General features: G+C 35.1%; 1 pseudogene; it reads left to right on the top strand.

The window, feature by feature from the left end:
* Nucleotides 1–14,822: 14,822 nt before the first annotated feature.
* Nucleotides 14,823–53,804, top strand: LOC122148723 (annotated as a pseudogene).
* The last annotated feature ends 18,285 nt before the right edge of the window (nucleotides 53,805–72,089 follow it).

Consider the following 72,089-nt stretch of genomic DNA (forward strand, 5'->3'; position numbering starts at 1 on the left):
TCTGGGACATGTCCTTTCAAATTAACCCCAAAAAACACAGGGCAAAGGCTCAAGGGATCATACTGAAAGGCATAAGCACTAAGGGGAGGAAGACGCCATTGCCTCCTTAAATCAGACATTCCTGTGTCCACGAAGATCGCAGTTTTTCTTTAAGCCATGTACTACAGGACGGCGGGGCTAGTTGTCACTCATGGAAGATTCCACATGAGCTTTGACAACTATAGAGAAACCTCTGAATTGATGTGAGAGTGAATTCTTTGCTCTTTCAAATATTATAATATTTTTACATTAAATTCATTGCTGATTATTTATTTTTTTTGGAAAAATGGCATGTTTAATGGAAAGGTTCACTGTGACAACCTTATTATTATAGATAGCTGTAGAGCTAGATTCCTTTAGTGTGCAATTTTTCAGACTTTTTTTTTGCTTTGATCATGAAAAACACAAGCAGAATGCTTGACGAATATTACAGGACCGTGTCAAAGTGTTTCCAAAGTAAAAATCCAAAGTAATATTCAGGTGGGGGTTAAAAAATAATGTACACAAAGGCAAACCAAAATTGACAGATCTGGGTAGAGTTTGCAGCCGCATTCTCTTATCAAGCTTACTGCACATGGAACCGATCACTTAACACTGACAGTCTGTGCAGACAGTGGGGAAGTAGATTAACACAGAGGTGATGTGATACACATATGGAATGAATAACCTAATTTGACATATTTAAAAAACAAATTGATTTTATATACCGCATCGCCTTCATGGTCCATCTGGGTCCTGGCCAGCTGAAACGCACACAGAACCGCTTGATAGATGTGAATCTTTTGAGGACCACATTTATGCAGTGTTTGTTTAATGCAGAGGGTGACTGACAAAAATAAGAAGACATGTTTCTGACAAAGTTACACGGTCCACCACCGCACGCACACCCTCAAAACGGGCGCCTGGTTACTGATGCAGGTGGATAGATTGCGACAGGCAAATAAAAGCAGCAGAGCAATGCAGCCAAAACAAAGAAAAACTCCAGCCTGTATGTTATTTTTGCAGCTCGAACCCCCAAGTGCATTTAGGTTTGATACTATCATATGATATGAAACGAACAGACCTCGCGGTCGGTTGTGCCAACTTAGGAACTTATGCCAAATATTACAAAAGCTGATAGTCCCATTTATAAAAACCATTTCAGTTTGAAAAATTATCCGTTTCTAATCGGTCTTTTGTTCTGGATTCGTCGCCTCGTACCATGCTCGTGGTAATGTACCGAAACACAAAAGAAACTCAAGCAGGACCCCATCATTTAATGGATAAAGATATAGGAGAGTTTAATGAAATGTTTGGGATTGCGAAGCACGACTTTTGTTACCGCAAACTTCAAAACAGCATCCATAACTGCAGCCAGAACCAGAGAGAGAATAAAAAACACAGAGCCATCTTGTCTGGGCCCCCTGTTACAACAATAGTTACAGTCTCACACAACCACACACACAAAGTAATCAAAGCACCCAGTGAATTTCATATACCTCAAGGTGCAGTGAAATTCCGTAAACATGCACTTACTAGCAGCACGAACACAAAAGGTGAAGTAGCAATAAGCAACACAAACACAAATGTGGACACTAACAACTCCACCCAAACAAAATCCCCAGTAACCGTGGGGAGGGGCTTCGTACGTTAATGATTTATTTACACATATTAAATATTGATCAGGAAAATGGTGGCAATTGACCTGGCCATCTGACAGGTGCTGTTCATGACATATGCGAAGATAAGGCGATATGCGCCACGACATGAGGTTATATAGACTCACAGTAGTGCAGTCTCCCCCTTTTTTCTCTCAGCCTGACTTTTAATAGGAACGCTGCTGATCGCAGGCCAAACCACGCTCTGCATTTTGAAGAAATGGGCACAAAAATGTATACGAGCTTGTTGATTGAATTTCATGTAATTGCAATTGGTAAGAAAACCATCAAATGCGGGCATGATCCACATGCAGATGTCAGTGGTTAGTAGCATGCAGGCTTGAAGCTGGATCATGACTTTGGGGCATTTCAGACGATTTATAACAGCGTGTTTGTGTCTATGTGTATATTAATTTAGTTTTACAGTGCCTGGTGGGTCGAGCACAAGCATCACAGCTTTCGGCTAAAATAAGTAGACTATTAGGCAGAAAAAGAATGAATTCCCCACTAGAACAATATAATTATGTGTTCTAGGGATAGCCAGAGAAACAGGGATGAGGATTAAACAAAAACTTTCCTTAAATTCTTTCACAGGACATGATTAGTGGCACTAATTATTGATAGAGTGAATATTAGGCATGATTATTATGTGTGACAGGACTTTTTAATGAAGTCAAAATTTAAAAAAACGCTACCAAAAACAAATCATTACATTAAGGTTAGGGATCATTTTCAGCAACTGACAAATTGAAGCAATAATCACATGCGGATCAACATAATCATGAATTTTGAATGTGGTGCGGAAAGATATCCCAACCTGCAGATTTTGCCTCGGTTCCAGTGGTCATGAAAACTTTGTCATGTTGGACCACACAAAATAAGATAGCGTAGTTTGAAAGTAGAAGGGGGTATTTTCAGTCATTATGGAAACCAGATTAAAGCACTTGTGTGCCAAGTGAAGTGTAGGATAATAGCACGAAAAAATCATATGCAAATAAGGAGTGGACACTAGAAGCAGAAGAAATCGCTGTGATGCTTAATTGTGGAATAGACCTGGTATGGTTTACAAAGTCTTAAACTGACAATGTTCTGTACGTGGGAATTCGGCAACAAAGCCAATGTAATATCACACTGTACATGTGATTAACAGATGGAAAGCTCGACTATAATATTGTGTAAATGTGATGCTCACATTGAAATAAACATAGACCCCGAAGCATGAGGCATTGTAGAGTTGTTCAGCTGGGATTGGAGCACCATGCTGATCTCCTGTCAGAAGTCATGGCATGAACAGTGTATCACAACTTATTAGACAATCTGGAGAATCTTTTGAGTTCTCTGGACAATAAAAAGTGGCCGTCTTCAAACTGGTGGGTGTGTTCTAAATCATACTATGAAATATGTATGCTTCCCTTACCTGGACTCCACCCCTAAACACATCGTATCCACTGTGACGTGAGCCAAAATCGAGGTAACACAGATATCAAACATCTCTATTAAAGCCATATTGTAGGCTGCTAATGATTACAAGAATAGTGTGCTTTCTGGGCTTCATAGCTTTTAGTGCGTGTAAACAACAGAGGAAATAAGCAAATACAAGCAAAGGGGTGGGGCCCCCCAGCAGCTTCGATTTTTTCCCATTTTCAAATCAACAAGGGTTTATCAATGGATAAGTATAAAGCATGTGAAAGACTGATCTGGATCGTGTTTCGGCTTATGAGAGATTTGTTGAACTTTCTATCACCCCACTGGAATAATCAGGACATCTCTCGCTGGCCTCTGTTCAGAGAGCTGAGGGTGAAGGTTTTGGAGTCCTACAATGAGTCCCAGTGATTCGCTAGCCAGGTTTCTAGATAGAGCAACCTTTTCAGTGGGTCATGTATCTTAAAATAATATTGTCATGTGGCATATTTATTAGTCCTGATGTATCAGGCGCTCCAAAAACTATTATGGATCACTCAAAAGCACGCTACACTTTTGGGCTCAAAAATGTATGGCCATCTGCCAGAAGTGAGTAAATCGCTCGCTTGAAGCTTTTCTCAAAAGGACTTAACGTTATTTTCCTTGTGTGTTGTTATCTTGTAGGTTACTTTGTGATTTTTTTTAGATGTGGATGTATGAAAGTTCAGTTTCTTCAAAGTTTATAACAGGGAAGGAAACCACAGATAAGGTGTCATCATGATCACAGACATAATTTTATTTTAAATCGTAATATCAATTTGTTTTAATTATTTTAAACAATATTTAAAATTTCTGATTTGGAGAAACAGCTTTGGTTGAAAAGGTATGTGTGTACATATTTTCAGGGAACAGATTTTAAGTCGCAGCTAAACCCCGTGAATCGGCTGTCTTTAGTGTTAAGCAGAGAAGTGCCAGGTCGTGGAACATCCCCTCGTGAGTATTAAATGCAAACTTTTGGTTTAATAATCTTCAGAAGCCTTCTGCAACATTTTTCCGATTGCAACTAAAAATACAACATTGGCATTAGCTTAGGCACATGAAACGAACCAGCAGGAATGCTTGATACTCCTACCCTTTAACTCTAAAATGCATGCATGACTGAAAAAGTTTTTTTTGCTGTTTCGTTCACATTAAGTGGTTCTTTTCATCATTAAGTTTTTTTTTTTGTCATTGATTGATGTTTAACATTGGTTTAACCAATTTTGTATTCAAAATTGTATTCAGATATTATAGATTTTTGTGGCGTTAACAAAAAAGGATTATATATATTTTGGTTTAACGATCCCCAATCTGTAGTGTGCTCTTGTCTATGTGGTATGTTACTAGGGCGCAAAAGTCAACTACAATGCCCATTGCTCATCAAATTTAATATGTTGTTGGAAAGACCTGTTGAGTCACCGATGTCAATTTAGCAGATGTTTTTCTCTACTAAATGAGCATTTTACACATGACTTTCTTTCAGTTGAAAGCTCTCCCTAACAATACAGCCTGAAGATACTAAAACACTCTTAAGAGAGAATAAAGGAAGGCATGCCAATTGACTTAAAAAACCCAATCATACATAACCAGAAAAACGCCTTTGTGACATTTTTAAAGTGGTTAAAACAAAAGTAGATTTAATCTAGTAATCATTATTCCATAGAAACCATCTCCAAATGTCTTCCAATTAATTTAAGCTACAAAGTTTGTCCTCAAACCAAATATTTTTAAAAAAAACAAAAAAAAAAATGTCCGCTTCAATATATTTAATTGACAACGGTTCCCTCCCGCCAACATTCTACTCCACACCAAACAGTCCGTAGCACTTTCTTATAAGAAATAAAATAAAAAAAAATATAACATTAGCAAAAAAGATAACTAGTGACACATAAAATAAAAAAGCGTTCCACGTTCCCCCCGCAGAGCCTTCCGCTCTCCTTGCACGCACCAGCCCCATGCTACCTCCGCCCTAAATACATAAAAAAAGAGCTTATGTAACTAGAAAAAAGGATAATTAACTAACAAATAGTAAAATCCATAGAAAGGATCGACATCCACAACTATCAAGTATCAAAAATGCAGTATTGTTCTAAGCCTGGCTTTCTGATTTGTAATCATGTCTTGATGCAGACGTTTTAAACCATGGTACTTCAACCCGAATTTAGACCCTCATATTAAAAGCCTCTGTTTTCGGATGACAAACCTCACTGTGCTTGTTTCCTGCGCCTTATGAATAGCCACCATCCTGCGTTGGCGATTTAATAGTGTAGTTCATATTTCAGTTGTTTTAGACCCAGTAAACCAGATGGTTTTATGGCCTAGACGTCTTTTGTGTTTTGCCTCATGGCTGGGAAGGCCACTAGGTGAGCGAGCACTTGTTCTGCTTTTTTGACAAGGTCTTGTCCACACCTGTTAAGGTTGACGCGACACCCAAGAAGGGTGTGGCATCAACCTAATAGACGAACTAGACATCACAACAAACAAGAAGGGAAAAGACAGGACAATCCTAAAGGAAATACTAAAGGATTTTGTAATTTATAAATGGTGGCCAATAGTCAGAAAGTTAGCTTACGCAATGCTTTTTCACACCTACTTATTCTTTAAAAGCCAGCGCTTCACAGGAGCCAGAAGTCGTCCCCAGTTAACAAATCAAAGTTTCCAAAGGTAGCAGTGGACAAGGAACAATCTCCTTAAGATGTGACGACAGGTGGTGCCAGGGAGAGAAACCTGGGTTATGCTGCGGGAGCACTATGTCACACTCGGCACCTATACAAACTGTATCATACACGTCATGCTAACAAATGATTACTTACGCATTTATAGCAGATGTAGCATACAGTATAGCAGATGTACTAAGATATAATTATTCAATAAGTGGATAGTTTATCCTACCGCATAATCTTAATTTGATTCTTACAAGATTATTTATTTGATCCTTGGTTGGGTTCCAAATAAGACGAGAATGGATATTCCTTTATGGAACAAGATTTGACCAGGTAATGTGGAACTGTGTATCTGTTTCGTGCAAGATGGATGAACTTAATAAATAGCTGCAATGTTTAATTTTTGACTAGAACATAGAAATCCACTGTCGGGTTATCTTTGGGATTGACTTTTAACACATATTTTATGTTTTTCCACGCTTGTGGTTACACAGAGAACCACCCAGGAATGATAAGGAATCAGTTTACTTTATTTGTATTGTATTTAATTAGGCCTGCATCTATTAAATTATGATTTACTTACTTTTACAAAAAATACAACATTCAAACGTGCTTACTATAACCAACGTTCAATGTAACCCATTCTTTTGTTGTGTAATTTGGACAAGAAAAACCATAAAACACTACACAAAGGACCCAAATGACGCCTGGCACAAATATATTATGACACTTGACCCTTCTGCTGTTGAAAAGGCATATTTGTCTATTGGGTCACAATGGAGTGACCCTAAAAAAACGTCCATGGTACCAAAACCGTCTACACTCTTAAGGATCTGTTCAGTTTACTAACATTTGATACACACCGTTAAACATGACACCAGAAGAACAAACAAAAAACGCTAACACTTGTGTAGATTTATGTAGTAAAAAACAACACGTATTCACCAGATTAACTAAACTCTCTTTTTCCTCACAAAACTCTAACTTTTCTCGCTTGTTGATGTAAGTAAGGTTTTGTTGTAGATTAAGCCTAGTTATTTTCTTAGAGTGCCTGGGTAGTAGATATCCAACATCGCCAGTTCATTGATTCATGCAGATATAAGAGGGACTCCGTAGGCTTTATAAGTAATAATCAAATAGCGCACTCTCTGCCTCATAGGTTCATTAACATGTCTTTAAACTATACTTCATAGGTTTTTTTTTCTGACTACTCAAAACACATAAATGATCCTGTTTGACTTCTCCCAACTTTACCCACAAAGTACCTCACAGGATCCCCCTGTCAAGCATAATAAATATTGTGTAAAAAGTACAGTAAAGAAGTGAAAATAAACCTCAACATAACCCCCAAATAGAGTATGAGGACTAGAGTGACCAGCCCAGACTTGCATTGTGACAGCTACATGGAGAGAGAGAGAGAGAGAGAGAGAGAGGGGGGGGGGTGTGGGGGGGGGGCGGGTGGGGGGGTGGGGGGGGTTTTGTTGTGGGGGAGGGGAATCAGCGAGCTTATTAAGAGATTTGATAGAGATTAGAAGCGAGCTCAACCAGTGTTGAGAAATACTGTATGGGCTGATATCGAATCCCTCATTTCGGTGAGGGAAAAGCAGCACGAATGCGCGGGCGCGAGGGACGCGTACTGATCTATCGTAAACGCACGACCGGAACGAATGAATGAATGAAAACGATGTGAAGACTAGATCGGGCCTTTCTGTGAAAAAGGTCATAGAGGATCTCAGCAGTTCATAGGTAAAATAAACAAGTTCCAAAAGCTTCCGGTGGTTTGTAGCGTAGGTAGTAATTGTCTTCGAGGTTTTGAGGATGAGGTCGTGGATGTCTCGACAGACTCCTGTAGAAAGTTCACACATCAGGATGAACAGGTAAAAAATCCGGACTAAAATGTTTATATTCGTGTCGTGCAATGTTTATACAATACAGCCCTATGTCGTTTGCTTCCACAAAGTTTATTTCTTGTTTTCCTGTCAATTGTTATTTTTTAAGTTATTATAACATTTACACCACGCACGGACCAAAATTGCCATGGTTATTAGTCGTTTTTTTTTTCCTTTTCTTTTTTAAAAATTTGTTAAATTGTATTTTATATACATCCTACCAGGTTTAACTGTTAAAGAAAAACACGATGTACATGCAGTAATAATTGAGTGTATAATGGGAATATTCAATTCCTTACAGATATCCAGGTAACCATGGTATTTATTACATGTTTTGGACACGGATATGATCTCTAATACTGTCGTATTCCGATGACGATCCTTGGAGTAAAAGTGCTACATGAATATACAGTACATAGGACTTCATCACCGTGTATCAACCACTACCATGTAAAATGCCATCTGATGCCATCATTATTAAATGTTTTTTATGGACAAGCACAAACAATGTTCGGTCACTAGTATTGGTCATACTATCGTATTCTTTGAAGTACAATAAACTATCTATATGACCTTTGAAAACATGGGAAATGCATAAGGAAGTAATCATCCTACAGTACAGTTTTATATATATCTATAGAATATATATATATGCTATAATATATAATATAATATAGAATATATAATATATAATATTTACCATATCAGATTATATCTCTGTATCAAGGGTGCATAGGAAACAATAAAGTGTATGGGCAATTTGTGTTATAATGTTACCATGTTTTTTTTTTTTTACGTGACCTGATGTCGTTTTTTACAAAGTTGCTTGGTCTTATCCATAAGTCTTGTGAATAAAGCAACCCCTTATTACAACTTATTTATTTTGTAAATTTCCTGGGTCATTTCCCATCATGTTTTTTAATAGGTATTTTATGCTAATCTCTATAGGGACTGTAAATGAAACGGTCATTTTAAAATGCTGACTGAAATATATATTCGGCTGAGATTGCCACAATGTTTTGCATATATAGCCCAAAAATAGGACCAAACCATAATAAGTTTATTCAGTATTTTAATAATGTTGTGATTTAGCAACCATTCATTTCTGTGTAGCTTCTTTTTTTTTTGATATGCCTCTGTTATGCATAATTTAGGCAATATATGCCGACATAGTTGAAGGTTTGCATTTATACGCATTGCATTATTTCCTAATGTAGATTATCAGATAAGGCTTTGACGTGCCAATCACGTTTACCACAAAAGAGGAGTTTAAGTAGCCTTCCTTGTAAGGCCCCTTTGACACCCATGGCAATGTAGATGACTTTTGTGCTAAGTTTGCATTTGATATTTTGTTATGCTTGAAGCTCCTTTTAGCTTCTGCTTTCCATGGTTCCTGCTAGGATGAATCTACTTAGTTTCTACAATTCAATGACTAATGAGGTCGGGTCGAGTCTTCTTTGAATTATCATTGCAGCACTGAACGCACCTGGCGGCTGTGTCATTCGTCTGTGCCTGAGAGGTCATCATTTAAGAAGTTCTTTTTTCCTTGCCGTTTGGTGTGTGAAATGACTGGCATTTGTAGTCCATTGTATGTTTCGAAAGTTGTTGTCATGCTGCTCCCTGTTGGGCCCCTCTCACAGGAATGTCAATAATTCATACAGTGTGTGATCTTTCAATGCTGATAATGTGTGTTCAGCGGCCTGTGAAGATGCCAAGCCCTGAAAAATCAGCAAGAGGTTTTCTCGTGTAAATATTATGACAGAAGGTGATTATGGTTATTGTATTTTTCGTGCATGACCTCTTGGTGTTGATGCGTATTTCCTTATTCATGAGATTTTTTATTTTTTCCACCCAATCACTGAGCCATAAAAGCTGTATATGGTGCACCGGTAAAGACGAATGTTCTATTCTCCCTGACATCATAGAAAAGTAGTGTGTATGTTAATGGACAAATCTGATATGACCTGATGGGCAGCACCACAATTAATACATACAGTATAGTTCACTTGTGACCGTTCGACACCTGATGTCGACCTCAGTCTGTTTCTCTGATCCCCTGTATGCTCGTGTGGTGTCACAATATACAGATAGTAAACCATTCACTTGTATTTATTTATTTTGATAGCTAACCACATAAACAATGTGAAAATAAAAGAACTGGCTTTGTAAACAATCTTGTTTACTCCGAATTGCACAATTGTAAATTTCAGAAAATAACAAAGAAGAAACCACAAGTAACACACTGAATTAAACATGAAATTTTTAATAGAAAGAACTTGAATAGTACTTGTTTGGGGGGGGGGGGCATACTCTCGTAATCTTTCTGTTTTAATTTTCAACTTTGAAAAACTTTTTTTTACAGTACAGCACTATAAAAAAATAGTTTATGTTTAGAATAGTTAAGAAACGTTACATAAGGGGGGGTCAAACTGACCCATGTGGAAAGGACCCGCCTCCCGTAGTTATGTTGTGTACCGTATGGACAAGCCATGATGCTGTAATAAATAAATATCCGAAATTTCTGTGGGGCTCTTTAATGTGTCCTGGGATCAGGATCCGTGCCGGTAGAGGCCTCAAGTAGTACTCGAAGGCTTGCACGTGTGTTCGAGACCACTTATCATTGTCGCTTCGTCCCTTACTAGTTCTATGCACTAAATACTAAAGACGTGAAGCCTGTGGCTTAATATTCTTAGACCAGTCGAGCACCTTGGTCTTCAAGCGCCGAAAAGACATCAGTACCCTACCATTGTTCTCTCCCACTTACTTTGACAAGTGCTGTAGCTCCGACGTTTTACTTCCTCGCATTCGCTGGTACCATTGTTGCCAAGATGGCTTATATGGTACCGGTAGTTTAACAGTCATATGGTCAGGTACAGCCATACCGAACAAAAACTGAATAATATATTTAACTTTGAAATAACACTGGTTTAAAGTCTTAAATGTATAATTAAATAAACATTAGGGACAGACAGCAGCATGGTTTATTTAGGGTTGCAGTATCTCTTTTAAGTCACATAAATTTTTTTGTTTCTCAACTGTTTACATTCACTTAATAGACTATAAAGCAACAACGTTTAGACAATTTTTAATATAAATGTGACTACATATCATTTTTGTATGTATTTGGCAATAGGTGCAAATACAACCTTAATTATGTAGGTGCACGCACACAGATGCGGGGATCTATGTGTGCGTGCTTTTGGGTGTGAGCTCACAGAAAGCGGTCTCACAGTTTAAAACACTGGTTAGAATCAAAAGCATGTGCAAATGATGGGTAACCCGATTGGGGGGGGGGTAACCCACCCAATTCTGGCACTAGACTGTGCCTGTCTTGGTTGTTTATATTTCCTGCAATTAACCAAAAGCCAATGGAAAATTGCATTTTGTCTGGGGGGAACGCAGGGTGATGGTAATCTTCACGGGTGCTTACAAACAATATCTGCACGTCCGGCACTCTATATTTAGGTTTTACCAGAATGCTGACAGGTATGTCAAGAAAATCATAAATATAGCACATCGTTATAAGATTGTTTTAGGAGTTACATTTTGTAACCAAAAAGCAGTGCATGTACCAGTTCGCATTGGCTGTTTTACATAGGAGCTATTTCTTATACGAATGGTTCGTATCTTGGTATGTTGTCAGTGAATCCACAGAGACGGTAGCTTATTTGCCATTGTTGTGAATTATGAAAACAGGGTCTATTTAAGGCCGCACGCACACCCGCAATGCGACCTTTTGCCTGATGCGCCGGCGATTACCCTCCATTGTATGCACCATTACGTCACTGACGTGGTGCGGTATTTCATACTGGCTGTATTTTTGCTGCCCATCTAGATAGTTTTGCTGCAACAATGCGGGATTTTCATGAATATTTCTTTCTTTCAATTAGTTCATGAACAAGAAAGATTTGAATGAGGTTTCAAAATACTCCCAGTGTCCGTGTACAACTATTACGGACAGTCTGTTGCAAAGAAGCCTCAGCTTATATCTGAACCGATGACCTCATTGTGATGCAGAATGGTCCATCTAAGTCCAGGTACTTGACACACCGATTTTTGTGCCTGGTCACTTGGACCGCCGTTCTAGTTCTATCATTTCGGAAACGAGTTCTCTCAAACTTCTTCTCTTTAAGGGCTATCCTATTTGATATTAGCAGGAGGGGAGGCAAGTTAGGTCTGTTACCAAGGAAAAAAAAGGCCCCAATGATATTTTTGTATTGTCCAGTCTTTCCAGCCCTTTCATTTTCTGAAGAGTGATCACATTATCTTGAGTAAGTATGTCACGCTGGGAATGACCTCACCATTTGTCACCAGCCCAGACACCCGAATGGGCATTAATAGTTTCAGCTGATGAATTTTAAAAAGCATTAACTGAGACTCTGTTTGCAGACTACGAAATGAATTGGGATTTTGGTTGCACATGATATAAAACTATATCATGTTTTTGGCAGAGGGATTAAGAAACTGTGATAAGAAATTATTATTAGGCCAATCTTTCTACCTACTTTAAATCAAGTCCAGTAGAGTCATATAATACTTAAGTTAATTGCATATGTTGAAGGAATAGCAAAGAAACTCGCAGTGAATGACAGAAATCCAGTATAATAGTCTGCAGACTGCTATGATTGCTGACTGCATATTCGCTGTCTCTGATGTGCAAATGATTTAGAAAGTGCTTTCCTCTCTCCCTTGAAATGCCTCATAAACATGCTGCTTTTAATCCATTCACTTCGCTTGGGGTGGCTTTTTTCATGGTGGCTTTTCTAATTGCTGTTTACAGGCTTGTTTGGGATCAGCAATATGGATGTGTCCTGGTAAAGCCGTTGCCCCTTCTGAATGCACAAAGCGATCTTGCGTTTACATAATGCCACATTATCCGTATGTCGTTGCTGCACTGTGCATTGCAACCACACGCAGCCCCTTCCAACAGTGATTACTGTGATTACATGATGCCACCATGATTATTGAAACAGCCCCATTATTGTTTAACAAGCTTCAATGGATGTTTTTATCACCATGAAAATGGATATTTACCAGAGAGAGTGGCAGGGCAAAGCTTGTCTCTTTCGATTATCATCTGACGTTCTTGCCACTAGCCACTTTAGTGCCACCAAAACCCAGAATCAATTACCTTGATGAAATGAACCCACTTTTTCAAAACAATTAGTTTGCAATATTAACATATGTCTTTTAATTTCAGAATAGCAGTGGGGTGCTTTGGTACACCTCAAGCACACACATCTCCAGATCATATAAGGGAAACAAATTTGTCGATAACAGTAAAGGGACACTATAGATATTCAATCTGATTTGTGTCAGTTGGAATGAATTTTAAAGGGGAAACCCTTTGGCAGGCAGGCAGGCCACAGCTGGCGAAAAAGAGCAGGTGAACGGTTTTTTTTAGGATTTGATTAGGTATTCGAAGCAAATTCGATCTCCAGTTTCCACTGTAAATGGCAATCAGGGCTCATAAGGAACTGGAACAGCGGGGTCTGATACTGAAGTTGCTGCATAACACCTGTCCACTGAGTAATATGTTGCAGTTTTCGAAGCAACTACAGCACAAAACAGATGCCGCCGCTACAGCTATGTGCTCTGGAGTGTGAGGTAAAATTTCCATCAAATGTAAATGCCTTGCTACTAAGAGGTTCTGAAAGCTGTCAGATGCCAGCTCAATGATTTTCCTTCCACTCTCGTACATAAACCATGGCTTGTGTTCGGAATAGAATTCTTGTGTACTGTTGACGGCATACTGCACCAATATGTACTGCCTATTTTTTTTAAAACAGTATACAGTATGTCATGAGAAACTTTCACACGCAGCATGCTAAATTGTCACATCTTTCGCTTACATTGTATGTTTCTATAAAGTAAATGTAATAACTGTGCATTTTGAACCAAGTTTGTATAAAAAACTTTGGCAGGCTGATTCAGTAATCAGTCCAGAGGGTGAGTAAAAATCTGAAACTCGTATTAAGCTGTTTTACCTTCAATTTTTGCTACTTATCTCAAATGCCTTTTTATGGTTATATTTCATGTTTTTACTTTTGACCTAATAAAGTTTTTTCAAAAAGTAATGCCATTTGGCTTCCAATGATACAACAAAAGATATTCAGAGTAAAGCATTGTAAGTATATGTGTAAAGAAAGCATAAGAACAATTAAAGTAATTATTGCTTATGTCTCCACATGTCATTTTCCAGTCAAACTTTGCCAAATGATCATATTTAATAAATAATATTTTACTAGTATCATTTTAATTATGAAAAATATCTTATTATGCAAAATACGAAAGAAAACGATTAAAAAAAAGTAGGATAGGATGCATACTTTGCTAGTTATTTAAATTAGTCTAGTAAAACAAAGGAATTATCTTTTATTCTTCAAAAAAATGATCACCAACAGCAGTGGGTTATTTTACCATCATTGATAAGTTTTTATTAATTAATTAAAATATATTAATATATTTTGCATTGCATTAGTTTTTTATTTGTATTCTGTTTTCTTTTGTAATTTTAATTGAAGTTTCAGTGATGCTGTTGTTGTTTTCTATTTTTTAGTGGCTTTTGTTTATTGTATGTCGTATATGATTTGTATTACTTTGAGTTTCAGTTTATCGTTATTTGTGTACATCAAGAAAATTCAAAATGTAAAAATACTATTTTTAATATGTTATACTTTGAAATTTCTTTTAACACGTAATTAAATTTTTCAAAAAAACTTTAGTTTGTAGTTGAGTTTTTTATTTTTTAAATGTGATTTCAAAACCCTGTTCCAGAGAATGTATTAAAACAAATCATTATAGACCATACTTAAATTTGTTGATTCAGGCAGATGAAAAGCATGTACAGGTGCAGCTGCAATAAATTAGAATGATTGTGTAAAAAGTTCATTTATATTTCAGTAATTCAATTGAAATTGTAAAACTCTGTATTGACATAAATTCAATGCACATAGACTGAAGTAGTTTAAGGTCTTTGGTTCTTTTTTAATTGTGATGATAATGGTTCACATTTAACAAAAACCCACCAATTCATCTCAACAAATAGAATGATGGTGACATGCCAATCAGCTAATCAACTCAAAACACCTGCAAAGGTTTCCTGAGCCTTCAAAAATGTCTTCTCAGTTTTTGGTTCACTAGGCTACACAATCATGGGGAGACTGCCGATCTGGACAGTTGTCCAGAAGACAATCATTGACCCCTTCACAAGGGAGGGTAAGACACAAACATTCATTGCCAAAGAAGCTGGCTGTTCACAGAGTGCTGTATCCAAGCATGTTAACAAGAATTTGAAAAAGTGGTGAGAAAAAGATCACAAGGAATGGCCTATGATGGATTGCTGGCAAATCCATTTCAAGAATTTGAGGAACTTCACAGCATCTGAGAGCCAATAGCCACCACACACGAGACGTGTCAAGGAATTTGGCTACAGTTGTCGTATTCCTCTTGTTAGAAGCCACTCCTGAGGTGTCCTACCTGGGCTAAGGAGAAGAAGAAAAGTGGACTGTTGCCCAGTGGTACCAACAGGTCCTTTTTCAGATGAGACCAAGGTTTTTGTATTTAATTTTGGAAACCAAGGTCCTAGAGTCCTGGAGTGAAGGGTGGGAGGATGAGAGCAAGTTTTGTAGCCTGAAGTCCAGTGTTAAGTTTTCCACATGTCTGTGATGATTTGGGATGGGCATGTCATCTGCTGGTCTGTTGTCCATTGTGTTTTTTGAAAACCAAAGTCCACTGCACCCATTTACCAAGAAATTTTGGAGGACACTTCATGCTTCTGTTCTTGCTGACCAGCTTTTTGAAGATGCTGATTTCATTTTCCAGCAGGATTGTGACAACCTGCCCACACTGCCAAAAGGCACCAAAGTTGGTTAAATGAAACATGGTGTTGGTGGCTGACTGGCCAGCAAACTCACCAGACCTGAACCCCAGAGAGAATCTATGGGGTATATATCAAGAGGAAAATGAGAAACACTGAGACCAATAAATGCAGATGAGCTGAAGGCCACTGCCTGGGCTTCCATACCACCTCAGCATTGCCACAAACTGATCACCTCCATGCCACGCTGAATTGAGGCAGTAATTAAAGCAAAAAGGAGCCCCTACCAAGTATTGAGTACAATTGTACAGTAAATGAACATACTTTCCAGAAGGCCAACCAATTCACTAAAAATGTTTGTATTTTTTATTTTTTTTTATTGGTCTTATGGGGTATTCTAATTTGTTTGAGATAGTGAATTGGTGGGTTTTTGTTAAATGTGAGCCTAAATCATCACAATTAAAAGAACCAAAGACTTTGTTAACTTCAGTCTGTGTGCACTTGAATTTATTTTAATACACGAGTTTCACATTTGAGTTGAATTACTGAAATAAATGAACGGTTCCATGACATTCTTATTTATTGAGATGCACCTTTATGTCACTGTTGAACATTGCGTATTTTCTGAAAGTCTATCAGGGACAAAATAGGTTGACAAAATGAAGCGAAGAACTTCATCTTGTGTTTCATGATAGATTCATCCTGTCTTTTTGTTCTATGTACAGGTCTGTTTGTCTTTCCTCAGTGCATCTCTCTTTGCATCTCTTGAGTAACTGTATGATCATCCTATAGACTAGAGCTTTATTTCTATACGCTCTCAACATCAAAGGTAACTTTTCTTGTATTGAAGTTTTAGTTACCGGCTACAGTCTCTCCCATTCTTAGCTCAATTCCATCTTTTGGACCTTTGAACCCTTTGGAGAGCCATTCTTTCCACAGCTGGTCTTACAATCCTACACATTCAGAGCAGTTGGGGCTCCATTCCCCGGAGCTTCACCACATGGCCATACTATACACACTCTCCGTTTACAGCGTTTTCAGTGCAGTGCCCATTCCCAGCGACACTTTGAGAATGAAACCTGCGTCTTTAAAGCACATTTTATCTGGTCTTGTTTATGATATGTTATCCCTGGGCATGAATAGTTAAAGAGTGCTATGAAATTCAAATTTTTTTAAAGTGTTTTTAGTGTTCCACCGCTTTTTCCATGTAACATTATTTGTAGAATTATTGTCATGAAGTGCTGTGAATCTACTAAATTCAGCATGCAAGAACAGAAGGTTTGCAAATGTGACTTAAAAAGTTTTCAAGCTTCTGACCATGTTGATTATTTACTGTGCCCAAGTCCAAAGTCATGCAAAACTGTCATGCGAGAGTTTAATATTTAGAAATAGGGCTGCGTAAATTATTGAAATAAAACCAAAATCACAATATAGAAAAATTAAATAAAAAGAAATTAAGGCTAATTGGTTAAGACAGCGATATTAAGAAATTAAGCCTAAATATTTGTATTTTGTATTATTATTGTAGTATGTTTCTGGAAAATATTTTTTTAATATATGCATTTTTTACATTTGTATTACAGTGCAATTTATAATAGTATATTTATTATTTTATTTAACATTGCAATAATAATTGGTCTTAAAAATAAAAAAATTTATTTTTTTGTTTAATATACTATTTAATAAATATTTATATCCGTACTTAATATGTTATCAAAAACTTTCATATATATTATATAGTTAATAAATTATATGAATATATATATACAGTAATATTTTTATTTCAATAGATTTTATTTTATTTAACCTTTTATTTAATATTATTATTATTATTATTAGTTTATTAGTATTATATAAATTGATATTGATGTCAGCCTTACAAACAAAAAGAGAAAAAAAGCATTTTAAATGTGCAATCACAATTTCACTAAAACTAAAAAATAGGCAATTAAAGTTTTTAGAAAAAAGAATCATCACTAGTAATTGCAACGCCCTATTTTTCCTCATGTACATATTTTTGTTTATTTCTGACAGGTTCCTCAGAATAGTGGATGAACACTTGCGTGTTTGATTCCAGGTCAATTATACATCACATCCTCCTCTGCTCTCATTTGGACCATCAGTCAGGATGTTCCGGGTTTTAATCTGGAGCAGTTGTCACTTCTACCACATGGCCACGCCTCCTGTGGATTCTGTGGGTGGGGCCAAACCCATGTTTTCATCAGTCAATACACCAGCACTCGCATCCACATTCCATCCAAAATCCCGGGGGGACATTCACCTTGGGGGGCCTTTTCCCTTCCCGGTCCATGCCAGGGGTCCAGCAGGAGTCCCATGTCGGAGAACTAAAGAAGGAGAAGGGAATACACCGGTTGGAGGCCATGATGTACGCACTGGGACCAGATCACACAGCGACCCAGAACTGCTGCCCAACATCACGCTAGGGGCCCGGGCTCTCTCGAGAAATGTTCCAGGGGACACTTACGCTCTAGAGCAGTCTTCTGGACATTTGTCCAGGCACTCATTCCAGAAGACACGTATGACATCCGCTGCTCCAACGTGCGAACAACCGATCATACGCAAGCCTGAGCGCGTGGTGGTGTGTGATAGGGGCATCAGGAAGCTCAGTGTACCTCCATGGGGCCAATGTCCTGCGGCTGTTTGAGGTAAGAACTCACTCATATGACAGTGAGTGTGTGAGTCCCTGTGCCACTTCAGAATTGAAAAAATTGGCTCCAACTATCTATCTATCTATCTATCTATCTAATATCTATCTATCTATCTATCTATCTATCTATCTATTCTATTATCTAGCTATCTAGCTATCTATCTATCTATCTATCTATGTGTCTGTCTATCTATCGCTCTATCGATCTTCTGTTGTTCTATTGTTTTGTTTGTTATGTTGTTTCATTGTATTCATTCTAATCTACTGTTCTATCTACCATTCTATCATTCTGTATATATACATACTACTGGTATATATTACTCTATCTGTCCAGAGTTTTAGCTGTCTACCGTCTAACGTATCGTTTCTAATTGTTTCTGTAATTCTCTCTGTCCATGAGGATGATTAACACCATGAGAATGAAAACATTAGGATGATAAACAAAATCAACAAAAAAATATTAAATATTAATATTGTCAAAACACTTTATATGTTCGTGGATCAACATCCCTTGAACGACACTCTAGAATTCCTGGAAACAACAACACATCAGCCTATTTTGTTTTTTTACTCACCAAGGCTGCATATTATTTGATAAAATACATTAAAAATGGAAAATATTGTACAATATTAATTACAATTAAAAAAAACTGTGTTATTTCTGAATTTATCTAATTTGAATGTATTGTAAAATTTAATTTCTTAAAGCATCATTCCCCTCCAGCCTTCAGTGCGTCACATTATCCTTACGAAAGAAATCAAAAAAATCATTCTAATAGGCTGATTTGACTGCTCAAGAAACATTTATTATTAATATCAGTGATGAAAACAGGTGTGCTGCTTCATATTTTTTCTGTAAACTGTGATACACAACCATTTTGGAGTAAAGATTATACAAATAAGTATAATAAATACTGTTTTTCTTTTTTGCAGCAAGGATGCCATCATTTGATCAGAAGAGGTGACAGTTAAAGACATTTATACTGTTACAAAGTAACAAAAATGTTTATTTTAAATAAATGCTTTTCTTCTAAAGTGCGCAGTTTTTTCATTAAATATAAAAATGACTTGAGTAATGGGCTTGGCTAAAAAATTCAGCTTTGGCCGATCACAGGAATAAATGTGACCATAGACCACAAAAACCAGTCATAAGGTTTTAATTTTTCGAAAACTGAGATTTATACATGCTGAATAAAAATAAGCTTTCCCATTGGATAGATTTGTTAGATTTGTCAATATTTAAAAATCTGGAATCTGATGGTTGCACAAAAAAAAAATCAAAATACTGAGAAAATCACCTTTAAATTTCTCCAGAATTAAGTTCTTAGCAATGCAATGTTACTAATCAAAAATTAAGTTTTTGATATTCTTACAGTAGGGAAATTTACAAACATATTTTAATGGAAAATGATATTTACTTAATACCCTACTGATTTTTGGCAATAAAAGAAAAAAATCAGTACTTCTGACCGCATACAAGGTCTTTTTTGGCTATTGCTAAAACTATACCCCAGCGACTGGTTTTTGGTTTTGTGCTCCAGGGTCACATATTATATTTTAAAATATATTTAAATAGAAAACTCTTATTTTAAGTATTATTATTTTTTAATAGTACTGTTTTTATTGTATTTTTGTTCAGTAAATGCAGAATCGGTGACTTCTTTGAATACAACTGAATAATCTTTAATTATTCCAAACCCCAGTTTGACCCCCAGTGTACTGTAGCATTTTAACCCCCTGCCATGACCTTTCAGCTTCAATAATCAGTTGCTAAACATTCCTGTAACTAAATATTTGCAATTGCATGAGTGAACTTGTGACTCAGAGTGTCCAATTTGCTTGTTGGAAAAACTGGAGAGTAGATTGTTGTTGGATCAAGCTCAATTTGGACAAAGATAAGAGAGCACATTTGTGTAATCAGCATTTTTTGTGTGTTTGCTACAACAAAAGCATGGGAGAAACTACAGCGAGAACCTGCTTGGCACAGGACTTTAGGCTGTGACTTGGGCATTTATGGACAGAATTTCTACCCACAACAAAGCACAAAAACCCATGCACAGGTTCCCTTTAAGCAAACCAAAAAGCTGAGGGAGCCTTTAAACAAGTGTGAACCACTATGCATTATTTGTCCTGAAACTTGCTCCAAACTTTCTCACAAGAGGATCATACTTGGTGGCTCTCTATATATTGCAAAATTAGGCTTGTCTGAGAACACATGGCATGGACACCCTGCCCGGGAACGAGGGAATCTCTGTGACGAATTTTGTGATTTGCTCCCCTAGTGTAAGCTTTTTGGCGGAAGGCTATCTCTGTTCCCTATATCCTTCGGGTTCCAACAGGAAAACACTACAAATCCCTTCCTACATGGTTCTTCAAATGTTATGTGAAATGAGAAGCCCGACATATTGTGTCTGAGAGCATGTAGAGAGTTTTTCCTCTTTTTGTAAGGTGAAATGTTGAAATTGATTTTATGAGAGTCGACTCGAGAGTGACAGACTAATAAAGCTTTTTTTGTAGCTCTTCCTAATGGAACAAGACAACAGAGTCAGAGCGTTATCTATAGGCATCTACGCTTCGGTTCGATCTGCACTGGTTAAAACCCCAAAAAGAGAAGACGTTTTTTTATGTCATAAGAATTACAATTTGAGAGCTTCCCCTAACCCATCTGTGATGCATTAGTTGAGCTTTAAGAGCCCTCACTCGACTTCATTTGCGAACAAAGGCTGTGATGGATCGCTGATTGATCGTCAATGGAATTGCTCTTAACAAAGCAAAAATGTTCCAAAGAGACCCACGGGAAAGAAAAGAAAAACAGAAAGTCTGAGGTCTTTTTACTATCTCATTTGTTTGATTCCTTTTATGAAAAAATCTGGAGAGCAAATGGGAGATTTCAGATTTGCTGTCTGCTAGGTCGGGCAATCAGAGATACGATCGGAACATTTCTCGGAATGATCTGAGCTGCTCTCTACATTCATTTTGCAGCATTATACTCTTGATGTGCTTAGAATGGACTCGCTTTGTCTATTTTTATTTCTCCTAAAGAATTTTAGGAGAAGCAGAAGGTGAGTAAAGCATTTTTGGAGCAGTTGTAGGGTGAAACAAACCTGTAATGTCAGATTAAAGCGATCGCATGAATGCCGAGGCCTCACGTGTTTATTCGTGATGGATTGAAGAAAAAATACAGCTGTTTTGTTTCTGAATCCAGCATTTCCAGTTCACAGTTGTCATGGAAATGCGGTAGATCCTCATTAACAGTGACATTGCTAAGCCCCTCAATTTGATTTTCTGCCCTTTGTCAAATGCATTTTTACATGTTTTAGGTGATCCCATAAGCTGGTTATAAACAAAATATCAAAGGCCATCTTTAAAAATTAAAATATTTAACTGTTTATTAAACTATGGTATATGGAAACCAATGAACATAGAGAGTGCCTTCAAAAAACCAGAAAAAATGACACTAAAATACATCAGGCAAAAAATATGCTTGTGTGCCATGATAACGGAATAGTTGACAGTTTGACATTTTTCTTTAAGGAATGTGAAGAATCTGCAGGGGGTAATGTAAGTTGAAAGAAAGGTAATATTACTTATATTAATGAAAATAAATTAGACCGCATGATTATAGCAATATATCTAGTGCATTTAGCAAATTAAAGGCTACAAAGTTTATTTAAATGAATTGTATAGTCTGTTACATTTCCTTATTTTAATTATTTTAATATAACTATGGTATATATTGTACACACCAGTTCACTTTGTCTATATACAATGTTTCTTTATTTAATTTTCCCAAACAGATTTAATAGAAATTCAAATTTCATTTGAAAAACACAAAAACCATGAAGTGCATTTCAGTTTCACAGGAAGTTATCCCATTGTGCTGTTGTAAATGATAGAAAGGTGTTAGACAATAGGCTGTATCTGTGGGGACAGCTGTCTGTAGCCAACCCTCTAATTAAACACATGTGGAAATAAAGTCTGAAACGAAATGTGGAACACAAAGCAGTGGTACAGTGGATCTTCATTAACCGGACCTTTTTGCGTCTGTATGGTGAGGGGCACAGCATCAGCGCGAGTGATTATTCCAGTCTACAGATTGCTCGCTGAAGCATGGACAAAGGTTGGACAGCCACCTCTTTCCATTTATCATGTTTTTGTTGTTTAAAGATGCTTGGGACAGTTTCAAACAGCCATTTAGCCCATGTTTTTGCATACGAAAAAAGCCTGTTGTTTTCGCTGATATTTTTACACAGTCGATCATTAAGATGTGTTTGATGTGTCAGAAACATCATGAAAATATCATGAGACAGATTGTGAGCACAATGCTAGGGTTCTGGAAATTTCTTTGATGTTTGTGACGCCAAACACCTGTTGTTTGTGGACAGTCTTTGTGTTTATTCGAGACTGTGCGATAGGAATGAATCTGTGGATGTGTCCCAAATTGCATATTTCTGCTATGCACTGAAAGTATGTTCTCCACTGATGATTGTAAAGCATGTGATTTTTATTGCAGTGGTATGCTTACATACTACTCTTGCTATTTCTACAGTATATACAATAGCACAGTATGCACATTTTCTGCATAGAGTACTGGATGACTATTTGATTATTTTTGGACTCTTTGCACTGGACATTAACACCAAAGCCACATTTTTATTACCCAAACTATTTTATGACACAAACTTTTTTTAAATATGCAAAACTATTTTTATTTTTAATTTTTTTGCAAATTGAGCTCTTTGCACTAACAAACGTCAAAAGATTTTTAAAATAAACTAGAATACAATTTGGAAAACAATGGTTTTATATATGCAAAACTTGTCATCATTTATTCAGTGTCATGTTATTCCAAACCTGCTTAATTTTTTTTCTAAGAACGCTGGGATGCGTACAAAATTTAACCCCATTGATTTCACTGAATTGACAAAAATATAAAAAAAAAACCAAAACAAAAAAAAATCAAAAAATTTTTAAAAATTTTTTCTTTTGTGTTTTATATTTTGTGTTTTTTGTGAGAGAAGTTTTTTAAGATTAGTTTTAAATTAAATTAAGAAACTTCATTTTTGGTGAACTTTTGCCTTAAAGTCAACATTTAAGTTTAAAATCAATCTGAAACCTTAAATGCTTCATATTAATTAAAAATGCTTAATTATTAAGCTTCTACATTTAAAAACTGCTTTGACAGTACAGAAACATGTTTGTTTATATGTTGTTTTGATAAAGTTGCAAATTTAAATAAAATATGTATTGTTGACATATATGGTTGATAAATATATTGCCATATAACAAAATATTCATAAAGATATCATATACATATATACAAATTTTACTATGGGGATTTTATATATGTTATAAACTTACATCTTAATCTTGCCAGAGAATGCATGTAGCTTACTATATGTGAAAATTATATATTGCCTATGGCAATCTATCTCTCTATATGACTCTTGATACAGTGCAGTTTATGTCATATATAACATTTATGTATGGGATTTGGCACCATTTTCTACAGCTGAACAAATTAAAAATAGCACTGTCACAAACTCTTCTTTTTATGCAGGGGTTGCAGTGGGTGTTAGCCAAACAAAACATGCATCAATGCACACTTGGAAATCCATCCAGGAACCTTTGGCACACTGTTCAATGAACTATAATTTGTGATGAACTAATTCTAATCTCACATGCTGTTTAGGACAGATAGTTTGTGAATTGGGATGCTGAATGAGTTTTTAGTTCAGAGTTTCTTGATGCAAGATTCACAAGAGGGGCTGTATCTCATGCTTTCCACAGTCATGGGAGTTAATGAGATTTTACTTTACCCCACGGTAACGCTCGCCTTTAAAGATGTCACGTCCTTCCCGCTTAACAGACAGAGATGACACATCTGTGGAGCATGCACAGACGCTTATAGTGCACCTTTTCAGAAACAGAGCATGCTGGGAGTCATACATGTACACACATAAACACATACGTCTTTCTCTGAGTCGTTCAGACATCTTTGTAAGATGGACTTGAACAATTACACACACACACACACACACACACACACACACACACACACACACACACACACACCACACACTCACGCATCATTTGGATTACAGGAGCGTCCACAGACCTTCCAATGAAAGCAGCACATAAGCCACGACAGACCGCATGAACTGCAGTAAAAAAAGTCACTTTGCAGTGCAGCACTTGCATAAATGTTAAATGTCGTCTCTGTGGTGGTTCTGGCTGGAATGGGACATGGTAGCAAACCACATGTTTTTTTAATGATACGACTTAGTGCTCTGGCCTCTGAAACAGCTTCAGGTACTCAATTTTTAACAAGCTCATCTTATGTGCATAAAACTCTGCAGAGATTCCCTCGCTGACTTCTTAGTTTTATGGGGCAGATTCAGATACATGTAGAACAGAGGAGTTTGATTGCCTCTCGCCAAAACAGTCACATGAGGTTATAAAACAAAGAGATTCACTGTATGTGAGACAGGGGTTGTTATTTGAACTCAACACGAGCATGTTGTTTTTATAGACAACAAAGGTGTTTCCTTAAAGGGGTCATAGGATGTTTCTAAAATAACATTATTTTGTGTATTTGGTGTAATTAAATGTGTTATGATGCGGGTTAAAGGTTCAAAAAACACATTAATTTGTTTTCCACATACTGTACACTTATCGTTTTCTTTTTCTCCTCTATGCCCGCGCCTTTCTTTTCTGAAACGCGTTGATTTTTACAAAGCTCATCGGTCTGAAAAGCGAGGAGTGCTCTGATTGGCTAGCTATCCAGTGTATTGTGATTGGCCGAATGCCTCAAGCGTGTGATGGAAATGTTATGCCCCTTGCCATACTGTGATGCCATGTCTCAGTCAGAGCACCAGCGAGACAAGACAAAAACAATAAAACTCATTACAAACGAGGCATTTGTTGCATTCCAGTGGGGACATGACTTACTGATTGTAATGACTTTATACTGTGTTTTTAATTCTATGCGGTTGCATCGTGCCGCATAAACATATAACCATTTCGCCATTTGGGATTGGAGAAACTACAAACAGCAAGCTCTACTCTACGACTAGCTCAAACTAGAACTCGTGTTTCTGAATTCATCAGTGGCACATATGTAAACTTACAGACTGTGATTCAGGAACATGCCATCAGTTTCTCTCCCAGGATCAGGAAACAGTTCTTCATCAAATGTGCTGCACACTAATATTTGGGTTGACCTGTTCTGGAACAGTGTTTGTAAAATACAACTTAACCACTGATTTCGAGTTTTTGGTCCTCTTTTGAAAGCCCAAACAAAGTATTTTCGCTTTCAACACATGAAACAGCGTTCTCCATGACATGGTGCCTGTTCGGCAACAGTGAGAATCAAAGTTACGCCGTTCTTTCCTTTTGTCGGTTAACATTTGGTGCGGTGTTTATGCAAAATTTTTTTTCTTCTCACACAGTGACGTCCACAGACATGCGGGGGCGTGTTAGAATGAGGCCTTTTTTAGGGTGTGTGTGTTATCTCTTAACTTTTATAAAGAATATCCTCTCTTGTGGATTTGAAGACTTTAGTCTTTGCAACTTCACAGCATCTTCTTAATGGCACCAAGAGCCTTGTAAAACTCCAAGAGCAAGCAACCTTTAAAAGTCGCATCATATGACCCCTTAAAAGCTTTTGCCTAATTTGGCGAACCAAGCACATGAAATTGACTGAATAGGAAATGCTAACAGCATTAATATTGCAGGATTCCTGTTTTTGTTTTTTTGGTGGACTCCTGTTCTCTTCTTTGAGATGCATCTTTAGTCCTGTCCTAATAGTCAATCGTAAATTATTTCAATTGTAGTATTTATTTATTTTAGTTTTTTACAAAATCTTTACTGAAATTCCAAGGACCATCTTGGAAATGGTGGTTTTGCTTAGACTTGCATGTTAGAATGTCGAAGAAGTTGAAACAACTTAAGGTCTGAAATATTCTCTGTGCAGATGCTTTTCGCTATGCAAGCTTGCATGAATATTTGCATTCCAAAATGGATCCGGACTACATTTCATGCAATGCAAGCAATGCAGATACCTGGGTTATTTTAGTATCACTCATTGTTTTTAATGAGAGTTTAAATTAGTTAATTTTTTTGTTAGAATCTTTAAAGGGAATTTGTTGGGTTTTTGTCATTTTTTTTTTAAGCTTAATTTTTAAATGAATTAGGTATTGTTGTCCTTGGTAATGGTTATTTTCATTTCAAGATATTTTAGTACATCAAGTTAAACTAAATTAGAAATATTTCCTTGAATAATAAACCAAATTTAAAGGTTTGCTACAGAGTTGCAGTCAAATGCATGTTCCATAAAAGGGTTCCTGGTAAGTGATTTCTGAGAAAACGCTGTTTAAAGTGGATTGTACTGAACACCAAAACACACTTCTAAGCCAATCAATCACGCAGGTAAGGGCGTGCCCACTCATAATGAGGGAGTTTGCTAGCATGTTTATGAATTTGGGGGTGGAGCTATTAAGATGAGAGTTTGATCCTTAATGGATGAGGGGACATGTTTTTTTTTGTGTGATTTCAAATATCAGCAGCATTTCTCTCTAAAATCGCTTACTGCACACTTTTAAACCTAAATGGTTTTTATTATTCAGGGACAGTACTTGCTAAAAACCAAGTCAAAAGTTTATCTAGCTTTACAAACTTGCCCCATAATGATTTTATTCAAACAATGACAAAAGATGAAAATTTATTTAACTGGCAGTTGTTCTCCACCCCTGACTGTTGCACCTCATGTGTTCATCTCATAATGTACGTCATATTTTCATTTACTTTGCAATAGTTTTTTATGTCACATAAAACCTTCCCCATGTTCGCTATATATTCTAACTTTTACCAAGTGATGGATGAATCTGCAGCAAATACAGGCAGAGTTTTAAACAACAAAAGATACTTTAAGCATGATGTTCGTCCCAAAAATGGAAATGTGATCACCCTCAGATCCATCCAAGATGTAGAAAGAGTTTTTTTCTTCATTGGAACAGATTGAGAGAAATCATTACATCTCTTGCTCACCAATGGATCCTCTGCAGTGAATGGGTGCCGTCAGAATGAGAGTCCAAACAGCTGATAAAAGCATCACAATAATCCACATCACTTCAGTCCATCAATTAATGTCTTGTAAAGTGAAAATCTGTGTGTTTGTAAGAAACATCATTAAGATGTTTTAGCTTTAAACTATGCTTTCGGCTAAAATATGAATCCTGTATCCTATAATGTTGCTTTCCTCTGCCAGTTATCACATCTGGAGAGTGGAAAGAAATATGCACAGATCAAACACAGTTTTGATATAACAAAAACAGTCTAGAACAGTCTAAACAATTGAATTGGTGGATTTTGATGTAAGAGAACAACAGCAGAATCGATTTTTTTTATTTGAAAACGCCGATTATGGATTAATGTATTTTGTCGCAGACGCAACAGATTAAATTAAAAAGCCTTTATGATGGAGTTGTTTCATGCAATTTTGATGTTTATTGATGGAGTGGTGTGGATTATTGTGCTGTTTTTTCAGCTGTTTGGACTCTCATTTTTTTTTTGACGGCACCCATTCACAGAGGATCATTCAGTGGAGCAATTCTCATTTCTCCACATCTTTTGTGAAGAACAAACAAACTCATTCTACATCTTGGATGGGCTGAGGGTAAATACATATTCAGCAAATGTCCTTTTTTGGTGAACCATTCTTTTGAAATGTTTATAAGATTGTTATTTGCTATCCTAAAATCTAAATCGACTTGCTTGGGTTTTTAGAAGTAAATTTGTGCTTATGTGAGTTTTTGTTTCTGTCCTTAATTACCTTGTCCTTCACCCTGAGCCATTTTAAACAGAGTCTGGGGGGTCTGGAAAACACCCATCAGTGGCTCTTAGCTGCAAAATTAGAGGACCTTTTGGTGCACTAGCTGCTGGCTTTCTGTTCAAAACTCTCAAATTGAGTCTGTAAAGAAGAGCTTAAGAAAGAAAGAGAAAGCAAATCACCATGACAAATGTTTTAACAATGAAGAGTTTTTTAGGACTGAAATCATCATTTGTGAGGGCCATGCTTGAGCATTAATCATTTAGAAACTGCATGCAATGGGTCAATGAAGGGATTATAGTTTGATTTAAGATTTATACTGGTTTCTTTGTGAATAAATAATCATTGCATTGTCCCTCTCTTCCAAAAGGAATTGAGTTTCCACAGGCACCTTGGCTGTCAGAGTTTTCCTCTACATTGCCATTATTGTGAGGTAAATGGTCAGTAATTGCACTGATGTCTGTGGCAGTTAATATTCAACTGAGAAAATGGTGGCTATTTATTTTTTGTTTGAACTATAGGAATGCTTTTGTGTGAACTTTTTCTTGTGTCAGTTGCTATTATTATGCTCGAGACACTGAATTATCAGGCTGTCCAGCAGTACAGTTTTTCACTTGCCAGTGTGAAGTCCCAGTTGATTATCCTACTTATTAGGCAGATGTATTTGCGTGAAATCACCCTTACATTAGCTGATGCATGGCATGCACATATACAATGGTTTAAATGAAGAGAGTTTAGTTTTTGACTGGTCACCAAGTTGAAAAAAAAGAATGCGCTTACAGTAGAAGGGCATGTGCAGTTATTTCAACATCTGTTACGAATGTGTGCTGCCAGTAAACAAGTGAACCCTTCTCTGTTTACGTAGAGGAAAATCCAAACAAAGGAATTATGTCAGTAACGCAGCAGAAGTTCATCTGCCTAGAACAGTCTCACCGCTTAAAGGATTATTACAACTTAGCAGCCCCCCACCAAAAAAACAGCTTTTTGTATGGAAGAATTAACATAAGTGCGTTCAACGAATGCTGGCCACTGTTCTTTTGAACCTTGAACAAATGCCCCGTTGACTTCCATTGGATGTACCTTTATAACAAATATGATGTTTTTGGGCTTGTTTTTAAAACTGAGGGATGGGAGAAAATGATTTAAGCACAAAGCACAGCAGCTTTTGCAACAAGAACTGACCTTTATTGAACCTGGAACAATTCTTTAAGGAACCAGGCTAAAAGCACCCTTATTTCATGGCCCTGTGAACAGCATTTCGCTCAACGATTCTAGAAATTTTGGGTGTCAGATGTTGTTCAGCCTATGGTAAGTCTGTCTCTTTCTGTCTTACCTTCCAATCAGAGAGAGATTTATTCATTTAGCACCATAAGTATTGAGTCAAGCTAGAGCAAGACCTTCAACATAAGGTCTATCCAGGGGACAGAATGGCATTGTCCAAATATTGAGGTGATATATATATATATATATCACTTTTGTATTGAGTCAAATGTGTCACTTTGGATTATAAATATATATATATACATACAGTATATATATATATACATACATACCTACATAAAAGGTATATATATATATATAATATGGAACTGGCCTAAAGAGTCTTGTGTGTCATGAAATCAAACATCCTTTTACATGGTTTTTGTTTTTGGGGGGATGCATAAAAACATGTCCCATTATGCTACTTGATGCTGCAAACGAGTCTTTATTTCACACAAATTTTTAATTTTTTTTATCATGATCATAAACACCATCCTAACACATAACACACCTGTTTATAAATAGTTTTTACCTTTTATTGCACTTTGTGGTCTTCGAGTTATTTACTCATAGTGGCGACTTGAGTCCGAATCGCATTCAGATATCCTTATCTCTGTTGAAAAATAATTTTTCAGTCTATGTGTTGTTTTTCCCCTGTTTTTATCATGCCACCTTAGCTAAAATTTTGTAAGTGTCTAGTCACGTTATCAGTTGCACAGGGATCATTTATTGTTTGTATTTATGTTCAAATCCTTAACCTCGAGTATGAGCAAAGTTTGCAACCACTGCTAATACTAAGGTATATTGCCAGGGGGCATTTTATCATAACAAAACAATGTCAGGATATTTACATTCATGCTTTGTGACTCAATCATATTTTCTAAGATTATTTATTGCAATGGATTTAGTCAAGGTCTTATTAACCATGAAACAATTCAGCTCTAAATATCTTGTGTAGTGATTTTTTTTTTTTAAACCTTCACAAGGTTTTAAGAAAATATGTGAAACAAAAGCAAGTTTTTGATAAACATGCTGAGGCATTTCTTTTAACATCAAATGTTTTGTCTGGGAAGCGAGAATCCCCTGGCTCAAAGCTTCCAATGAATCTGCTGTGTCTAATTAATCAAGAAGATTGCAACTCTTTGGCTCATCAACCGAACCCAGATTCATAAATGCACTTCTTCAGCAAGGGGCAACGTAAGAGTCGACTCAAACTTTATGTGAATTGTATTCGTAACCCTAAAATCATAGAAAAACACTTTGAAGGGAGACCAGTGGTGATAGCATGATGGATTGAAATGTTGACTTGTTGTAGAAAAAGACAAACAAGAGATTCAACTCCCTAAGGACAGTTTTAATTGCTCAGAGGAAGCAACTTTCATAGCTTTGATGAAACCGTATTCCGTGTTCTGTAGTTATGTTTCATTGATGTATCCCACTGTGTTTCTTTCTTCTAGCTTGTTATTCAACTAGTCTATTTATACTGTGTAAAACTGTGGCAAGGTTTACTGATGACAGTGATATATTTTTTTGCTCTTATGAAAGACATAAGCTTTGTAGATGTTCTCAGCTGCATGTCACGTAGTGATAAAAAGCATCTCGCTAAATGACATGACACGATGTGTTTCTGCTGGTTTCTCATTCAACTGTGTGATGACAGCGAGAGTACAGAGCTCCCGTAATTCAACTGTGTTGTGGAGTGCAGCTCAGATCATTTTGACCTTGGCCGACTTTGATGGGAAATTAATTCATAATTGCTATCTCTGACTTCCGCCAAGTGCGGGATTTGATGGTTTTGACGCCATACTCCAAGCGAGATTTGAGACCACCTAAGAGCTTCTGAGGAATTTTCCTGATTATGTTTTTTTTTTTTTTTCAGTACAGAATGAGACTAGGGAGGGGGGGGGGGGAATCAGAAGTCTTTGATTTCCATTTACGTTTTATTATTACCTAGAGAAAATAAAAACGGATATTAACACGATAGTGCTTTAGGGAGTGTATTGTCCGATGTCTGTAAAACAAAGGAGGGACGAAAACATATAATTACTTTTGCATACAGCCACACGTTGGACATGCAGCACAAACAAGAAGCATTCAAGCATAAATATGACAAAGCATACACATGTACTTGATGCACGTAACACAAATTGAAGGCTTTAAGTGAGGCTGCGTGGACACAGCACATGCCAGACAGGAGCCAATTACTGGTGATTAAAAGTTGGATTTGCATCGTGCCAAAACGAGAGTGCGCTGACAGTCCCCTGTTACAGAGTCTGATGACTAGTGCAGAATAATAAATAGCTCTGATCTGAGCCAGCGTCCTGTCCAGCTGAGATCATCCTCCCAAACTGGGGTGCAGTGAAATTAACCACAATTTTTACCTATTAATTCTGAGAATTATTCTGTTAGGACAGAACTGATGTTTTTCTGCTATGTCATTATTTACTCATCCTCATATGTTTTCAAAACCTGTGTTAATTCCCCTCATGTACTGTATTCCAGGTATGAATGACAGTCGTAACAATTGCTTTGTCGCTGTAGAATTTATAGGGACGCTGTGGAGAGAAGTCCCTAACCAATATCTCCATCAGACTAGTAAATTGTCTCTATAGCAATAATATCTGATCAACTATTAAATATAATGTGTATGTCAACTGTTGTTGCTCTGTAATGACTTCGCACGGAATTCTAGACAGAGCGTCACTTTACCTCCTTTCAATGAACTTTGGCCCACCTGCTTTCCCTGGGTAGATTATAAGAATATATAGCACCGGCCGTGCAAAGCAAAATATTTCAATATCAGTGGAAAACCATTACCATGCTCTCGTATTGCAAGCCGTGAGCCCCTCATCTAGCTCGACTGCGGAGCGACTGGACTTGGTGATAACATTGTTCTATAATCAGACAACTTCGGAGCGTTCGCGTTTGGTGACTCTTTTGATCCAGATGCAGAATACGAATAATTTGAATTTAAATTTTAGAACTTTGGGATCGGACGTTCGAATGATTCATTTGGCGTTCAGATCAAGACGGAAATGAGATCCGATGATTGTTAAAAAAACATTGGACCAAAATTTCTCCTGTGTGGGTAAATGTTACCTTGCCAAAACAAGTGCAGGACAATTTTCCTCAGAAGAGTGTACAAAAATACAAACTCACGTTCAATTGTCCTGACTTAGGTAATTATGTCCCATAAGTTTTTTGTGGAATTGGGATTAACTCATTTGTTGGGATTAACTCAACCATCTGTTTCTTGCCCCTATTCATATTTAAGGAGGGAACTAGTTTCCAAAGTCTGACATCACTTGGTTATGTTTTTTCAGGGTGTATAATTCAGTAACGGACGCTATGACGGTCCCTCTACCTCCCAATATCCAGCAACTACTTAATTGTCCTTAGCAATAATTTTGATCAAACAATTAAAATGTCTGTTGTCTGCCAAAACAAACCTAACGCCCCTTGACTTTGTGTAAGGAAAACTCTGCACAGTCATTAGGCCTATGTTTATTTGATATTTGTAAATTAATTGTATGGCTATGGATTTGCTCACTTTCAAAAGTCTATAAAGTATACAGCCAGTAAAAGTCTATAAAGTGCAAATCAAAGTATACGATTATTCTTACCAATAAAGTTTAAAAAGGTTCTGATTCTGATAAAAATACAAATATTTTTATTAAATAAGCCTGTAACTGTGTGGGTGCAAAATAAATTAAACAATGAATGTCTTTTCATGACTCTCAAACAAAAACTATAAAGAAGAGCAATTTTGGCTATATATTTGTACTATATACATTTTTATAGATGGCTTAATTTCTTTGAATCTGTTTTGAAAACGAAGTTTTATAGACAGCTAACCATTTATTATGACTTAATGATTTCGATCATATTTCAACAAAAAATTGGAGTGCTGATGCATTAAATTAACCAGAAGTGAAATGGAAGACATTTATTATGCAACAAAACAGCATTATTTCAAATAAACACTGTTCTTATCATATTTTTACATTTTTTATTAGTTTATATATAATATACATATAACTTAGATACAGAATCTATATAGATAATATATATAATCCATATATACTATCTACGTAGATAATATATTATGCTATATATATATATATATACTGATATATCTATATATACTAATATATATATAATCGTTATAATATATATATATATATATATATATATATATATATTATAACATATATATATATGCTATATATTATTACGTCCTATATAATATAGCTAATTACGCTATAATATATATATATAGACTTATAGATATATATACGGCCTATATATATTCTATATTGTGTGTGTGTGTGTGTTACTATTTTTTTTTTTTTTTTTTTTTTTTGCATTCTGAGGATCTGCGCACTGAAGACTGGCTTAATGGCTGCTGCAATTTCATGTGTAAAAAAAAAAAAATCTGTGACGTTTACGGTAAAAAACAGGAAGCTGTGGTTGCCAGAACTTCAACATAAAAAATATGGTAGCAAAATTTAGGTTTTAACGACTTAACACATAAATTCACAATAAAAGACCCGTGTAATTTCCATAACTGATTTAATGTTATAAAAAAACAAAACCAACAATACTGAGATACGAATATCTGTTTTGCGAAACCAGTGTTAATGCACTGATAAACCACCAAAAACTGGTGGTGATTAGAAATTCCCATGATGAACCAAAGCGCATCACAAACAGCTTTTCTTTTCTTTCTAGCAGCTGCAGAAGGGAAATAATAATATATATATATATTAAACTGAAATAATGCATAAACATTAATTTTTAACAAACATTTGATGTTAGGAGTATAACCCTACTGTACCTAACTGACTAGATACTCAAACTAAGAAGAAACAGGTGACTTCACAACAAAAGTTGCATGCAGGGGTTTTTTTTCACTGTAAATTATACAATGACTTTTTGCCTTTTCACTACTTCCAAAAACCGTATTTGTTAACAGATTTTCTCACTTACTGTTAACCAGTTAACAGGTTTTTTATTACTGTAGCATTTTTTACAGTCTTTTACTGGTTAAAATCACAATAATTTTTTTTACAGTGTTCAGCATTGTCATCACAAGGAATAAATTAGTTTTTAAATATATGAAATAGAAAACAGTTCATTCAAATTATAATCTTTCACAATATATTGTGAACAAAACAAAGTTGGAATGAACCGGAAATATCTTCCCAAATGAATCAATATCGAATCAAATCAAAACGTGAATCTGTGTCAATACCTGGTCCTGGTCCCATTTACCATGGTACCATCACAGTAAATATATAAAGGTCTGTTATCTAACACACCCTGATTCATTTCATCAGTTGAATTGATGGAGTGCTCCATGACCTGAATTGGGTGTGTCAGATTTTTTAGACACTGAAATGTGCAGGATTGTGAAACGCTTGGGTTAAGTCCCTCAATGGCCGGGGGGCCCGCCACACATAATCACGTTAAATGAAATTCTTTGCCCCCCCCCCCCCTCCTTATCTCTGTATCTCTCCTCCTGTGCTTAACTTAATTTGACTAAAACCTCTCTTATCCTCACGATAATCGGTCAATGGTTCGTTCGTTCATCCATCTACCCTGTTGTAAGGACACCTCTACTGCTCACCCACATGCCGAGACCTCGCTTTCCTTCTGTGCATTAGCTGACGAGACATGATCGCTGCTTCACTTCTCCAGCTATAAAAAGCTGGAGTCGATCTAGGTTTATCACGTCACTGGGTCGACACCATTATGTGAGGCCTAGAGACAAATCATGATGAAACCAACAGCAGCCCTCTGCGTTTTGCTCCAGACAAATGATGTAATAGCGTACATAATTCACTACCGCATTTTGTGTCAAAGCTTAAGTGTCTATTAATGTATACAAGTAGTCGTGCTAACACAGCTTTTGAGCCAAATGGAGAAACTTGTATGATAAGTTTTTGTAGCTTTTATTGGTGATTGGATATGTTTTTTCAAGCTGTAAGAATTTCGTGAGATGTAAGCTGGAAATTTCAGTACCTTAAACTTTTTTTTTCTAAATCTGGTCGGAATCTTGTTTTCCAGGCAAAATAATCTAAGCATCTTTAAACAAGATAAATAAATTTTAATTAATTAATCAATTTAAAACGTAATTTTCGCAAATATGTACTACCATTTGGCATCAGTATTATTTTTTTTTATTATTATTGTTTAAAGGAATTAATACTGGCTTATTAGATTATTTATTAGATTGCATTAAAATGATCAAAAGTGACATTTACGGTATAATGTTACAAAAGATTTGTATTTCAAATAAATACTTTATTTTAAAAATTTAAACTAAGAATCCTGACAATGTAATCATGATTTTCCAAAAACATATTAAGCAGCACAACTGTATATTTTATATTGATAATAACAAATTTTTTTTGAGCAGCAAATTGTCCCATATTAGAATGAATTTCAAAGGATCATGTGTACAACTGAAGACTGTGTAATGATGCTGAAAATTCAGCCTTTGCATCCACAAGAAATTTGTATTTTAAAATATATTCAAATAAAAAACTGTTATTTTAAACTGGAAAAATATTTCACAATATTACTGTCTTTAACCATATTTTTTTAACCGCCCCGAATTTTTTTAATTCTTATTTTTTTACATTTCTACAAATATAAATAAATCTTATTCTATTTTTATTCAAATTTTTTGGAAATAGAATTTACCTAAAAATAAATATGCTATAATATGCTAAGAATACAAATTACATTTTTATAAGTCTTATCATATTAATTACTTTAGTTTTGTGGATTTTATATTTTGCTACTTTCTACTTTAAACCAAACAAAATAATAATAATCAAATCAACATTCAGTAATCATTCCTTCCATTCTCTCATTCATTTATTGCCTTTTATTCATGCCCTTAAAACAGTTCTCTTGGGATGTTAGCCAGATTGTTGTCAAACAGGACTAATGCATGTGTATCTCTTCTGCTTTTCTCTTCAGATCCTCAAAGCAGCTACGCCTCCCACAGCACCAGATGCTGGCTCAGTCGATAATACCCGCTACGATTCTTTCTTCCTCTCGAGTGTTACCGTCCGACTCCTACCAGGCCCAAGCTATGTTTGACATGTGAAAGGCGCTGGGCTGGAACTATGGGTCCACATTATCAATCGTAGGGGAACTATTGTGTAAAGCGGGATTTAGATTGCCTTCGATTCAGATCTCTTCTAGAGGCAGGTACAGTATCCCTTACAGTTCCTCAGGCTTTGGCTTCTGTTTCGTATGGTAATCTATTGATGTAAAACACACTGAAAGCATATAGAATGATCCAGATTGGGTTTCCATTAATATGCGATATTTCCAAAAGTTCCCAAGAGTAGTCATGACCGTGACAGCTGCACCTGCATTTGTACCATCTTGCTGCCAGAAATTTCATGTCGTGCATTTACTATAAATAGAAAGTGAGTCCACATTTTTAGGAGAGAACAATCCACAGCATTGTTGTCCATCTCTCCCTCTCTGGGACAAACGAGGGCTGTGCATCGCTCAGGTCCCTGACGATTCCCATCGAGAGCCCAAACCAGTAGAGTTTGACAAGATCATTACGAGACTAATGGAGACCCCGCAATGCTCGAGTAGTCCATCATCTTCCGCCCATGAGGACGACATCAAGTAAGTGAAGGATATGCTTTTAATGTAAATGTTTGAATCAGCAAGGCCTTAAAGGCTTAACTAAAAATTCTGGGTTAAAAACAGCTCTAAATTCTATCAACTGCATCTGCTGCATGCGGTTGATTGACAAAAGATGTATGTGCATTTAAAACTCATGTTTTAAACATGTGGAGGTCGTAAAGGACTGTTACTAAAAGTAGTTTTTTTAATATTTTTTGTTGACCATGACTGGCATGTTAGTAAAGTATTTTTATTGAATTAATTTTTTAAAATGTATGTTAGTTGTATGAATACAATGAAGGAGTGTTAAGTATTTATGTATTTTTTATTTATTTTATTTATTTTCATTTTAAATTTAGATTAGCCATGAATGCAATGATAGAAAGTCGTTTTATTTTTATGTTTTTTAAAAAATCTAGAGTATTTTAAAAGTGTAATTCTTTAAAGCAAGAGTTGAAATGCTATTTGCTGACAGAAAAAACAACGTTTTGGACAAGATGTAGGCGAAAGCTGAATGATAGAAACCGATGTAAGCTAGAAAAAGTTGGTGTCAGATGCAGATGTTGATAAAAGAGTTAGAAGACACACTAGGTTTTTTTACCCCTGAAGTAGCCCATGCGTGGTTTTCTACCCCTAAGGAGTTTTAGTGTAAAGGAGTTTTTAGGGCAGAGAGTGTGAATTTTGTGATTTTCATTTTTCACACGTATTTATATTGTTGTTTACCCCCAAATATTCAACTTGGGGCATTGAAAAATATATGATAGAATCTTAAGATTTTTGTCTATAACAGATGCATAATAGGAAGTGTAACAGTGAGTCTTTTTTGATAGTTTTTTATTTAGATGGTTCTGTCTTCTGTTCTGAACAAACTGTTTTCGTTCCATCTGTCGTGGTGCAAGTATACTAGGGGTGTCACAGCATTTGATAATGGTTGACTTGTAACAAGGGCACATGTTTGATTATTTGATATTATTGGACTAACTTTTAGTATTTGTGAAATTTAGGAGAGATTTGTAAAAAACCCAATATATAGGCAAAGTCATGTGCAAAATAAGAGAAAACGTCCCTTTGAATGTATTGATAAGACAACCTGGAATACTTTGCCTTTTGATATGCCATGCATCACACATGCTCCTGCATGTACAAGGGTGTTTGGCTCCAGACCAGCAAACTCTGAAGAAGGAACTCGATGGCCGCAGTTTTAGGCCAGAAACATACGCTCACACCATCACATTATCCCGCACCAGAACTTGTATGATTAGCAAACCCACTTGCAAGTGGCATGTGTCCTGATACACCAACAGAAAACCATTTTAAAACCTATTTTTGAAAGAACCTCACTATTTAAAGAACCAGAATTTTTGAACAAAAAGGTTTATTTGTAAAAGTAATAGGTTCACCCAAAAATGAAAACATTGTGCTGAAAATGTATCAGAATTTGATAAAGTTTTGAGAAATTTAAGGCATTTCAGATTTGGAGAAAGGGATCACTGCAACACGTGCTCACCAATGTTTCCTCTGCACGGAATGGGGTGGCCGTTCCGAATTGGAGAGTCCCCAAACAGCGATAAAAACCTCACAATCAAGTCTTCCTCCAGTCCTCTATTAACGTCTTCTGAGAGAAATCTGAATGTTCTGAGGAAACAAATCCCTCAAATTTCAAACCTTCTATAAATCCATAACATTTCCCTCCACTGAAAAAACACCATATCCTGTTTTCCTCTCACTCAAAAATCCAGCAAACATATTGTTGTTAGAACTGCACTGTTTTTTGCTTGTCAACGTCTGCTTGTTTCTGTGCAATCTTTTCTCTCTGATTCAGATGAGATGACTTTTTTCACCGTATAGCGCAATATTTATGGACACAGGACGTTGTATTGTTAACCCTGAACGTTTAAAAATGAAGGATCAGACGGCAGCTTTGAACACTTCACAAGATTTTAACTAGATGGGATTGTAGTGGTGGTGGCTTACTTGTGGATGTTGTGGATGTTTTGATAAGCTGTTTGCACTCTTCGTTTCTGACGCCACCCATATCACGTGCAGAGGATTCCATTGGTGGAGCAAGTGATGGAATCATACCATTCTCCAGAATCTATTCCAATGAAAAAACAAATTCATCTACAACTTGTATGGACTGAGACTGAGTAGTTTTTTTTAGGCAGATTGTAAAATTTTTGGTGAACTATTCCTTTAATTTCTCCAGAACAGGATTGAGAATTGTATTAGTATATAGTTTTGGTTTGTTTTTACAATTTTTTACATTTTACCATCCTCTAGTTACTGTAATGCACTTTATGTACAGATGTTAGTTCTGGTGTTCCGCTGGCTTTTTTGCAATTACCTGAATAGTTCTTCATCAGTTTAAATCTAAATTGGGAATCTGAAGAGTGTGAACGTATCACATCTGTGTGATTTCAACTTTGCCCTTAGGACAACCTCAGTAATGCTAAATTCTGCCTGGGAAATATTAACTTAGAAGGTGCTATGCGGTCAAATCTAAAATATGCTGTGCTTTTTATAATTTAACTCTTGGAGCTAGATACGACCTTTTTCATACATCATTAGATCAGATACAAAATTTCAGGACACGGCAAATTTTCTCAGTTGGCATAATGTTTCCTTTTTTCTTTTTCTTTCTTTTTTCATGTTTGACTTTGGCAAATTCCAAAGAACCAAACAAACTCAGACAATACGTTTCTATTGCCATTGACGCTCACTAGTGATGGTTTGCCACTCTGTTGTTTTGGGTGTCATTGTCTCTAATTTCCATATGGCTCGTTGCTGATGCTTTTTGACTGGCTTATGTGGTGGAGAATGTCTGTGCAGATGAAGTTTCCCCCCATAAAACACTACTGTGAACATGAGCTGTCAGCACACACAGCATGAAATTTGTCAACCACGTCTTCATTGCTGAAAACCAAAATGCATAACTGAATGGCTTAATTTCATACACTTGGTTAAGTGCCACTCTAAATAACAATTTGAATTTTGATGAAGGTACTTTTATTTAGAAATTTTTATACAAGTATATGCATGCAGTTGTGCTTTGTTATAATATAATGACTTCCACAGCTTAACTTAGGGGGCAGCTGTGGCCAATGGTTTAGAGATTTGACTTGTAACCAGAAGGTGCAGGTTCCTATTCTCGGTGCTGGCAGGAGTTTGTAGGTGGCCAGGGAGTGAATTAACAGCGCTCTCTTCCACCCTCAATACCCATGGCTACAAGTGCACTTGAGGCAAGGCACTGGACCCCCAGTTGCTCCCCGGTGCACTGATTATATAGCTTGCCCACTGCTCCAGGGTGTGTGTTTTCACGGTGTGTTCAGTTCTCACTGCTGTGTGTGTGCACTTGGATGGTTAAATGCAGAGCACCAATTCTGAGTATGGGTTACCATACCTGGCAAATGTCACAACTTTCACTTTCACTTTCAGCTTGGTTCCTCCCAAAGTTTCTTTTAAGAACAAAGTACATTGTGGTGGCCAATTTAATAATTTAAGAGTTGGTCATTGACGGATATTAAAGAAATCCACTCATCGTCACTAGCAAAAATATTGCATAACTTTGTCACTGCTCCAGCAAAGTGTCATGTTTAAACAAAAAGGGGGCGGTGGGGTATTCTAAATAACTGGGAAATTATTACAATGTATTACAAGCAATTAATTCAAATAGAGTACAATTTGGTAATTTATTATACTATTTATTTAATTTCTGATTTGAATTTTTTCTCTATTTTGAAGTTGTGTGATATGGACACATAATAAATTACCTAGACTTGCTTAAAAATTCTATTCAACGAAAACCCATACTGAAAACAATGAACTTCTTAATGATGTTTCACATATACATAACATAATCGCTATGGTTGGTTATAATCGTTGACCATTTCCCACTTTTTTACTTTTTACCTGCCGCTACTCTATTTCTGAGGTGCTTTTTTAGGACACGAAAACTAAATACAGTTGTTGTCCATGGTGTTTGTCCTGACAAACATCGTTGTTGCTGTTCCTTTCCTCCTCTTTGTCATAAATTGACCTAAAGTGCTACAGTACAGGCTTGTAAGGACAGGAATGGCAATTACCCGCCCGATCTACATTACGTGTTCCATAATGACGAAAATGCTTGCATAAAGCTAAGAGATATCAGTGTGTGCCCCTGTGTCGTTTGCTTTTCAGTATAATGTTTAGCCTGTGGCGTCTTCCTGTCGAGGCAGGTCCTGGAGGCTGGCGAAGAATTCCCAATTTGGACCGATTCAATTCAAGTTTGTGGTATCGGACAGCTGTGGTGCCAAGAGCTCACGCTATCTTTACCAGGAGGAAGTGGCTCGATGTTCCGTCACTCCTTCTTCCCTAAAAGAGCATCTATTGATGGTATGAAATATACATATGCATCTTTTAAGTCGGCAATGAAATAAATGCATTCCAGGGATTATATTGTGACGTTTTATTTGTGTTTATAATTTTGTTACAAGAAAATTAGTACTCTCACATAACGGTTCTTTCTTGGCATTTATTTGCTCCATGAAGAAAACTTTCGCCATTGCTCAAAAAGTCCTTTCTAGTGAAAAAAAAGTTCTTATATGATTATATAAGTTTATTATCTTTCTATTAAACATGTTATAGTTTTAAAATGTTGTACTTCACTAGTAATAAAAAAAGTGATTCTTTTAGGGGACTGTTCACTGAACGGGAACCAAACTGGTTGAGTGAATCTGCCCCTCACCTCCGTTTTTCACAATCCAATCAATAATCGACCAAGAAAATTAAGTCCCATCCCTACATTTCTTTCATGCTCGATAGCTATTTAACTCAGAAAATGAGTGAGTCATGTTGGTTGGCAACTTGCCTTTTCATGCTGTGTTTTTTGTAACCATCGTTCCACTATCAGGAACAAATTGTGTGCATTTTTCTACGTTTTTTGATCATAGGATTATGACCAGTACTTCAACCACGCGCTCCCTGAAACAACCAACGCAGGACTATCGTTTTGCTGAATTCTGGGAGGATGACTTCATGTGCCAACTGACCACGTCCAGGTCACACAATCGACACAGAAAAGAAGAAAATGCACAGGTGATAGCTCCCCGATAGCCTTTGGCGATTTACCTGATGTTTTGGCGTTAAGACAGACTGACCTTAGAAAGGCTGTTTAATGTCCTCTGTCCTACGTCTCGTTTCGTTTTCCCTTCCTCTAACGCTTTGCTGTCTCACTTTGTTTCTGTTAACCCTTTTCTCTCACTCAGGAGAAGAACGGATCATGTACGTGATTCTCATGTTATGAGCAATAGGGCCATGTTCAGTTTGTAATTGATGCGTTTTACGCTAGTGCTCATCTTTGCACAACCATGCACCATGGGATTTGTTGGCCCGGGAGCCATGTGTGTTTTGTGGATAAGATGGACCCAGTGGAAGGGACGTTGCTGCTAGCTACATCCACATCTGTCGAACCTATTCAATGGTGAGGTCGACATCCCTGCTAAATCAGAATCACTGAAGATGAGACCTGACTGGCATCAGAAATGTAATGTGAGGCTGGATGCCAAAAGATGCTGAAAGGTCCCCAAAACTAAACCCAATAAAGAGTTTTTGCCTCACAGGATCATTTGTGTCATGCTTATCGACACGAGTTCTAACCCTTGGGCTAATTTGAATTTTAATCAACAAATTAAAATTCTGTTATCATGTCCTTCCAAACTCTGTAAGACCTTTAGTTATTGATGGACGAAGTTAGGATGAATTTTTTTTTCATTGCCGATTGGTAAAGCATATTTTGGAGGTAAAAAAAGTAGTCTGCTAAAAGAATAAAATGTTAATGTAAATATTCAAAATGGTGTAAGACTCTTTTTATATTTAATTAAAGTGTGCAGTAGGTTTATGCTGTACAAGGTTTTTAGTTTGTTTTTTTTGTACAAGATTTTTAAATTTTTATTTTTATGAAAATTTATTAAAATTTAATTTTTATGTTTTCATTATTTAATATGAAAATGTAACAAAATGTCATTTTAAATTAGTGGTTACATGATCATTTTTTATCTTATTTTTATTTATCAATGTGGAGAACAGTTGAAATCTTTTATATATTTTAATATAAAAGTATTTAAAATGTTATTTCTCTACATTTTATTTACATTTAATTTTAAAGCAACAGCATTTATTTGAAATAGAAAATCTTTTGAAACATTCTAAATGTATTTCTATCACTTCTAATCAGTTGAATTCATAATTTAATGCTGAATACAAGTGTTTATTAAAATATTATGAAATGTTAACAATATTATATATTATAGAAAACTGTTTCTTTAAATAATAACATTTTGTCTACAATTTTTTTACAAGTGCATATTAATTCTAAACAAAAAAAACACCTGCCCTAAATTATTTTTCTATTAACCCACTAATATCAAAGCTATTTTTCACAGTCCAATCAAATCCTGGACTGATAAACGTCAAGCAACAAAATTTATTTGCAGACTATTCACTTAATGTTGAAATGTGTGACAATTGTGAATTAAATGTGTTGCGAATGGTCTGTCTTTTAATGTGTTTTTATATATATATATATAATTAGTTCTTCACAGTATTGTGGCCTCGTAGTTTCAGTGTAGTTTAAAATCAGAAAACATCTCCAAAAAACTGGCAAAGTTCTGGCAAGTATACATCTAACAATTGCTCCTGGCGTTGTGAAGCTGGCCATGAAGGAATTCCCATTAAATCACTTCCTCAAGAGTGACAAACATTTGGTTGAAAGCTCGCCTTGGAGGGAATTTGGCTGAACAAGCAATATGCATTAGTGTGAAGAGAAAATCGCATGGAAAATTAGACCCTTTTCCGACCCCAGAATTTAAATGAAGGCTGTCTTCCCTATACAGCAAGAACAAACAAGAGAACACAAATCCCCTTATCCATCCAGGGCTAACAGAAGCAGGTTATCAGGTGGTTCAGTGATGTTGCTCTTGCTGAGTTGGAGGAAGGGATCGAATGACTGAACTAAATACACATATTCAAAGGACTTCCAGGTCTATGGGAAAACAGCCGAATGTTTGTCTGTAGTGCATTAGTTTCTCATTCAAATCTAATTCATGGGACTAAAAACAGATATCACTGCCTGTAATAACATGCAGCAGGCTAAAGGTGCATGAATGGAGCGTTTTATATGACAGAGTGGGTGTAGAGCGAAGTGAAGATGTTCAGAGTCTCAGTGGAGAGGAAGGAGTGACAGGAAGAGGAGGTGATCAGTGTAGCTGGACCTGACGTCTCTTTATGATATACCTGGCTGTGATCGGTGCTCATCTGAAGAGCTAATGTTACTCAGCTATAATTTACAATCATGATCTGTAATGTATTTCTTCAAAGACAAGAAATCAGAATGGTTTTGTGGTTTTTGGTAAGTAACTTAGCAGATATTTGCATCTAAAATAAAAACAGGTCAAACTGAGTTTTTTTTTTTTTTTGGAAAATAATGACATTAATGATGTTTCTTGTATGATAGCACTATATGAATCCTGTTTCCTCTGTGATTTATAGGTAGTGCTGGCACTGCTGTTCTGTTTTAATGAAACGGTGATGCTCCTGGACGCTAATGAACATCTTTCAGTACCAATGACCAACACCAGGCAACCAAGATACAGAGTAATCGGCCCAAGTGGACCAATAACCTGCGGGGAACTCAACGTAAATTGACTTCAATTGTACATTAATTATATTCACATCTGAAGGGTCCAATAATATGTACGAGTTATAAGAGTCTTCAGACTCATAAAAGACTATTTGTAACCACAACTTTTCCATAGTCTTTAAAGTGTTAACATTTCAATTTTTTATTTTTATTTTTTGAATGGTTTAATAAAATTTTTTATTTTAATGGTTTGGTAAAGTTTTATGTAATAATTAATAATTTTTTTTATAATTATAAAATTAAAGTGTTTCAAGGACATTGAACAAATTTAAGCAATTATAAGCAATAAGATAGTTTCTTGTTTTAGCCTAGTTAGAGCTATTAATAATGGTAATTTGTCTAAATGCACTACTGTGAAAAAGTTTTGGAGGCAGTACCCATTTTTTGTTAAAGAAATGTATACTTTTTATTTAGCAAGGATGCATTAATTTAATTAAAAGTGACCCGTAAAGACATTTACAAAGATACAAATAATTTTCATAAATATGAAGCATCACAACAATTTAAAAACATTGATAGTAATAGAAATGTGATGTGAGATACTGAAAAGACTGAAGTAATGATGCTGAAAATTCAGCTTTGCATCATCATAAATTACATTTTAAAATATAGTTCACATAGAAACAGTTGTTTCAAATTGTAATCATTTTCACATAAATCCATAAATTTCACATAAATGCTGTTTATATTTCAATTATCTAATTTAATCAAGGAATCCGAAAAAAAAGTAATCAGTTTTCCAAAAGAATATTAAAAACAGTACAACTGAATTCAACATTGATAATCATAAGAAATGTTTCTTTGAGCAGGTAAATCAGCAGATTATTATGATTTCTGAAGGATCCTGTGACTCTGAAGACTGGAGGAAACTGATGGTGAAAATTCAGCTTTACATCACAGATAAATATATTATTTTAAAACATATTCAAATAGAAAACAGTTATTAAATTGTAATAATTAGTTTCACAATGTTACTGTATTTTTTAATCCAATAAATGCCGCCTTGGTGAGCATAAGGGACAGATAAAAAAAAAATGAAATACCAAAACCTTATAGTAGTGCGTTTAATACATTTTTAATATTTCCATTTATTTAGGTTATACCCCCCCCCCCCTGTATGTGTGTCTTTGAACTTACAAGTATGACCTGTTTGGTTCAAAAGGTGACTTTTTTGCTGTTTCTATTTCTAATTTAATTGTTTGTAAATATTCTCTGTGTTTCATCAGGTGGAGAGAGATTCAGTGGACTGGTGGGATCCCGTCAGATTCCGGACTCGGTTTGCAGTTTTCCGTGTCCGCTCGGGTTCGAGAGGAAGAAGATGGTGAAGGGTGTCCCGTGCTGCTGGCACTGTGAGCTCTGTGATGGTTATCAGTTCCAAGCTGATGAGTTCAACTGCGAGATGTGCCCTTTCGACATGCGGCCGACTCTCAACGCCGCCACGGCCTGCGCCCAACTCCCATCATCAAGCTGGAGTGGCATTCACCCTGGGCCGTGATCCCTCTGTTTCCTGGCCATTCTTGGACACCTGGCCCCATGTCCGTCATCATCACCTTCATCCGCTTCAATGATACCCCCATCGTGAGGGCCGCTGGGCGTGAGCTCAGCTACGGTGCTCCTGCCGGGAATCTTCCCCTCATCTACTTCATACCACCTTCCTGATGATAGCTGAGCCGGGACGGTGGTGTGCGCTTTCCGAAGGCTGTCTGCGGGGCGCTTGGGCATGTGCATTACGTACTCGGCCATGCTTACAAAGACGCAAACCGGGATCTACCGAATCTGTCGAACAGGGCAAGAAGTCCGTCACACCACCAAAATTCAATCACCCCACATCACAACTTATGATTACCTTCATACTAATCTCAGTACAAGGTACGCGTGATCAGTTAAAGCTTGAAGCCAATTGGTGATAATTGCTGTATTGCTTTCTTCAGGGTGCAACCATGTCCTGTTAATCCCAAATCTCATGGAATTGGTTACTCTGTTTGGGACTGGTTGCAAAAAATAAGATTTTTTTTTCAATTTGAATGTTTTTACATTATAGTTTAAAAGGTTGGGGTTGGTAATAATTTATTAATGCTTTCGAAAGAAGTCTCTTATGCTCACCAAGCTGCATTTATTGTTGATCAAAAATACGGTTAAAAAATGTTTTATATTGTAAAAATATTATTAAATTTAAATAACTCTTTCTATTTGAATATATTTTTAACATGTAATTTATTCCTGTTGATGCAAAGCTGAAGTTTTCATCATTACTCCATTCTTTTTGTATCACATGATCCTTCAGAAATCATTCTAATATGCAGATTTGCTGCTCGAGAAACATTTCTTATTATAATCAATTGTGCTGATTAATGTTTTTGTGAAAAACATCATACATTTATTCAACATTTTTAATGAATTAAAAGTTTAGAAGAACGGATTTATTTAAAATAGGGAATCTTGGTAACTTTATAAATTATTTTACTGCCACTTTTGATTAATTTACTGCACTCTTGCTAAATTAAAGTATTATTTTCCAATTAAAAAAACCATACTTAAATTTGATTAGTGACCTTGAACTGTAAACCTAGACTATTTCTTAAAAGTATGTCACAACTGTGTTAAAAATAATGACTTAAACATATTACAAAATAATGAAATCTGTTAATCTTACTGCCCCAGTCTTTTGAACATTAGTGTACATATTATTCCTAGAAAACTTAATGAGTTACCTCTGCTTTTAAGTTTGCATAGTGTTTTAATATAAAAAAAACACACTTCACCTTTAATGTTTAGCTTCATACATCTATTAAAAAACTGCATGACAGCTTCTATGAGGAATGCAAGCCCAAAAGATGGATTATGAATAAAACATTAATTAACTGATTAATAAGAAATTCTGCTGCACATTGCACAGAATTCATGAGCACCTTAGCAAGTCCCGATCTCAGTAATAACATACATGCCTGTCTCCCTCCAGCCCGCCAAATACAGGTTCATGAGCGCCACAGGGCCACTGGTGATGGAAACTAAAGCCCCTGTGCTGTTTGTTCCATTCTCAACATGCCCCTACTGGATGAATTTTGAGGTTTTGTCAATAGCTGTTTCCCAGGTCAAGCAGAATTCGCCTGTTTGTACACTCTGCTGGAGCTGATAAGCTGCCTGCAGACCTCTCATGTTGAGTGCCTGGGCTTCATTCTGCTTGTGTTCCAGCAAACGTGCCAAAAAACACGCTAATGTGCAAATGCAAACAGATTTCAAAAATGATTTTTACAGTTGACAAAGAAAGCCCCACCGCTGTCGATACACATCGTGTCTGCTGATAAACACCTCAAAACTGCTGATTTGAACTTTTACAAAAGAATATTTTAGAGGCTTTTGTAGTTGGAGCCTTAGCCCCAGAATTATGCGCATTGACCTCACCGGCAGAGGCGGCGGGGGAGACGAGATTAACAGGACGTTTTGCGGGAGAATGATTGACAGCAGGACATTTCTCGCACCTCCTCAGTGCATGTTGGCAGATGTGTCACCGATGCCTGAGTGGACGAACGGACTCCTCCGTTTGAGCGACTCTGACAGCAACATCTGTCTCCCCGGCAAACATGCCGGCGTCCCGGCTGCTGTTCTCTTCCTCCTCCCCGCCGTAGAAGGTTCTCTAAAGTTTTGGGCTTTACCTGATGACTCCCTTGAATGTTCCCATTGAGAACCAGGTGCATCTCTAAATCACACCTCGAAAACAGCTGCTCTCATCTGGTGATGCGGACGTCCCCGTTTGAAATGTCCTTGATTTATTTGGTGTTTAAAATGTTAAAATGTAGAATAGTAACTTGTATGCTAGATTTTGGACATTATACACTTAAAAACTAGAAGGTGCCCCTCAGTTTTCCCTTTGATACTCTAGGAACTTAGACATTTATTAACCCAAAAGGTGCCTCCAGGAACCTTTAGTTTTTTACAGTGTAAATTTTAGGAACGTTTATTTCTTCAGATATAATTTTGTCATTTCGATTACACATCGTTTCTCAGTTTTAGATAAAGGAGCAAATAACTCACTAGACAAAAGTCAACAATTAAGTACTGTAAACTTTCATGTCTGTAGCTGTCTGTGTGTATTAAATGGGAAATATATGAGTTATGTTACTGCACCACATGTTTACTGAATGAAAATACACACTCTATGCAAAGAAAAGTTTTTTTGGTGTGTGATAAAAGCAATATGGTGCAATATCCAGCGTAAAATGGCACAATTTTATATTTTGAACACCTAATAAAAAATAAGGTACCTACATTTTATATAGCCCCAGGCTAGATTTATTTTGATCAAAAATACAGTAAAAACTGTAATATTGTGAAATATGTATTAAAATTTGAAATAATGTTTTTCTAATTTGAATATATGGCTCAAATGTTAATTTATACCTGTGATGCAAAAGCTGAATTTTCAGCAATCCTTACGTCAGATGTGTGCATTCTCAAGAAACATTTCTTATATTATCAATGTTTTAAGGTGTTGTGCTTGTTTCATATTTTGTGAAAACCATGATAATTTTTTTATGAATAGAAAGCATTCATCTGAATAGAAATCTTTTGTAACATTATAAAATGTATTACATAAACGTTTGAGCAAGTTAATGCCTCCTTGCTGAATTTAAAATATTTCTTAGCTTTCAAAAAAGTTTGACCCCAAACCTTTGAAACTAATGTAACAGCATATTATAAAAAAGGCGTGCAATTGTATTTTTTTTTTTTCCCAGACAATCTACATTTATCATTATCAAAAACACAAAATGTCTTTAATTCAAAATGTTAACTTTGGACATTTAAGTGCTACATTTCAGCTGAACTAGACATAGCCCCTTTTTTTTTTCATTTTTTCAGTCTGGTCAACGTATATTACAAAGCGGAGGAAAGGATCTTATAGTTTCTTTTGTGTCTTTAAAACTAGCACTGTTAAAACCCATCATTAAGAGCAATCAGGGCTGAATAGCAGGCCTATTGAACCAGTAATCTTGTGCAAATCTTGTCTGCTGTAGACTGGCTAAAACACGGCTGCTCTTTACACTTTATTCTACATCAATCAAACAGAAGCTCTTGACAAATGAGTCTGCACCTTCTGACTGACTCAGTCTCTGCCGTTAATGATCAGCTTTTTTCTTCCTCCCGTCTCTATGCAGGTTGTTGGGTGTTTTCATCTGGTTTGGGGTGATGCCGCCACACACCATTGTGGACTATGACGAGCAGCGGCCGCCAATCCAGAGTTGGCGCGTGGCATCCTGAAGTGTGACATAGCTGATTGTCACTCATCTGTTCGCCTGAGGCTACAGTATCTTGCTGATGGTCACATGCACTGTGTATGCGGTCAAGAGCCGAGGTGTTCCTGAGACCTTCAACGAAGCTAAACCCCAGCGGCTTCACCATGTACACCACCTGCATCGTCTGGCTGGCATCGTGCCTATTTTCTTTGGCACAGCACAGTCCACTGAGAAGGTATGCAAGTGTGTGTATAATGGGATTCATGCTAATGTTCACAAACAAATAGTTCACCCCAAGAAATGCAAAGAGTTAACTTGCATCACTGTCGTTCCAATCCTGTTATGATATTTCTTCTTTGCTTGTACATAAAACAAGATGTTTGGAAGCCCTGTCTCTTTTTTATACATCCAAAAGCCGCAAAAAAGTAAGATTTTTGTTTGAAAGAAGAAATTATTAATATTACTCAGCAAGGATGCATTCAATTGAAAAGTGACAGTAACTAATTTTTTAATATTACAAAAGATTTCTATTTCAAATAAATGCTGTACTTATGAACTTTATATTCATTGAAGAATCCTGAAAAAAAAAACAGGTTCTCACAGTTTACACAAAAAATAAATAAAACAGCGGCAACTGTTTCCAACATTGATAATAATAAAAAATGTTTGCTGAAAAATCCACATTTAAAATAAAAAAAAATAAATATATATATATGATATAATATATATAATATATATATATATATATATATATATTATATATATATTTAATTGCAATGCTGTTTAATAATATTATGTTTCCCCCCATATATTTGATCAGATAAATGCAGCCAGCCTTGGAGAGAATTAAAACATTCTAATAACATTTCACAATATTTTGGTTTTTACTGTATTATTGCATAGACACTTCTTAAAAAACATATAAAAAAAATCTCAACACCAAGCTTTTCAACGTTAGTGTATAAAGTGACAAAAATGCAGTATAAAAGTTGTCCAAAAGAGCCATGAACTATATTCCACATATTCTGAAATCATAATAATAACTTTAATAATAATGGCATAATAGCTTTTTGTGATAAACAAATTGAATTTTAAGTTCTTCCTGACCACAGTGCTCAATCTCATTTGCACATGCACATATTCAAACTTTGCATGCTAACTCATCTAACCAGTTTGATGTGTGACCGAACATGATATACCAAGTTTGAACATGCAGAAGTGCAAATGAGATCTTTGGGATGGTCTTGAGGTTGAACTTCACCACATGCTAGCAAAGAAGCCTCCTCAGAAATGATTTCAGTGGTGTTTAGGAGAGAGCACACTATCAAAAATGAAGATTCTTTATTTGCATTGATGATTCCATAAAGAACCTTCAAAACGTTTCATTCCACAAAGATTCTGTATAGTGGGAAAGATTCTTTATTCTTAATGTAATGTTCTTCACACGAAAACAAAAAAAAGGTTCTTTGGGGAACCTCATATGATTGGCATCACTGCAAAAATACCCTTTTAACTCCTTTATTTGTAATTTCTTCCCACTATCCCACTCTTTTTTTCTCATTTAACATCCTGTTTTACACAAAAACATCACTTCATGGAAGCAAAATCTGTTTGCAAAATTCTGTTTTTATTGAAGTGTTTTCATCATTACCTGCAGGTGTTGCTAACTGTTTCTGTGTTACTGATCTTATATAAAAACTGTAATGAAAGCCGTATTCTCTGACAGTGAGGAAATTTTAGGCTATTAATGCTTGTTCTCATACATTCACAATAAGACAGAGAGCAATACTACACATCTTCAAAACACAATATATAGCAATGCTATAAAACAACTTCCCGTATTTGCACCACAATGTGTTCTCACAGTTCTGCTCCAATCCATCAACAAAAGAGTGGAGCTTAGTTGCCGTTTAAGTCCTTAAGTAGAAAATTATGTGAAATGAAGTCATTTCAATATGAAGGCATTGAAGTAAGCAACAACCTGCCAGGCTCACGATAACAAGTCCAAGTTGTATGTGCTCACGTTTTCTTTTTTGAAGAGGCCTTTGATATGGCAGACATGGAAAGGGATGAGATGAGAAAAAAAACAACATTTCATTTCTCCCCTTTATCTCCCAAAGACACACCATGACACAGAGACAAGCTCTTCGACCCCCAATGAGGTTCCGGGGGTTTGACTGTGGGAGGATGTTGATACGGGAGTGTTTGGGAGCCTGAGAGACAAGGTCTACCCATCATAATAAAGCCAGAAGCCTCGTCAGCGGGAATTAAGAATTAGAGCCATTAGTTATTGCTGCATAGATTAAACGAGCCAGGTAGCTTCCCACTGATGTGCCGCACTAAACTGTATGGGCAGTTTCCTTGGTGAGCGCTCTTGGGTGGGCAGGTGCTCTTTTATTTGGCTTGGCAGTCCACATATGATGAACATTGTGAATGTTTTATTTTGATGCATAGTCACAGTCTGTCCAAAGGAGGATTTTATTGCTAAAAGGTTGCTCAGGGGGGCTTTAGGAGGGTTTTATTTAAGCGTCACGTTTTGATTGGGGTTTCTTCTGTTCGTTTTTAGGAAAACAAAATGATAGTTGACACAAAGTAAAGAGCTATAAAATGAATGTGGATGCCATTAAATGCACTACTTTTCAAAATGTGGGGTCAGTAATTTTTTTCCGAAATGAAAACATAAATACTTTTTTTCAGCAAGGAGGAATTAAATGGCAGTAAAGTACATTTCTAAGGTAGTATGAAAGATTTCTATTTCAAATAAATGTGAACATTCTATTCACCAAAAAAAAAAAAAAAAAAAAAAAAAAAAAAAAAAAAAAAAAAAAAATCTTGGTTTCCACAAAAATATTAAGCAGCTCAACAATTTTCAACACTGATCATAAGAAATGAGTTTCTAATGGGATCATGTGACACTGAAGACTGGAGTAGTGATGCTGAAAATTTAGCTTTGCATCACAGGAACAAAAAAAAAAAAAAGATTCCAAAGATATCCAAATTAATCACAGTTAGTTTAAATAGTAATAATATTTCACAATATTTACAGTTTTCTGTATTTTTGATCAAATAAATCCAAACATTTGTAAGCATATAAGAGAGAACTAAAGGACACCCAAACCTCTTAAATTGCTATGTATCAAAATTATGAATAATGATTGTAGAAATAAGTTCATAAATAGTATTATAATTAATATTATTTATTATTATATTTTTTACTTATTAATTACCGTTCTAATATTCCATTAAATGAATATGATGAATAAAATGCTTTACAGTATTTTTATATTAGAGTCATGTTTAACTAAATAATAAATAGTTATGTTAACAAATGAAACCTTTATTGTAAAGTATTTATCAATTAAAATTATAATTATTAAAAAATGGGACTTCATGTGTGTGTGTGCGTTTTGTGTGTGTGGGTGGTGTCGTGTGTGTGTGTGTGTGTGTGTGTGGTGTGTGTGTGTGTGTGGTGTAAATTTGGGCTTTAGTTGAGATTACTGTTAAGCAGACTGATTACCAGGATCTTTTTTTTTCAGAATAAAAATGAAGAGATAAAACTCTCTTATTACTCTAGCTGTATAATAACCTGAGCTATTACAGCAATAATATTTGTCATGTTTTCTTTATTTTATTATGGGGTCTAGCATCACTTTTTTCACTATACCGATCCCGTTCTTGTTCTGAATGGTTATGATGTCCTTCGACCTGCATTCTCTTGACCTTTCATTTCCGTGTGTTTGATGTAGATGTTCATCCAGACGACGCGACGCTGACCGTGTCCATGAGTCTGAGTGCCTCCGTGTCTCTGGGGATGCTCTACTAATACCGAACGTCTACGTCATCATCTTCCACCCGGAGCAGAACGTGCAGAAGCGCAAGCGCAGCTTCAAGGCTGTGGTTCAAGCCGCCACAATGTCCTCACGCCTCTCGCAGAAATCCATCAGTGACAAGCAGAACGGAGAGAGACCAAGATCGAGCCAGACAGGCAGCAGTAGCAGGTAACAGCCACTCTCAGACCCCTGGGAAAAGTGCAGGAGGACACCATTAAAGTCTAGAAGTAATGCTACTAAACTAAATCAACCCGTAAAAAATCACAGACTCCAATACAGAGCCAAAAGATTAGAAAATTGATGCTATAGAGAAGTGTCATGGCAGTACTTTTTATTATACTATTATAGTTTTGAAGTTAAAGTTTTGTAAGTTACTGATTTTGAATTAGGTTATATATTTGTACTATTTTAATCCATTTTTTAAATATTACAATTTAGGTTTGAATTTATTTTTTAGTTTCAGTTTGGTAACTTTAGTGCTTCAACTTAAACTAAACAAAAAATAGAAAAGTTGCTTAGAAAAAAGCAATTTTTTTCATTTTAATTTTATTTTATTTCAGCTTTATTTAATAAACAAAAATATTTTAATAATATTTGTTTTCATTAATGATAATAACCTGCTGAATGGAAGGAACCTTTTTTGTTTTTTTTATTGCTATAAGTTTATAAGTAAAATTTTAATTAATTTATTTTTATTCACATTCGTTTTATTTTAGCTTTTTGTTTATTTCATACCTTAGTTAGTCATTTTAGCACTTTTGTTTAATTAACTAAAAAAAAGTTTAGAAATCTTACTGAATAAGATCAATTAAAGTTTTCCATCTAATATTATATATGTATGTTTTTATTTCAGTTGTCAGATCAGATCCAGGATCTCAATCACGATTATTTATCAGATGACAAAAATACCTACAAAACGAGTTTAGATCAGGGCGGGTCACCATGTGAATGATGACCAGAAATTAAACAACGGATGGTGAGGGCTCGAAAGTACCGTGTCTTCAACGGAGGTGTTACTTTTGTTCCGCTGTCAAACACACTTTCCGGAAATAACTTTTGAGTAGACCAAAAACGCCCTAACGATTTTGAAAAGTTGAGCTAGTGGGGAAAAGTGGATGCCATATTAGGCGCTTTATACAGGCTGTACCATTGTTAAGGCCACCATGCAGAGCCTCATTGTCCTCGCGTTTCTCATGGGGTGTTCTCAACTCACCTAAAGTCTATTGAAAGAGCGGGACCCAAGCCATGTTCCTCAGAGACAAGCATAGTAGCGAGCTTGCCTGATAGCAGCCAATCTAGCAACCAGTACAACCAATAAACTGCATTATACAAGCACTAAAACATTCAGAACACTTTAGCAATCGCAAAACCCTCGGCAACAACCCACAACACCCTAGCATGGTGGTTTTATGCTGTGTTTAGTTTCTGCTGTGAAGTCATATTTGCTGAAAAAGATGAAAATGTCTTTGACAGTAATTGCTCCCTGTGAACTTTTATGCCCCCGAATGGCTTATAGCCAGGGATCTGCTAAGAAATACTGCTCAGTAATCTGATATTCAGTTGCACTCTACCCCCTGCCTCTAAAGGCCTTACAAGATGGGATTGTTAAGGGAATGTCAATGCGATTAAATTCCAGACTTATTGATGCCCCCATGATGCTTCTGTACGTGCAGTTGGATTGAGTGCCCCCTCACATTTTGATATCCATAAAATCTACATCTTCCTCTTCCTCTTTTAACCTTGCCAGTAAAATGCTTTTGGGTTTATTTTCCACTTGTTCTATATCTCTGCAGCACACATTGTGCTTCCCATCAACACATGCAGTTTTGAAGCAGCACATATCATTAACCTTTCATATTACTGAGCTTTGTTTGGAAGCAAAAAATCACTAAGCCCGCACGACATTCTTGAAGTGATGCTTGTTGATATGGATATTTCTCTGCGCCTGCACACAATATATTGGGTGCAACAAGGGAAGAAACTGGAAGCAGGAAAATTAATTATGAAAAGCATGTGGAAAGAAGTGCATGAATATGTTTATTGATGGACTTAATAAATGTAGTTTATTAATAAAACAAAGGCTAATGATTTCTGTTAGTCTATTTTTTAGTGCAGTTATCCTATGCTCGCCCTTGTAGGACACTGATAAAATTTTGCTCTGTGACAACAGCCCCGGTCACCTTCTTGTTTTTTACAATATGCTTTTTAGCTTTTTTTTCGTTTTTTGTTGCTCACCATAGGCTGCGTTATTGATCAAAAAACAGATAATATTGCGAAATATTATTACAATTTATCTACAAACTGTTTTCTCTGTAAATATTTAAAAGTAATTATTCCTGTTATGCAAAGCTGAATTTCCAGCAGTCAGTATTCCATTATTTGTGGATTTTCTAGCAATATTATTTGATGAAATAGAAAGTTCAGCATTTATTTGAAATCTAAATCTTTGCTAAGATTATAAAATGCCTTTATGATAACATTTGATTACTTTAATGCATCCGTGTTGAATAAAAAATATTAATTTTCCTCTAAAAACAATAATAATAATCGTTACTGATTCCAAATTCTTGTTCCACTGTAAGTGTATCTATTGTAATCATCTTAGGGACTATACACATGCAGCTTCACAGAGTGCTAATATTAGATAAAAATTTGTCATTTTTTAAAAGCTGCTTAGATATTAATGCTATTTCTTTTTAGCAGTACAAGAGCAGATTTTGTAACTTCACTGACCGCAAAGCAACCATATAAAGTGCTTTCTCCAGAAACAAACGCCAGCACAAATCATCATCTTGACAGTTGATTTACAGTCATAAGCAGTGATCTGTGTGCTGTAGCTGCGTTCATCCTGAAGAAGAGAGTTAAGCATGCTTCTCACACTTGCCCTATCGCTTCTGCGCCCTTAAACAAGTGGATTTTACCCCTGACTACTGCAGACCAGAGTTCTCATGTCAGTACAGGGTAAAATCACCCAGAACAAAAAGGCATTCGCCCTCATTGTATATATATACAGTCTCATGTTGTTTCTTTGTGATTAATAGTTAGTTTTCTCATAAAACTGTTACAAAGTTTTTATACCGAACAAGTCACAAAAAAAGCTTGTTCCTTATGCACTGGTCAGTTTTTTGAGACTTTGAGCTTATGGGCGTTTCATAAGGTGTGTTGTGTAGACTGATAAGAAAGAAAACATACAAAATACAATACAATATAGTTTTGAGTGTTTATTTTGATGGCACACCATCTATTTGTGCTGTGAATTGCAATTAAAATACATATTTCTTTCAAGCTGTTTTTCTCAATAATGAAATTTTCTCCAACTTCAGCGTAGCACTGAAAGTGCTTACAAAGGAGGTGCCATGTTCATATATCATCATTTCTCCTAAAAAGTATGGCGTGAAATGTGTTGTTTTTTCCCTGGTTCTTTGTGCATTTTCTTAAGTGAAAAACCCCTATAACGACTAATTTGGACAACAAGAATTTTGAAAAAATAGCTTCTATTCATTTTTCAGATCTTCGTTTTGAAATGTATGCAAATAGTGCATATTAAATAGATAATGTTTCATTTGCATATGTAAACAACACATTTAATGGTTAATTTTGGGATTTTTAAGGAATACAGTCAGCCAGAGTGACGTACATGGTTGATATTTTATTACATATTCTTACTGGAAGCTTGGCACAAAACTTTAGGCCTTTAAGAATTATGCTTTTGCATGTAAACTTTGTTTCCAAACCAAGTTATGAGCATACAGGGGATGCTTAATGAATGATTAAATGGACAAATAAATCCTATGGTCTTCCATTAAAGAGGAGATTGTCAACCTATTTAACACCCCCATAAATATCATATAGGAATCTTAGATTGGGCATGTGTGTGACTTGTATGGCCAGTAAGAAATAAAAAACTAGTAGATATCGTAACCAGAAAACCCAATAAAAAAAGCACCAGGAATATTTTTTTAGCAAATGATATGTGCTAAACACAGTGACAAACTACACCAACAACACGCCATACACTGTGTGCCTGCACTGGCAAAATGTAAAAATATATAGTTTATCCTTTCCATTGCTATTCCAATACGATGTAAAAGAGTGGTTATAATATGTGAATCACATCCATCTACGCCATCTCGCCTGAAGCACCAATTTTGATCGTATTCTCCATCTCTGCTATCAAAATGAAGCTATTATAATCGCCCTCTGTTGACGCAAATCGTGAGAAGACGTGCATTTTGCCTTCACTAGAAAATACTGAAGTCATGTAGAAATGCGGCCAAAACCCTTCAGGGACTTGAGTGATAAAGGAAAAAATACACCACATCCACCACAAGAGCCATTCAGGTGTGTGCTTTTTGTCAAAGGAGCATTCAGCAGCGATGATATAAAAACACAGCACGGATCGATTCAGAGGAGAGACACACTAGGATCTGATGGCACATCGTGCTTCCTCTCTCCCATCTGCTATTCGTGGGTGTTAGTTTACAAAGAGGAAGTTGTTATGATGAGTATGTCAAACATGTCAGCAAGTCACAAATTTTCTTCAGGTGTCCAGAAGCCATTTCCTCCCCTTTCACTCCTTTGGTAAACATACAAACATACAAAATACCCATTCATTCATTCATTCATTCACTGAATGGCCCGGCCCATTCTATCATCTATCTATCTATCTATCTACTTCCATCTATCTGATCTATCCGCTCGTTTTGTTCATCGTTCGTTCGCCTGTTTTGTTTATCACTGTTCCTCATATCCTTGATCTATATCGATCTCTCTATCTATCGGATCTATCTATATATCTATCTATCTATCTATCTATCTATCTATCGTACATTGGTTATTGTTGTTGTTGTTATATCTTATTCTCTTTCTTCTTCAATTGTATCTACTCTATCTAAAATCTTCTTCTAATTCTAGCACCGGATTTCTTTCCTAAATCTAATTTCTCATCTATCTATCTTATCCTATCTAACTAAAAATCTAAAAAATCTAATCTATCTAAATAAAAAAAAAGAAATTCATATCTTCTACTAATCTAACTATCTAAAATTCTATCTCTCTAACATTCTAAAATCTCTCCTATTCTATCTATCTATCTATCTAATCTCTCTAATTCTATTTCTATCATCTCTCGATATCCCTCTTCTACCTAATTTTCAAAATTCTTCCTAATTCTAAAAGCTTCTATCTATCTTCTAAGTCTGATCTAATCTATCCTCTTAAAGCTAATCTAAATCTCTAATAGCTATTCTCTCTCTCATATCTACTTCTAGCTCTAATCTATCTAACTATAAATCGTTCATTTCTATCTATCTAGTCTTCTAAAACTATCTTATCTCGCTGCTCTAATCTCTAATCGATCTCTATCTGCTAATATGTCTCTCTCTCTATATCTATATATCTAATCGACTAAATCTAAAAAATCTTTTCTAAATCTCTAAATCTCTTCTCTCTATCTCTTCTTCTACTATCATTCTATCTAATCTATCTATCTATCTATGATCTAATCTAAATCTACTAATCTATCTTTATCTATCTATCTACTATCTATCTAAAAATCTCTCTATCTAATCTTCTTCTATCTCTACTATCTATCTATCTAATCTAACTAACTTCAAACATCTAAAAATCTATAAAAAAAATTGGTCTAAATTCTATCTAAAATCTCTTCTATCTATCTATCTTCTTCTAAATCTATCTATCTCTAATCTATCTAATCTAGCTTTCTTCTGGAATTTGAAAATTCTTCTATCTAATTGTCTAAATTCTATCTATCTATCTTTATCTAAATCTGTAAATCTCTCTGTCTATCATCCTATCTGTAATCTAACTTAACAATCTAATCTAATCATCTATCTTCGTTTGCTATCATCTAAAATCTCTAAGCTTCTGTCATCTAATCTATCTTTTCTATTCTTTCTATCTCTATCTATTCATCTATCTATCTATCTATCGAAATATGTATCTAATAATCTATCTATCTCTCTCTCTATCTATCGGTTCTATCTATCTCTCTCTTGCTCTCTATCTTAGCCATCTCTATCAATCTTCTTTCTATTCTATCTCTAAATCTATCTTCTTTCTCTCTCTTCGTATCTATCTCTCATCTATCTAAATCTAATCGTATATCTATCTTATCTCTCTATCTATCCTCTCTAACTCTCTTCTATCTATCTATCTATCTATCTATCTATCTATCTATCTATCTATCTATCAATCTATCTATCTAAATAAATCTATCTTCTCTATCTATCTATCTACTCGGTTCTCTATCTTCTCGTATCTATCTCCTATCTATCTATCTAATCTCATCTCTATCTAAATCTATCTATCTAATCTATCTCTATTCTATCTCTCTATCTATCTCTCTCTCTTCTCTTCTTCCTCTCTAATATCTATCTATCTTCTATCCTACTTCTCTAATAATCTATCTATCTCTCCTAAATCTTTCTCTCTATCTAAATCTCCTTCTATCTATCTATCTACTACTCTCTGTCTCTATCTCTCGTTCTTCTCTTCTATCTATCTATCTCTAATCTCTATCTTCTTCTATAAATCTATAAAATCTAATCTAAAAATCTAATCTAATCTCTAGTCTATCTATCTAAATCTATTCTATCTCTATCTATCTAATCTCTCTATAATCTTATCTATATCTATCTATCTATCTATCTATCGTCTACTCTCTATCTCTCTATCTTCTATCTATATCTATCTCTCTATCTCTCTCTAATCTAAAATCTATCTTCTATCTCTAGCTAATCTATCTCTATCTAAATCTTCTCTATCTATCTATCTATCTATCTCTTAAATCTCTAAAAAATCTAAATCTAAAATCTAATCTATATATCTATCTCTCTATTCTATCTCTCTTCTCTAAATCTATCTAATCTATCTATCTCTGTCTATCTGTCTATCTATCTATCTCTATATCCTCTAATCTAATCTATCTCTATCTATTCTCTATCTCTTCTAAATCTTCTTCTATCTCTTTCTTCTAAAATCATCTATCTCTCTAATCTAATCTATAATTCTATCCTCTATCTATCTATCTTCTTCTCTACTTCTCTCTAATCTTCTTCTTTAATCTCTCTAAATCTCTATCTAATCTCTAGTTCTATCTATCTATCTCTCTCTATCTATCTATTCTATCATATGTCTAATCTTCTTCTATCTATCTTCCTCTATCTAATATTCTCTTACAAATCTCTAAAAATCTCTACTCACTCCTCTAGCTCTTCGTTCTCACTCTAATTCTCTCCGTCTATCTAAAAATCTACTAATCTAATGTCTATCTATCTATCTATCTACCTGCTATCTCTCTATCTATCTATCTATATATCTATCTAATCTCTATCTATTATCTATCTACTCTATGTCTATTTATCTATCTATCTATCTATCTTCTCTCTTCCTCTCCTCTTCTAAAATCTATCTATCCTATCTTCTATCTATCTATCTAATCTATCTCTCTCCTCTATCTATTCTATCTATCTAAATTATCTAATAAATCTCTCTCTTCTAAACTCTATTCTATCTAGTCTATCTCCTATCTCTCTCTCTTATCTCTATCTCTAAAAAATCTAAAAATCTGATATCTCTCTATCTCTTCTATCTTCTCTAATTCTATCTTCTATCTATCTATCTCTATCTATCTATCTATCTATCTCTAATCTCTTCTCTCTATCTCTTATCTTCTCTAATCTAAATCTCTTATCTACTATCTATCTAATCTTCTATCTCATCTTCTCTCTATCTATCTCTCATCTCTATCTCTGAAATCTATCTCTCTAATCTATCTCTCTATCTCTATCTATCTCTCTAATCTATTAATATCTATCTATCTATTAATCTATCTTATCTTCTCTATCTACTTCTAATCTATCTCTCTTCTTCTCTCTAACTTCTATCTATCTCTATCTCTCTATCTTTTCTATCTCTCTAATCTCTTCTATCTATCTCTATCTCCTTCTATCTTTCTTATCATAAAAATCTTATCTATCGTCTCTAATCTATCTATCTCTCTATATCTCTCCTAATCTTCTCTTTCTATTAATCTCTATCTTCTATCTAATCTATCTATCTTCTACTATTTAAAAATCTAATCTAATCTTCTTCTATCTCTTCTATCTATCTCTTCTTTCTTCCTAATCTTTCTATCTATCTGTTCTATCTCTTATCTCTTTCTATCTTCTATCTATCTTTCTCTCTATCTAATTTCTCTATATTCTCTTTCTTTTCTATCTATCTTCTAATCTTCTCTTCTAATTCTAAATCTAATTATTCTTCTATTCTCTATCTATTCTAATCTATTTGATCTACTCTTCTACTATCTATCTCTTATCTATCTCTTCTAAATCTCTATCTATCTTCTTTCTTTTCTTCTACTTCTCTATCTATTCTAAATCTAGTTCTTCTTCTAAAAATCTAAATCTTTTCTATCTCTATCTCTTCTATCTTCTCTTTTCTTAGTTCTCTCTATCCTAAATTTATCTATCTTTTTTCTATCTTTCTTCTCTCTAATATCTCTCTATCTATCTATCTATTCTTCTATTCTTTTTTTTAATCTATCTTCTTCTCTCTCCTTCTATCTAAACTTTTTCTAATCTATCTTCTTTTCTATCTATAATCTTCTATTTAATATTCTTCTATCTCTTCTAATCTATCTAAATCTCTTCTAATCTTCTTCTCTCTCTCTCTCTCTCTCTATCTCTCTAATTCTCTTCTAAACTCTTCTCTTTCTCATCTATTCTCTATTCTTATCTTTTCTTCTATCTATCTATCTCTCTTCTTCTCTTTCTATCTATCTATCTCTATTTCTCTCTAAATATCTTCTCTTTCTCTTCTTCTATCTTTCTCTTTCTTAATCTCTTCTCTTCTTCTCTAATCTATCTATTTCTTTATCTATTCTTCTCTCTTCTCTATCTCTTCTATCTATCTTTTCTTTCTCTCTTTCTAATCTCTCTATCTTCTCTAAATATCTAATTCTCTTCTTATCTATCTATTTCTATTCTCTCTATTCTTTTCTATCTAATCTAATCTCTCTTTATCTCTTCTAATCTTCTTTCTATCTCTCTCTCTATTCTATTCTCTCTATCTATCTATCTATCTTCTTAAAATCTAATCTCTCTTTTTCTCTTCTATCTCTTCTCTTCTCTTCTTATCTTATCTATCTCTATCTCTTCTCTTATTATCTTTCTATCTTTCTATCTAACTAATCTATCTTTCTTATCTATCTATCTCTATCTATCTATCTTCTTTTCTATCTATCTTTTCTATCTCTCTTCTATCTAATCTTCTATCTTCTCTATCTATTCTATCTATCTCTATCTATCTAATCTTTCTATCTCTATCTTTCTTATCTTTTTTCTTTTTCTTTCTTATCTTTCTATCTTCTTTTCTTCTATCTAAATCTTATCTAATTCTCTCTCTTTCTATCTATCTATCTATCTCTTTTTCTCTTCTAAATCTCTTCTTTTCTTCTCTATCTATCTAATATCTTTTTCTCTCTTTCTTCTTTCTCTATCTTGGTCTCTCTTAATCTATTTTTCTTTCTAAATCTCTCTATTCTATTCTATTAAATCTCTTCTCTCTTTCTAATCTATCTCTCTATAATCTTTCTTCTCTTTCTCTAAATCCTTCTAAATTCTTCTTCTTTCTATCTTCTATCTTTTCTTATTCTCTCTCTCTCTTCTATCTTTCTTTTCTATCTATCTATCCTCTTTCTCTTCTATCTCTTCTATCTTTCTATCTTTTTTCTCTATCTATCTATCTTCTCTCTACTTTCTAATCTAATCTCTTCATCTATCTTTCTCTCTTTCTGTATCTTTCTAATCTTCTATCTAATCTATTCTGCTTCATCTTCTTCATTTTCTTTCTTTTCTTTTCTATCTCTCTATCTTTTTCACTATCTCTTTTTTCTATCTCTTCTATCTATCTCTTTTATATCTCTTCTATAAACTATCTATCTATCTCTTCTATCTAATCTCTCTCTTCCTTTCTCTCTTTATCTATCTAATCTTTTTCTTTCTTTTTCTATTCTCTTCTATCTCTTCTTCTCTCTATTCTTTTTTTCTCTTCTATCTTTCTTTTCTATTTCTATCTTTTTTTCTCTTCTTCTATCTATCTTTCTTCTCTTCTCTTTTCTTTCTTCTCTTCTAAAATTTCTAATCTATCTTTCTTCCCTTTCTTTTCCTTCTTTCTCTCTCTATCTATCTATCTTCTAATAAAATCTATCTTTTCTTCTTTCAATTCTCTATTCTATTCTATCTCTCTTTTTCTTTCTTCTTCTATCTTTTCTACTTCTCTTCTCTTCTTCTTTCTATTATCTATAATTCTCTTCTAAATAACTTTCTATCTCCTCTTCTCTTTCTTCTCTCTCTCTCTTTCTATCTTCTCTTCTATCTTCTTATTATCTCTATCTTCTATCTATTCTTTCTATTTCTTCTAATCCTCTTCTATCTTCTCTTTTCTAAAAATCTCTTCTATCTATCTTCTATCTTCTATTTTCTTTTCTTTCTAATCTATTTCTTCTTTTCTAATCTCTTCTATCTATCTAAATCTTAAATCTTCTCTTTATTCTATCTATCTATCTATTTCTATCTATCCTCTTCTATCTTTCTATCTCTTCTTTTTCTTCTCTCTTTCTCTATCTTTTATTTTTCTTCTCTAAATCTTCTTAATTCTTTCTTCTTCTATTCTTTCTACTATCTTATCTCTCTTTCTATTTCTACTATCTATCTATCTATCTTTTCTATCTATCTATCTATCTCTCTTCTTCTCTTCTATCTTCTTTCTCTTCTCCTTCTAATCTATTCTTCTTAATCTAAAATCTTCTAATCTCTCTTTCTCTCTATCTCTAATCTTTCTTCTTCTCTTCTCTAATCTCTTCTATTCTCTCTTCTCTCTCTATTATCTATCTCTTCTTTCTTCTTTTTTCTCTTTTCTCTCTATCTAATTTCTTCTCTCTCTTCTTCTATCTTCTTAAATCTATCTCTTTCTATTTTCTTTATCTAAATTCTATCTATTCTAAATCTTCTTTCTATCTTTCTCTTCTCTAGTCTCTTTCTATCTTCTCTCTATCTTTTATCTATCTATTCTCTCTACTATCTATTCTCTCTTCTATCTCTCTATCTCTCTTAAATCTTCTCTTCTCTCTTCTTCTTTCTATCTATCTTCTACTATCTAATCTCTCTATCTATCTAATTCTTCTCTTCTCTATCTCTCTATCTATCTTTTCTACTTTCTATCTTCTTCTTATCTTCTAAATCTATTCTAATCTCTTTCTCTCTATCTATTCCTACTTCTAAATCTACTTCTAATTTTCCTTCTCTCTTCTTCTTTATCTTCTATCTACTCTCTAATTCTTCTTTCTCTTTCTCTCTCTATCTTTCGTTCTTTAATCTAATCTATCTCTTTCTCTCTTCTAATCTGCTCTCTCTCTCTCTCTATCTTTTCTTTCTTCTTCTATCTTTCTCTTCTTATCTCTATTCTCTATCTATCTTCTTTCTATCTATTTCTTCTTCTCTTTCTTATCTCTCTCTTTCTTTAGTTTAAATCTTTTCTCTTTATCTATCTATCTATCTATCTATTCTTTCTTCCTCTAATAAAAAAATCTTTCTCTATCTAATCTTCTATTTCTCTAAATCTCTATTTATTCTTCTCTCTTCTTCTCTTTCTCTATCTTCTCGTTCTTTCTTCTCTCTTCTTTTCTCTATCTATCTTTCTTTCTTCTATCTTTTCTCTCTCTATCTATCTAATCTATCTTAAAATCTCTTTCTTTCTATCTATCTAATCTTTCTATCTTTCTATCTAATCTCTAATTTATCTTTCTATCTTCTATCTTCTAAATCTTTCTTCTTCTTCTCTATTCTATCTATCTCTTCTTAAATCTTCTTCTAACTCTCTTTTCTATCTCTTTATTCTTTCTATCTTTCTCTTCTCTTTTTTCTTTCTCTTATCTTTATCTTTTCTCTCTTCTTTCTAAATCTTCTCTATTATCTTCTTTTTCTATCTTTCTTAAAATTCTTTCTTCTTTTCTTCTTCTTTCTTTCTTTCTTTTCTTCTAATCTCTTTCTTTATTTTCTTCTATCTTTCTTCTTAAATTCTTCTATCTATCTATCTAATCTCTTCTCTAAATTTAAATCTTTCTTTCCTCTTCTTTTCTTTTTTCTTCTTTCTTTTTTTTTTTTTCTCTTTTCTTTCTTTTCTCTTCTTTTCTATCTTTCTTTCTCTTCTAATCTCCCTCTTTCTATCTTCTTTTTATCTAATCTTGCCTTCTCTTCTTCTATCTTTCTAATCTTCTTCTGCTCTCTCTCTATCTATCTCTTTCTTTTTTCTTCTCTTCTCTTTCTCTTTTCTCTCTTCTATCTATCTCTTTTTTTCTTCTTTTTTCTCTCTCTTTTCATCTTTTTCTTCTATCCTTCTCTTTTATTCTTTCTTTCTTTCTCTTCTTCTCTTTTCCTCTCTTTAATCTCCTATCTTATCTAATTTTCTCTCTTCTATCTATCTCTATCTCTTTCTATCTTTCTTCTTTTTAATCTTTCTTATCTTTTTCTTTCTATCTTCTTCCTATTCTTTTTAAAAATCTCTTCTTCTTCTATCTATCTCTAATCTCTTTCTTTCTATCTATCTTCTTTTCTTCTTTTCTAATCTATTTTCTTCTCCTCTCTTCTCTCTAATCTCTTATCTTCTTTTCTATTCTTTTCCTTCTAATCTAATCTTCTCTCTATCTTATCTTTTCTCTTCTTCTTTCTCTAAATCTTTTCTTTCTTCTCTTTTCTTTCCCTCTCTTCTCTTATTCTCTATTTCTCTCTTCTTCTCTCATATATCTTCTTCTTATCTATCTTCTATCTCCCCTCTATCTTTCTTTTCTTTCTTTCTTCCTCTTCTTATCTCTATCCTTTCTTTCTATCTATCTCCCTTTCTCTTTCTTTTCTTCTCTTTCTCTTCTATCTAATTTCTATCTATCTTTTCTTCTCTTTCTTCTTCTTCTTCTATCTTCCCTCTTCTCTATCTTCCTCTTCTCTATCTCCTCTCTTCTTCTCTATTCTTCTCTTCTTCTCTCTCCTTTCTAATCTATCTATCTTCTTTCCTCTACTCTAATCTCTCTAATATCCTTTCTCTAATCTTTCTTCTTCTTCTTCCTCTTCTTTATCTTCTCTTCTATCTTATCTCTTAATCTTCTCATCTATCTCTATCCTATCTCTATCTATCTCTTCTCTTTTTTTCTATCTATCTTCTCTCTTCTTCTTCTTTCAATCTTTTTCTATCTTATCTTCTCTTCTCTCTTATCTCTTATCTAATTCTTCTTCTTTAGTCTCCTCACTCTTCTCTCTTTCTTATCTATCTCTCTCCTAATCTTCTATCTATCTTCTATTCTTTCTCCTATCGCTCTTCTATCTCTCTATCTTATCTTTTTCTTTTTCTTATCTCCTTTCTATCTATCTTCTATCTCTTCTCTCTCTATTCTATCTAATCTCTCTTCTCTCTTATCTTAATTCTCTAGCTATCTATCTCTTTCTCTATCTCTAAAATCTTAATTGATCTATCTATCTCTATTTCTCTCTATTCTATCTATCTATCCTATCTTAATCTATCTCTTCATCTTCTTTTCTTCTCTACTCTCTATCTTCTCTTACTATCTTCTCTCTATCTATCTCAATTTTATCTCACTTAATAGCATCTCCTCTCTATCTATCGATCTATCCTATCATATCTAAGCTCTTTCTATCTCTTCTGCCATCTTTCCTACTTACCTATCTCTTCTTCTCTATCTATCTATCTATCTCATCTCATACATAGCTCAGTCGTAGTATCTTCATCGTATCGTATCTAGTCCTCTATCTAATCAGAACTGATTATACTATCTAGCGTTTCGTCGGTTATTGAAACAAAGGTCTGTTAGAAATGTCGATTTGTTCGATTCAACTATCAGTGACTTTGTTCCTTGACTGTATATGTTTAACTATTACACCGTAATGAGCTATTTTATCAACAAGTATCGTTCGTTCTTGTATCTATCTATCATATGGGTGTCATCAATCTATTATATGTTCCCGGTTCATTTGTTTTATCTGTCCAGATCATGTGACACTCGAAGACTGGAGTTTATAGATGCTGAAAATTCAAAACCCTTGCATTCACTGGATATAAATCGACATTTTAAAATATATTCAACACAACATATTATGAATTGCAGCCTGGTGAGCACAGAAGAGAATTCCACTAAAAAGGTGGTCACTAAATAGTGAAAGCATAATTTTTTTGCAGATGTTACTTACAAGTGTCTTCCAGCAGAGGTTTAACAGAATCATGCCCTACAGGCAATCTTTGCTGAGTTGGTTTGGGGCTCTATTTTAGGTTTTATTGCAGACAGTTTGTCTCTCTACTTTGATCTGTACAGTTCTTTGTTAGCAACCCCTTTTAAAACGCACGTGAAGTACCAAACCTACTTTTTTGGCTGAGTGTTGCTGAGTTTCTCATATTCACAGATCTGACCTTTGTACTTACAGGTGATTCCCTTGGAACAGCTGTGTGGATCTCAAAATCAACTGCAGGAACAGAGTCAAAGGGGGAGTTTTGCTGTGCTTGTCTTTTGTGATGCCAGCGGTTGAGGCGTTAACTTAAAGCCGATGTTACTCGACTATGTGATAGCACAAACTGATCAACACTGCGAAACAGGAAATACTTTATTGAGCCTCTTTGTCGAAACACTTGAATTGGCTTCTAGATAGGAATGTGGACCCAAAATAGCCTTTCTCATCCAAGAGGATTTTGCCGGCCTCGCACAATGCAAATTTTGTCACCATTTACTCTCAGAAAAAAATATGTTGTGTTTGTTTGGTTTTTGAAGTTTTAGCATGAGACATTTAAAACAGTCTGGCAACTTTGGACATGCCCGCAACAAGAAGGAATAAACTTAATGAAAAGACCACCGAATTTGAATTTTAAAAGAAAAACTCACCTCCCTTAAACGTTACAGCAAAGTCACTGTTTCGTCAAGCCTCATATTACACTATTTTCTTTTTAGACTGTAAGTCTGCAAATAAATTAAGTAGACGGATCTATTTGAGCCAGTGAGGTGTATATTGATAGCAATTTGAGATGCAGGTCTTATATGATCTCCATATTATGTAATGAGGTACTACTCTAGGTTGTTAGTAATTACGCGACTTTTATTTATTTTGATTTTTTGAAATAATCGTATTTATGTTATTTGAAATGTGATGATGATTGATCTCCTTGGCCAAAGACTAGTGTGGTGCTTTTATAAAAAAAATCCTGTAGGAAAAGGACAGAATAGCGGATCATCGGAATAGCAGCATTCAGGGTGCACCATGGTTAAAGAAACAGTGTACAGTCAAACTTGTGTTTAACATTGTAAATAGAGGAATCTGCAGAAGGGTTTAATGGATGGCTTATTATGTGCTGTTTTAATGGCGGATGATTTAATGTGTATGATCAGGTGATTGAACAATACCTGCATGGGAAACTGCTATCTGAAACAGTTCTACACTGAGTAACATGACTGCTATTGTTTGGTTCCCAGTCACATTAACGAAATGGACTTCATGTCTTTCTATATTTGGCTATTTTTTTACATCAGTGTTTAGGGATGTCCATATATTTGCGTGAGTTCATAATGATTACGAAAATGTAAACACAAACTGGGCTGTTGTCTATGAAGATTGTTCATATTGCAGAAGGCCGTATTGATGTAGAATGAATGGTACAAATCGATACTAGAAAGACGCAAAGCAATCAATTGTAATTAACACAGATGTGCGATGGTCAGAATGCTTTTGCTACAATAATTCCTACCTGAAAATAACAACAGTGGGAAACCTGTGCTGTGAATTAAAATCATCATTGTTTTCGAAATATTTCTTAGATTCAGGTTTCTGTTCTCAAAAATCATTCAATAAAAGCCCCTACAGCAAGTCTGTTTGATACAAAGAAAATAGATATATTAAAATATATATGGTCGTGCGTGCTTTCCAGAATGCCTGAGAATAAAATAAAATGTTCTTTAATAACATCAAGGACCGTTCGGTTCTTTCGATTCATATCATTCGTTGTGAGCATTCCTAAATGTTTCCATATGCTTAATTGTACTTATTTACCCAACAAATCGAACATTGTATCCATTACTACAAACAGTCATTTTATTTTAAACACAATATTCTGCTATTTTCTTAAACGGAAAGCCAAAACGAGAATCCATATGCAAATGATCGTGTTTCATGAAATCTTTAATGATACAGTATCACATTCAAACTCAATGATTCACTGACTCACAATATTAGTAGCAGCTCACAGTGCATAATTGATTTGCCAAATCAGAAGAATTCCGACCGCACCAATCATATTGCGAATTTTTTTATGTTTCCCATGATTTCACCTTTGTGTTGCTTTTGGATCCTTTTTGCTAGCTTGAAGCTTCCGCAAATAAATATTTGTAATTGACACTTTTGATTATTTGGGTGCACCGTCCTCTGAAAGCATCTCAATAATAGTCTTCTCGCCTACACAACTATTACTAATGCAGTCGTACAACCGTAGGTCCAAGGTTCTCATGTATTTTGCACAAGCGCAATTTACTGATTGCCATTGTATACAATGGAAATGCACAAAACCACGTTACTTATGTATCAATAGTTATATTTGTGTATTAAAGAGAATCATCTGTCCCTCTTTACATAAGTGCTTGAATCATGTGTTGAAGTATTTGGGTGGTGAAAAACACATAATGGGACTGCCTACAAAGATGTGTGGATGATGTTACTTTTTTACAACATATGATTTCTTTTCTCTACCGTTGGCCACCAGAGGAACTATTAGGCCATTGCCAGCCACAGTTTTACTCACATTCTGTAGGCCTTAACAACTAACCTTGATGACCAGACAGTCGTCGCGCTGGGGTTTGAAGAAATGCACTGACATTGATGACGGCCAGACCAATCGGAGTCTCAAACACAGGGCTGCAACGGAGAGACTGAAAAGCGCTAGGACAGAAGTGAAACATTCACCACCAAATTATCAGCCTGCTGCTCATACATCAAATCCAGCCGTCAGTCAGACAATATGGACATCTATGGACAGTCGCACGGCCACATTTTACCAGCCTAAGAGATTTCAGGGGAGGGACCACGAGAAGTTCTTGGAGAACTTTTTGTGCAAGGGGACATTAGAAATAAACAATAATTGAAAATTTAGACTCCGTGGAAGTGGTGTTCTCAACAAAGCAAGAATGGTATTGAGTCTAGTCATCCATTTTTGTCTATTACTTGTAGAATATCATCCTTCTTCTAGGAAGAAAGAGAACTAAATTCCAAGCACTTCTAGAACATGAACTTTGTTCAGCTTTATTTATTAATTTCATTGTTTTTAATAAAGAACATTAATACAATCTCTCTAGGTCCCAAGCGCAAATTTGAACAGTGCTTGTGAACCACACTAACCAACCAACCTGGTATGCTACAAGATTAATCAGATAGTTAAAAGGTCCTTTATTGATCAATCAAATAATCAATCTGGCGTAATGAAATTACTCGACCATACAATAGTGGTCTGTGTATTTTTGTCAAAACCACTGCCCACTTGTGCCAAATGCACTTAGTCCTACATCAAAAAAACTTTAGGCTTACTTGGGTAACCTAAACCGCCCCCCCACTTCTCTGATAACAAGAATGCAAGAAATTAGGTCATTGAATGCTTTTTATTTCATCTATATTAGTAATAGACTAACATGTAGCACTTGTAAATTGTGAGCTGTCAAAATCCATATGTCCATTTTTAAAGGTTTTAAAATGTTGGAATCTTATCATAACATACCCTGTAGCGACTCACTACTTATTAGTTATAAATCCTATTTAGCCGATTTATGGGGACACATTTCGGCATTTTACAACAATAATAGTTAACAGTTAAAATTAATTAATTAAATAATAATAATAAAGGAATGCGAAAAATGTTTATTTTAATCAAATGCAGAATAAATGTTTAAATAAATATAATGATATAATATATTGCATAAATGGAATTATTATCAGTATTAGCTGAATTTATATTGTAATGCATAACATGTCATGAAAAATACGGCCTCCCATTTCCAGTTGTGCCTCAATATAATATTTAGATCTTGGACGCGTAATTCTCATCATTCATCAGTTTTAGATGATTTATGGGAATTTTACATTTCATCATAAATGTCTCTTCAGCAATCGTAGTGAAAATAAATTAATGGAAAATAATTAATGTTCAATAGAATTTATATATTATCATCTAATGCATCTATAAACAAATTATATGTAGTATAAGAGATAATAACTAAGTAAATGGCAGAATAAAAACAAAAAACTCCAAGAAAAAAATGTTCTAGAACATCTTGTCACAAGTGGGAGATATTGGTCATAATACACCTTTTGGCCTTATTTTGCAGATTTGATCTAA

This window comes from Cyprinus carpio, chromosome A19 (genome assembly GCF_018340385.1).
Source record: "Cyprinus carpio isolate SPL01 chromosome A19, ASM1834038v1, whole genome shotgun sequence".
Lineage (NCBI taxonomy): Eukaryota > Metazoa > Chordata > Actinopteri > Cypriniformes > Cyprinidae > Cyprinus > Cyprinus carpio.